Here is a 72,089-nt window from a genome sequence, read left to right on the forward strand (position 1 = left end):
AACACGCAAGTACCAATCATGGAACCTTCTTATCCCAAGTGGTAGGCGCTAGATGTCCTAGTTTGGTAGGAAGGGCTTGCCTCTTTCATATGTTTTCGGGCAATCCTTTGACCATTTGATGGCAACAACGTTTGGATACTGCATTGCTGTTTGGTGGACTTTGCAAGTGACGGCCTTCTTAGAAGCCCGTGTTGGGACTTTTTTAACTTGGTTCTTAGGCTTGAACTGGTCATGGGCATACCACTTGTGCACCGACAAGACGTCTTTCATCAGAACATAAATTAGTCTTATGGTGATTGGATGCTTCTTTCGAAGTTCCCATATAGCCACGTCCTCATGTTCTTGTGCATCACCTTCTTCAGGAGGCACTCATTGTTCATGTATCAGCTGCGTTTGTTGAGAAGACTATGGCATCTCATCATGCACTTACTCGGTATGAGCTGGAGAAGGCTGTGGCTTATCAGGCACATGCTTGCTAGGAGGCGGGGAAGAATGTGGCATCTCAGGAATGTGGTGGTCAAGAGACGGTGGAAATATCTCCCCGTCCTCAACAACTCACTCCAAATTTGAGAGAGGGCTTGGCGGCGAAGAAGCAGTCAATATAATGTCCCATTTGTGCCAGAGGATGAACTGCCCCATTATGTCTCTGAGTAACACTAGCCCCTCAGGAGTTGCGTAGTCCATCCTCCACTGCATGAACTCAGGCTTCACGGTATGCACCTCGACCTAAGTGTAGTTCGATGGTATCTTATTATTATGGTGTAAGCCACCAGAAGGATGTGCCACACCCATTGCCACCTCCATCACAATGTTCTGCCGGCTGCTGAGAAACACCAAGGTGCAACTAGTTGGTTCCCATATGTGATCGACAGGGGTTGTGGCTGCAGTGGAACCTTGGCTGCTTTGAACTTTCGAAGGGCTGCCAACTAATGCTAGTTCTCCCGACGGCATCATTAATGTCCATGGCTCTGTAGACAGTCCTTGCTCCTCCAGCGCCATTGCAACTAGAGCCTTCACTTGGAGCTCAAGATTAGCCTCTCGGTCTATGCCATGTTTTCTTATACATGTGCCTATCCTCTTCAAATTCGTGCTTCCAGATCATCCTTTTCCCTAGCCCCCGGGTGCGGCCTATGTGCTCGTTGTTTCCCAAGCCAAGGCTAAGCTCGTTACTCTCTCAGGAAGGATTGAATGAGCCCTTCTCCTTATCTTCAGCATATTTCAATATCCTTGATACTGCCTCTTGGGTCTCTAGCTTATGAAACTTAAGATTACCGCCGGATTGTGGCAGAACCTCCTAAGAAATTGGGCCCACGTGCACCTATTGTTGTCTTGATAGACCTTGGATAGCGTACATGAGTTCCCAACAACTCAACAGGTCTGTCGGGTGTCATCGGGAAACTCGAATCATCCACGATTCTCTTTTCAAACAAGATCCCAATCACAGACATTGTAGATTACAACAGTTTATTCAAATATATATACATCAGAGTAAAAGATAGCGGAAGTCTTAAGATAACATAGTTTACAAACCAGTTGTTTTCAAACTTACAATACCATAAGTGTCATACAACCATAGTAGCGGGATAATATTACATTAACTTTATTTATCATACAAACTAGTGCCTTGTCCAAAGGCCATTCATCATTCCTCATCGTCATTGACTTCAAACACAGACATGCAGCAGGGACCAAAACAAGCCTGCGCATGCGACTCACCTGCAACAAGGGTTAACAAACCCTGAGTACAAAAGTACTCAACAAGACTAACCCGACGTAACAGGGGTGAAAGACTTTAAAGATGCAGGTGTTGGGACAAGGTAAGGATGTAGCAAGATTCAAAAGTTCTTTGCCAAAAGCTTACTATTCTTCATCCTATTTTCAAGTTTTACCCCTAAGTCCTTTTAGTTCATTATCTCAAACTAAATGTACATTTCCCATATTCCAATCCTTCTCATTCCATTCTTTTCTCATATTTTAGTAATTCACCAGTCCTGCATTGCTTCTGTAATGAATCGAGTCTCCATATCCGCGGAGCACCGGCAATTCGAATTGATTCAAGTCCCAGCTGGGGATTCCTTATCACACGACATATGTAGAACTTAATCTTGCATATATCAACCTCGCTACCGGATCCTCCTATACTAAGCCGTCTCCACGCCACCCGAGAGCACAGCACACCTCAAATCCGGCCACATTCCAGCCACGAGGGTACACGCTACTCCCGCCATCTCTCCACTCCCAGTGCATGGGCATTCGTCTTAGTATCGGATTAGCCGAAGTAGGCTTACCGGAGTATGTGACCAGTACTACAAAGTGTCTCGTTCAGAAGATCCACAATGAGTGGCCTTTAAGCGACATAGTCGGCAACATTACCCAACATTCAAGATAAGTCACCCGACTAGTCTCTAGTTCATTCTATCTTCTTTCTTTCTTTGGCCTAGTATGCCATCTTTGATTGTATCGAAACTTTTACTTTGAAAGCCTACCATAAAGCATACTAAGCATTCTACGCCTTTGTAAATGAAATCATCTTCAAGGATGGTAAACAATTAACAAGGTAGGCAATGCATCAAGTAGGTAACATTTGAATAATCAACTTAATGCAATAGGTAACATAGGTGATAAACTTTTCAAAGTAAACAAGGTAATGGTTTAATGCATAAACCGGGGCTTGCCTTCGTTGACGATCTCAGGTTCCGGATCAGTACCACAATTATCGAATCCCGTGACAACCGAGGATTCTTCCAGAACTTGCTCAACTAGAATCGTTTCACTCTCGATTCTACACGAAATGATAACATATGCTTTAACATGATGATAATGTAAACATGATGCCGTCATGGTACATGAAATATAACAACACCTTCGAATACAACTGTTCTTCACGGTACAGTTGCAAGCCAACAAAACCAACTTGCAAATTCTACCGTCAAGGATCACACATGTGACTTGACCAAACTAATCTTGAAACCCTACTAGTCACAAAACATGACCAAAACAAGATCAAACACTAATCAAACACTTAGGGTTTGCTTTTATTTATTTTTGAATTAATTTGGAAATAAGCCCAAAAATGAACTTGTTCCAAATGACCTCAAAATTTTATGTAAGCTTCCTCATGACAAATTAGTGTACCAAAACAAATTTCATAATTTTTGGAATTATACAGTGGCCTACAAAAATCATGGAAATTGCATTTATCAATTAATGGACTGAATATTTGAACATTAAAAATTTATTCAAATTTCAAGTTTCATATTTTTAAACCATACTAGAACATGTACAGAAGCTACACACAAATTTTTAGAATTTTTGGAGCTATGATTATTTTCCTACAAATTTCCAAAGATTCAGCACTATTCAAAATCAGAAAATATCAAAATACACTATTCTCTCTCTCTCTCTCACTGACAGCCGGCCCCCACATGTCATCCCAACCTCTGGCATTGACCGTGGCATCGACGGCGCTGACCGGCGCTAACTCGCCGACGGTGAGCCCAACAGCGACGGCCAAAGTACCAACATGTTCACAAGAGCTAGGCGCATCGATCTGTGGTACTTTGGAGGTTGATTACGACATGGAACAAGGCTGACACCGGCCATGGCGGACGCGGTGGCACGGCAGCGTTACGCCGACGAAACAAGGCCTGGTAACGGTGAAACAGAGAGTTCAGGAAGCATCAGTGGCTCACCCCTGAATGTGTTGAAGCAACAAGCGAGACCGGAGAAGCTATGGTGACGCGTTTCGACGGTGACCGGATCACGGCGGAGCGGACCTCGTCGATGACAGCGTTCCGGCGACTGCAGTGGGCAAAATGAGCAGGCAAGAGTGGAATAAGCACTATAGCATCGAGACGAAGCCGTAGAGTCAACAAGCAAGGGCAACGGCTCACCGGATGATGCTGGCCACGGTGAATCGGAGTTTTCGTTGAGGTCGCCGGCCGCGAGGAAGATGAACGTGGACAGCGAGCTCTCGGCGAAATCAAGCGGTAGCAACAGCTCGGTCGGATGCGCAAGGAGCAGGCGGAACTAGAACATGGCTTTTCCGGGGCTAACTTGCGCTGAGGAGATGAGAGAAGCTCGCCGGAGTCGAGACGGCGGCGTCGGGAAAACAGAGGGAAGGAAAGAAAAGCCAACGACGACGTCTGGGTCTTATAGCTCGGCCAGGAGCGCGCGGAATCGACACGCAGCGTGCTCCCCGCGCCAGCGCGAAGCCAAGGGCGGCCACGGGCACGCCTAGAAGGCCGGAGAAAGGACGCCGGCGGTGGGGCGGTGACGCCCTGTTGCCAACTTGATTTTTTAAGTATTTACAGATTTGCCACTGAGTTTATTTTACAAATTACTCACAAATTTTCTAAAGAAGTTGAAAATCTCCAAAAATGAAAGTTGCTCAACTTTTCAAACTCTACAACTTTGCTTCAAGGAACATTTTCAAATTCTGACCTCCATTTTGAAATTTGAATTTGGGGTGCATTTGAGCATTTGAACCATTTCAAAATTACTCCAAATTTTATATGTAAACTTGAAAAACTTTGAATACCAAAGTTGATCCTTATAAAATATAGCTTCAACTTTGCTTTTTGTCACAACCCCAAATTCCAAATGGATTTTGAATTAGACAAAAGGGGCAAAAAGGACTTTTATGATTTGAATTTGAATTCAAATTTGATTTGTTTTCCTTTTACTTTAACTTTGATTTTTGACCAGTAACATGGCCCATTAGGGTTATTTGAGTCAAATGACACATGGCCTCACATGATCACATGAAATTTGACCCTTGTGGTCATGATCTTTATTTAGGGTTTTGAATCACATCACATAAAATAACAACATTATGAAATAAAGCTTATTTAGTGAATGCATTCAAAATTTTCTACTTTATGAATGCTTTGCAATGCATATGATGACATGTCAAGTTTTAGTGCTAGGTCAAAACACCAGAGGTGTTACAACCCTTCCCCCTTAAAGAAATCTCGTCCCGAGATTTAAAACCTAAGGCTAAGTAATGGAAAAGGAAATGTGTCAAGCTAACACATCATAACTTTATTCAAAAGGCTAGTGAGGGGGTTTTCCATTCTGTTGACAAACGAGACAAGTTACAATATAGACAAGGTATTGCAACTAGATAGAAGCGAAGAAGTCAGGAAAGTTTTCTTCTAAGTAATCCTCGGACTCCCAAGTAGCTTCATCTTCAGTGTGTTGATTCCATTGTACTTTGTAGAACTTGATTGTACGTCTTCGAGTGACTCGATCTTTCTGATCTAAGACTCTAATGGGGTACTCGGCATAAGTCAAGTCAGGTTCTAGTTCTACATCACCAAAGTCGATCACTTGGTCAGGTACTTGAAGACACTTCTTTAACTGAGATACATGGAAGATATCATGCACAGCTGACATGTGATCTGGTAGCTTGACGCGATAGGCGACCGGTCCACATCGTTGTTGGATTTGAAAAGGACCTACATAATGGGGCGCCAACTTTCCCCGAATCCCAAAACGATGAACTCCTTTCATCGGTGATACCTTGAGGTAGACATAATCTCCCACTTTGAATTCTAGCGGTCGTCTCCTCTTATCAGCATAGCTTTTCTGTCGGGATTGAGCTACCTTCATATTGGCTTGTATGAGTTTAACTTTCTCTTCAGCTTCCTTGACCACATCCGGTCCAAAGAACCAACGTTCTCTAGCTTCTGACCAATTTAAAGGTGTCTGGCATCTACGGCCATACAATGCTTCGAATGGTGCCATTTTAATGCTCTCTTGATGGCTATTGTTATATGAGAATTCAGCTAAGGGAAGGCATTCATCCCATTTAGCACCATAGGAAAGGACACATGCTCTTAACATATCTTCAAGAATTTGATTTACCCTTTCAGTCTGTCCATCTGTTTGCGGATGATAAGCAGAACTACGGATAAGTTTAGTTCCCAAAGACTCATGTAGACTTTTCCAAAACTTGGATATGAACAATGACCCTCTGTCAGAGACAATGGTCTTGGGTGCCCCATGCAGACTGAAGATTCTATCAAGATAAAGCTTTGCATACTTGTTCCGCTCGATATTTATCTCTGACTGGTAAGAAATGAGCTATCTTGGTTAGGCGATCAACAATAACCCATATTGAATTGTAGCCTGCAGATGTCCTAGGCAATCCCACGATGAAGTCCATACAGATATCTTCCCACTTCCAAGATGGAACTGGCAATGAATGTAATGGACCTGCAGTCTTCATATGAACCGCTTTGACTCTCTGACAAATATCACACTTGGCCACATATTGAGCTATTTCTATTTTCATTTTGGTCCACCAATATCTCTTTCTCAGATCATGATACATTTTGTTGCTACCTGGATGAATGGAGTATCTTGTAGAATGAGCTTCATCAAGAATCTGCTTTCGCAGCTCCGGATTTTTGGGTACTACCAATCTATCCTTGAACCATACGACATCTGATTCATCAATCTTGAAACATGTTGGTTTTCCAGATCTGACTTTGTCCTTGATATGGGCTATGCCCTTACTTTTCCATTGAGCATCAATGATCTAATCTTTGATAGTGGACTCAACTGCAATATTGGACAGGGAACCTTGTTCTATGATTTGTAAATTCAGATGCTCCATCTCTTGACACAATGTTCGTTGCATAGGTTCTACAATCAGACAATGACAATGACTCTTGCGACTCAGGGCATCGGCAACCACATTAGCCTTGCTCGGATGATAATGCACTTCTAAGTCATAATCTTTGATAAGTTCTAACCATCTTCTTTGCCTCATATTCAACTCTGACTGAGTGAAGATGTATTTCAAACTTTTGTGATCCGTATAGATATGACAGATATTGCCCAATAAATAATGTCGCCAAATCTTGAGTGCATGAACAACAGCGGCTAATTCAAGATCATGGGTGGGATAATGTTCTTCATGCTTCTTGAGTTGTCTGGAAGCATATGCTATGACTCTGCCTTCTTGCATCAGAACACAGCCAATACCAATTCTAGATGCATCACAATAGATATCAAATGGCCTCTCGATATCAGGTTGTGCTAATACTGGTGCAGTTGTTAGCAATTTCTTCAATGTCTGAAAGGCCTTCTCACATTCTGTTGACCATACAAACTTAGTTTGATTTTTCAGCAGTCCAGTAATTGGCTTCGCAATTCTAGGAGAAGTCAGGGATGAACCGACGATAATACCCTGCCAACCCTAGAAAACTATGAACTTGATGAACAGTGGTAGGTGCTTTCTAGTTAAGGACTTCTTCTACCTTGCTCGGATCAACAGCTATACCACCAGCAGATAGACACATGACCCAGAAATTGTACTTCCTCCAACCAAAATGCACATTTACTGAATTTGGCATATAGTTGGTGATCTCTTAATCTTTGTAGAACAATGCGGAGATGTTCCGCATGTTCCTCTTTGCTCTTAGAATAGATAAGAATGTCATCAATGAACACCACTACAAACTTATCCAACTCGGGCATGAAAACTGAGTTCATCAGGTACATGAAATGAGCCGGGGCATTGGTCAGCCCAAAAGACATGACTAGATACTCATATAGACCATATCGGGTAGTAAACGCTGTCTTCGGCACATCTTCTCGTCTGATCTTAATCTGGTGATAGCCTGATCTCAAGTCTATCTTCGAGAACACCTTAGCTCCCGCAAGTTGATCAAAAAGCAAATCAATTCGGGGTAAGGGGTATTTGTTCTTTATGGTGACTTCATTTAACTGGCCGATAGTCAACACATAACCTTAAGGTTTGGTCCTTCTTCTTCACGAAGATAGCAGGGCATCCCCAAGGTGATGAACTGGGTTGAATGAAACCCTTGTCTAACAACTCTTGTAGTTGCATTTTTAATTCTGCTAGTTCTTTGGGTGGCATCCTATATGCTCTTCTGGACACAGGTGTTGTTCCTGGTTTCAGATCAATTCTAAACTCTACATCTCGGTCTGGTGGTAGACCAGGCAGATCATCGGGAAAGACATCCGTAAATTCACATACCCCTAGAATTTTCTCGGCTTCTTCAACAATAGTTGCACAGACTATTTCCACTGTACTCTTAGGAAAGGGAAGTTGGATGAGAAGTTGGGTTTTGCTGTCAGGTGCATTTACCCTTATGGTTCTACGCTAGGACATCTATGATAGCCCCGTGTTGGGTTAACCAGTTCATACCAAGGATCACATCTATATCTTGATCCTTTAATATCAGCATATTGGTAGGGAACTCATAATCCTCCCAAATCAATAGGTACATGCTGAAACTACCTCCCTTGTACAGATTCGTCCCCCGGGCGACTGTATATGATATGGTTCTTTTGTTTCCCCAATAGCTATCCCATGCTTCACAACAAATGTACGATTGATGAATGTATGGGATGCACCAGAATCAAATAAGGTAATTGCAGGATGCTTAGCAATGGGAAACATACCCATCATTACTGGTTCTCCTTCTAGAATAGATTCCACCTGAGTATAGAAGACCCTTCCAGTTTTCTTCTCAGCCTGACCCTTCTGACTATTCTGAGCATTGCCCTTGTACTGATTCTGAGCTTGAGTAACAGGGGCTTTGGGTGCATCAGGATTGTTCTTCCTAGGATACGGACATTCTCAGGAAAAGTGTCCGGGTTTACCACAATTATAGCATGGATAATTGTGATTCTGGGGAGTAGCATTGCGGTTTGCATTATTTGTATTATTTTGCTGCTGCGGTGCTTGATGAGGATAAGGCGTATTAGTTGCAGGGCGAATAAAGATTTGCTGCCTGCCTTGGCCTTGTTGTGGGCGGAATGGTGCACGGCCATGATTCTGAGGATGATAGACTATCTTTTGACGCTTTCCACCCGACGATCCAGAAGCAGATATTTTCTTTTTCTTCGCCTCCTTGTGTCGGCGGTAATTCTCCTCCGAAGCGATAGCAATAGTTGATTGTCTCATGATAAGTTGCGTTACCACAAGTTGCCATCATGGTCTGAAGTTTAGTGTTCAGGCCTCTAAGAAAATGATTCTTCTTCTTCCTGTCAGTATTCACATACTCTATAGCATACTGCGATAGGTGATTGAAGCGCCCAACATAGTGCATCACCGGGTGCTCCCCTTGCTTAAGAGCCAAGAACTCTTCTAACTTCATGGTCATCACACCATCTGGAATATAGTGTGCCCTGAAGGCATCCTTAAACTCCCTCCAGGTGATTTGGTGACCAGCGGGCTGTACTGCTACCAAATTTGCCCACCAGGCACCAGCAGCTCCTCGGAGTTGCTGTGCCGCAAACCTTGGTTTCTGAATCTCGGTACAGTGAATCAGCTCAAACTTTTGCTCTATTGTCCTAAGCCAATCGTCAGCTTCTAAAGGCTCTTCTACCTTAGAGAACACAGGCGGACGGTGTGTCAGTAAAATCAACATAGGTTGACTCATCATTTCCATTATTACGACGGCCACGATTAGGGTATGGTGCCTGTTGGTTCTGCGCCAATTCCCTTAACAACCTAGCATTCTCTGCCGTTGCATTGACTGAGTGCGGCTATGGCATCTGCCATAGTCGAAGGCATTGGTGGAGGATTTGGGTACTCATCATCGTCATGCGAGCCACTAGCACCAGCTCGGGTGATAGGACTGAGGCATCTGTTAGAGAAACACGTTTACTTACATTATTCTTTATTGAAAGCATTTAAAAGGTTTCATGCTACAAAGGGTTACTTATTTAAATTACATGTCTTGTATCCCACAAGACAACCCTGGTTTACTAGGAAAGCAGTAAAGGAACTATTACTACTCCGAGCTCTCAGTCTTCGGCTGTCCGTGCCCATACCGGATGAAACCTCATCTTCATCTGAGAAGTACACTAACTCCTCAGGATCCTCCTCCTCTTCTTCATTCTCGACTTCTCCTGGATCTACAATCATTTCTTCATCTGTAACTTCACCATCCCCATGAGGTGGATGAAGTTGAGCATACAGCATGTGGACATTCTCATGAAGAATGGCATTGTCCATCTCCAGGTCTTCTACGTAGAACTCCAACTCATGGACAGCGTTCATTGGCCGCATCCTCTCGTGTCCAGGCTTCATTCCGCAGCTCCATGGTCATGGTGATGCCCCTTTGCATTTCCACCAGCTCTTCTTGATCTTTGGCATGAGCTCGACGAAGAGTGTTGAGCTCCTTGGTAAGGTTCTCGATGTTGGCGGGATTGCTTGAAGATCCTTCATCTCCTAGGTTCTTGGAACTTCCTTCACCAAGCTCATGGTTTCGTGGTGCCAACTGGTGACGAGGGACTCCATGAGGTCCGTGGACTTGCGTGCGGTTACCTTGGTCTTTGCCATAGCCTGTAGAATTTAGGGTAGGACTATAAGAATAGCTTGAGGATAATGGAGGTTAGCAAGAATGGGATTGACATTACTTACCCAACCACTTCTTAAGGGGAATTATTATGCAAGGTGTTCAAGCATGATGCATGAATCGATCTTACGAATCTAGGTACAAAAGATTTATATAATCATAAGTACTAGATTTTTAATACATAGGACAAACCTAATCATATTATCCGCCACGAACTTTCAAATAAGATAGGATTGAGTCTAGATCAAAGGTAAGAAGAAAGAAATTTGAACTTTAAAATATCAAGTTTACTTTCTTTGATCCAAATCAATTTGAAGGTTTTCCAAAGTAACCTACAATGATCTTAGATGGGAACTGCTCTGATACCAGCTGTGGCAGAACCTCCTAAGAAATCGGGCCCACGTGCACCTATCGTTGTCTTACAGACCTCGGATAGCGTACACGAGTTCCCAACAACTCAACAGGTCTGTCGGGTGTCCTCGGGAAACCCGAATCATCCACTGATTCTCTTTTCAAACAGGATCCCAATCACAGACATTGCAGATTACAATAGTTTATTCAAATATATATACATCAGAGTAAAAGATAGCGGAAGTCTTAAGATAACATAGTTTACAAACCAGTTGTTTTCAAACTTACTAATACCATAAGTGTCATACAACCATAGTAGCGGGATAATATTACATTAACTTTATTTATCATACAAACTAGTGCCTTGTCCAAAGGCCATTCATCATTCCTCATCGTCATTGACTTCAAACACAGACATGCAGCAGGGACCAAAACAAGCCTGCGCATGCGACTCACCTGCAACAAGGGTTAACAAACCCTGAGTACAAAAGTACTCAACAAGACTAACCCGACGTAATAGGGGGTGAAAGACTTTAAAGATGTAGGTGTTGGGACAAGGTAAGGATGTAGCAAGATTCAAAAGTTCTTTGCCAAAAGCTTACTATTCTTCATCCTATTTTCAAGTTTTACCCCTAAGTCCTTTTAGTTCATTATCTCAAACTAAGTGTACATTTCCCATATCCCAATCATTCTCATTCCATTCTTTTTCTCATGTTTTAGTAATTCACCAGTCCTGCATTGCTTCTATAATGAATCGAGTCTCCATATCCGCGGAGCATCGGCAATTCAAATTGATTCAAGTCCCAGCTGGGGATTCCTTATCACACGACATATGTAGAACTTAATCTTGCATATATCAACCTCGCTACCAGATCCTCCTATACTAAGCCATCTCCACGCCACCCGAGAGCACAGCACACCTCAAATCCGGCCACATTCTAGCCACGAGGGTACACACTACTCCCGCCATCTCTCCACTCCCAGTGCGTGGGCATTCATCTTAGTATCGGATTAGCCGAAGTAGGCTTACCGGAGTATGTGACCAGTACTACAAAGTGTCTCGTTCAGAAGATCCACAATGAGTGGCCTTTAAGCGACATAGTCGGCAACATTACCCTAACATTCAAGATAAGTCACCCGACTAGTCTCTAGTTCATTCTATCTTCTTTCTTTCTTTGGCCAGTATGCCATCTTTGATTGTATCGAAACTTTTACTTTGAAAGCCTACCATAAAGCATACTAAGCATTCTACGCCTTTGTAAATGAAATCATCTTCAAGGATGGTAAACAATTAACAAGGTAGGCAATGCATCAAGTAGGTAACATTTGAATAATCAACTTAATGCAATAAGGTAACATAGGTGATAAACTTTTCAAAGTAAACAAGGTAAGGGTTTAATGCATAAACCGGGGCTTGCCTTCGTTGACGATCTCAGGTTCCGAATCAGTACCACAATTATCGAATCCCGTGACAACCGAGGATTCTTCTAGAACTTGTTCAACTAGAATCGTTTCACTCTCGGATTCTACACGAAATTATAACATATGCTTTAACATGATGATAATGTAAACATGATGCCGTCATGGTACATGAAATATAACAACACTTCGAATACAACTGCTCTTCACGGTACAGTTGCAAGCCAACAAACCAACTTGCAAATCTACCATCAAGGATCACACATGTGACTTGACCAAACTAATCTTGAAACCCTACTAGTCACAAAACATGACCAAAACAAGATCAAACACTAATCAAACACTTAGGGTTTGCTTTTATTTATTTTTGAATTAATTTGGAAATAAGCCCAAAAACTGAACTTGTTCCAAATGACCTCAAAATTTTATGTAAGCTTCCTCATGACAAATTAGTGTACCAAAACAAATTTCATAATTTTTGGAATTATACAGTGGCCTACAAAAATCATGGAAATTGCATTTATCAATTAATGGACTGAATATTTGAACATTAAAAATTTATTCAAATTTCAAGTTTCATATTTTTAAACCATACTAGAACATGTACAGAAGCTACACACAAATTTTCAGAATTTTTGGAGCTATGATTATTTTCCTACAAATTTCCAAAGATTTAGCACTATTCAAAATCAGAAAATATCAAAATACACTATTCTCTCTCTCTCTCTCACTGACAGCCGGCCCCCACATGTCATCTCCAACCTCTGGCATTGACCGTGGCATCGACGGCGCTAACCGGCGCTAACTCGCCGACGGTGAGCCCAACAGCGACGGCCAAAGTACCAACATGTTCACAAGAGCTAGGTGCATCGATCTGTGGTACTTTGGAGGTTGATTACAACATGGAACAAGGCTGACACCAGCCATGGCGGATGCGGTGGCACGGCAGCGTTACGCCGGTGAAACAAGGCCGGTAACGGTGAAACAGAGAGTTCAAGAAGCATCAGTGGCTCACCCCGAATGTGTTGAAGCAACGAGCGAGACCGGAGAAGCTATGGTGGCACGTTTCGACGGTGACCGGGATCACGGCGAAGCAGACCTCGTCGACGATGGCGTTCCGGCGACTGCAGTGGGCAAAACGAGCAGGCAAGAGTGGAATAAGCACTATAGCATCGAGACGAAGCCGTAGAGTCAACAAGCAAGGGCAACGGCTCACCGGATGATGCTGGCCACGGTGAATCGGAGTTTCCGTTGAGGTCGCCGACCACGAGGAAGATGAACGTGGACAGCGAGCTCTCGGCAAAATCAAGCAGTAGCAACAGCTCGGTCGGATGTGCAAGGAGCAGGCAGAACTAGAACATGGCTTTTCCGGGGCTAACTTGCGCTGAGGAGACGAGAGAAGCTCGCCGGAGTCGAGACGGCGGCGTCGGGAAAACAGAGGGAAGGAAAGAAAAGCCAACGACGACGTCTGGGTCTTATAGCTTGGCCAAGAGCGCGCAGAATCGACACGCAGCGTGCTCCCCGTGCTAGCGCGAAGCCGAGGGCGGCCACGGGCGCGCCTAGAAGGCCGGAGAAAGGACGCCGGTGGTGGGGCGGTGATGCCCTGTTGCCAACTTGATTTTTGAAGTATTTACAGATTTGCCACTGAGTTTATTTTACAAATTACTCACAAATTTTCTAAAGAAGTTGAAAATCTCCAAAACTAAAAGTTCCTCAACTTTTCAAACTCTACAACTTTGCTTCAAGGGACATTTTCAAATTCTGCCTCCATTTTGAAATTTGAATTTGGGGTGCATATGAGCATTTGAACCATTTCAAAATTACTCCAAATTTTATATGTAAACTTGAAAAACTTTGAATACCAAAGTTGATCCTTATAAAATATACTTCAACTTTCCTTTTTGTCACAACCCCAAATTCCAAATGGATTTTGAATTAGACAAAAGGGGCAAAAAGGACTTTTATGATTTGAATTTGAATTCAAATTTGATTTATTTTCCTTTTACTTTAACTTTGATTTTTGACCAGTAACATGGCCCATTAGGGTTATTTGAGTCAAATGACACATGGCCTCACATGATCACATGAAATTTGACCCTTGTGGTCATGATCTTTATTTAGGGTTTTGAATCACATCACATAAAATAACAACATTATGAAATAAAGCTTATTTAGTGAATGCATTCAAAATTTTCTACTTTATGAATGCTTTGCAATGCATATGATGACATGTCAAGTTTTAGTGCTAGGTCAAAACACTAGAGGTGTTACACGGATGATTCTGTACTCCTCGCATACATCCAATTCCTTGAGCGTACCTTTAAATTCTTCACATCAATTTTCCTAGAAGTTGCGGCCTCTTCGTCTGATGAGGACATCACATGCCTGGATACAACCACATTAGTAACTTTTGATTCATGGGTGAAACAATCCTTTACCATGATTGTATTTGATACATTTGATGAATTGATGTTGCATCATGATGTGTGTTCATTGTCATTTTCAGAAATACATACATGGATCAAAAAGAGTGTTAAAGACACATAAAAAGCACGGAGGACCAAAGAAGTTGATTGGGGGCCAAGTACAAGTATTCCCAACATCCTCCAATAGGACAACACGTCACTTTTGTCCCAAGGAAAGAAAGAGATCAAATCCAACACGTTTTGGGGCTGGATTCAGACTACAACACTGCACCAACTTGCGACGACCGCCACGACCTCATCTGGACTCTGTTTTGGACATTCAAGTACTCCATGGAATCCTTATGAAGTCTATTTTCATATGGATTTGTACTCATGTCTATATCTTGCCTAAGGAGTCCGCAATGATCAAATTACTACCGAGAGGTTTTCTGTCAAAGGTGTTGTGTCGTCTTATTTTGTCCCGATGGGCAGTGTATCAAGTTGGGTCCATTAGGGACGTGTCCTAGGGTTGGAGCATGACCCCAACACCCTAGTTGTCATCCTTCCACCTTCATATACCCCTTAGCCACCACCAAGAATAGTTGGGTTTTGTTTTGTTGAAAGTTTAGCCATTGCTACTTCCTTGTAGACGCGTGTGTTGACTAGACCATCCGTTCTACTTGATTTAGAACCCCAACTTTGTGAGTTCAGATTAGTTTTTCATCTCCATATTTGCAATTGAGTTTCTTGTTCTACTTGTTCTTGCTTGTTCCTCGATTGCTAGCAGGAATTACCCTAGTGGTTTGGTTGATCGTGCTCCACAAGATCGCGACGGCCATTGGAGGTGGTGTATCGGTTGCTAAGACACAACATCCTTGGATGGTTGTAGTCAGGCCATGAACGTCATCTCCATCCTCAAATCAAGTTATCCACCTTCTCTCATTAAAAGATCGGGATTCACCCTAGCGGGTTCATATCAGTTGGTAATCAGAGCAAGGTTTATTGGTGATAGACTTTGAATCCTTCGTTGTTTTTAATTTTTCCTATAGTCCAGAAAAGCCAAAAAAATAGATTAGTTTACCCACAATCCTATAAACCCTTTGAGCCTTTGCTAGCACTACTTAGTTTGGGCTTGTTGAGTTTTTGGTTGCATTGGTTGTGTCGAGTTCCTGGTCTTAGTATCTATTCCTTTAGAGTTTTGAGTTCTATCACATTTTGGTCACCACGAGATCCACCATCACCATATACATCTTTGCTTCATTTTTGCCACCATGGATCCATATGATGTCCGATTTGAGAGTTTAAATACAATCTAGGAAGATAAAGTTGCCTTCTTTCCAATGCTTCTGACCTTTAAGAAAAATTTGTTCTGAGTGCTCCACAATCTTCCTAGAGATTTCTACATCTGCTGTAATAACAAGAGTTTGAAAGGTCCTAATATGGCTAGAGGGGGGTGAATAGCCTATTTAAAAATCTACAAACCAACTAGAGCAATTTGATTAGTATGACAAATAGTGTAATGCAAACTTGCTCTAGCTCTACAAGGGTTGCAAGCCACCTACCCAACAATTCTAGTTGCAATGATTACTTAGGCACACAAACTTGCTACTCTAAAGAGTTCAACTAGATGAATGTAAATAATAAAGCAAGCCCTCAATTCTAATTACACTAAAGAGCTTGTATCAACTAGTTTGCAAGAATGTAAATAAGTGAGTAGGGTGATTATACCGCCATATAGGGGATGAACCAATCACAAGATGAATGTATAGTCAATCACCAGGAGAATGCCAAAGACAAGAGACAATCGATTTTCTCCCGAGGTTCACGTGCTTGCCAACACGCTACGTCCCCGTTGTGTCGACCAACACTTGGTGGTTTGGTGGCTAAGAGGTGTTTCACAAAACTCATCCACATGATAGGACACCGCAAGAATCGACCTGCAAGTGAGGTAACTCAAAGGCACGAGCAATTTACAAGAGTTACATTTCGGCGCTCCACCGGGGAAGGTACAACTCCCCTCACAATCACTGGAGATGGCCACAAACAATCACCAACTTAGGTCGATCCTCCGCCGCTGCATTGAGCCATCTAGGTGGTGGCAACCACCAAGAGTAACAAGCGAAATCCACAGCGCAACACGAATATCAAGTGCCTCTAGATGCAATCACTCAAGCAATGCACTTGGATTCTCTCCCAATCTCACAAAGATGATGGATCAATGATGGAGATGAGTGGGAGGGCTTTGGCTAAGCTCACAAGGTTGCAATGTTAATGAAAATGTGCAAGAGTTGTGGCTTGAGCCGGTCATGGGGCTATAAATAGAGCCCCATCAAATAGAGCCGTTATACCCCTTCACTGGGCATAACGCGGGCTGACCGGACGCTGCAGTCCAACTGACTGGACGCAGCACCGGATGCTCCGGTCGTGAATACTGGACACGTCAGGTCGGCATACCGGACGTGTCCGGTAGCCCCTAGACTGCCACGTGTCCAGTTTAAATCAACTTAGCCATTGCTGCCCTTTCTTTCATGCGACCAGACACTCACACCGGACGCTAAGTCACAAATGACCGGACGCTGAGCCGCAGCGTTCGGTGGAGTACAGTAAGCTCCCTAGCTCGACCGGAATCGTCCGGTGGTACCGGACCGGACACTGCCAGCGTCCGATCGGCTGTCTTCCGTATACTGTTGTTTCTGATTCACACCGAACATGTCTGGTCGCTGAGTCTGCCGCCAAGATACTAGACGTGTCCGGTCACATACTGGACATGTCCAGTCACATACCGGACGCGTCCGGTTACTCTATAACCAGCGCGACAAGCTCCTCTTCGATTCCATCTTCTCCACCCTTGCTCAAATATGCCAACCACCAAGTGTATCACCTTGTGCACGTGTGTTAGCATATTTTCACAAACATTTTCAAGGGTATTAGCACTCCACTAGATCCTAAATGCATATGCAATGAATTAGAGCATCTAGTGGCACTTTGATAACCGCATTTCGATACGAGTTTCACTCCTCTTAATAGTATGGCTATCTATCCTAAATGTGATCATACTCGCTAAGTGTCTTGATCACCGAAACAAAATGGCTCCTATAATTTTACCTTTGCCTTGAGCCTTTTGTTTTTCTCTTTCTTCTTTTCCAAGTTTAAGCATTTGATCATCACCATGCCATCATCATTGTCATGATCTTTGCCATTGCTTCATCACTTGGAGTAGTGCTACCTATCTCATAATCACTTTGATAAACTAGGTTAGCACTTAGGGTTTCATCAATTAACCAAAACCAAACTAGAGCTTTCAATCTCCCCCTTTTTGGTAATTGATGACAACCGTTTCACAAAGATATAAATTGAGATTTAATTGAATCCATGTTGCTTGCCCAAGCATATTTACCATGTGTAAAAGAATATGGACAAGTTTTATGAACTCCAAATGGTAGTAATTGCTCCCCCTACATATGTGCTAAGAGTTTGGATTGTAGCTTGCACATATGCTTAGATAGGAAATATAGGAGTCAATTTCTACCAAATGATGCTAAGGTATAAGAGATGGACCTTTGAAGCATGATACCAATTGGAGTGCACCAATATACCATCCTTAGCATCATTTGTAACTTGACATACACAAAAACTAGAATACCCCGTGAGATCAACACTACATGCAAGGGTCTAGTTTCCATGGAATGAACATAAGTCTAGTTACTTAGCCTATGCATGCTAGTTTTGCATTTCATCATTCAAGCCTATAACTAGCATACACCACACAAGCATGGATATTGAAATTAGGAACTTATACCATGCAAGCAAATATATGAGATGTTCATTCAAATGCATCATACAAGTTTATGAGCTTGCTCCTCCTACTTGTGTGCTCAAAATTTTAATTGATCCCTTTCCTTTATCATATCTCTCCCCTATCACTCATATCTTTGTTTCTCTCCCCCTTTGTCAACAATTAGCACAAAATGTGAGCTCAAATTATAGATAGGTTGGAGTGAAACCATGTGAGATGAGGATCATTTTCCCAATTTGGTTCAATCTAGATTACTTGCAAAAGATATTTAACTTGGTTTGATCCAAGGACAAGCTTTTTCACACCTCCAAATAAGGGTTATCTTGTACCATGTTGAGTTAAACACTTACAGCTTATTTTCTAAATCAAACACTAGGTTTATAAGCCCACAAACATGTCATATGCTACCACTAGATCATTTTAAACATACAAGCAATAGTGGTACCATACAAGCATCAAATTCATTTGATTTTCATGAATGAGCCTAGGACATGATAGGAATGACTAGATGCACTAAATAAGTCCTTCGCAATGGATGGATGACATGTCAATCAACTTTACCTTGCTTTGCTCGAAGGAGAGGCATGTCATATAGTGGGGGTGCATCAACACATATTGGAGAAGTCAAGTATGTTCAATTCATTCCTTAGCTTACAAAACCTCTTCTCATCAAGTGGCTTGGTGAATATGTCGGCAAGTTGATCTTTGGTGCCCACACTCTCTATGCAAATGTCCCCTTTTTGTTGGTGATCTCTTATGAAGTGATGGCAGACATCTATATGCTTTGTTCTTCAGTGTTGAACTGGGTTGTTGGTGAGCTTCACGTCACTTTCATTGTCACATAGCAATGGCACTTGTTTGAACTTGATTCCAAAGTCACTCAAGGTAGCCTTCATCCAAAGTAATTGAGCACAACAACTACCGGCCAAAATGTACTCCGCTTTGGCGGTTGAAAGTGCTACACTATTTTGCTTCTTTGATGACCAAGACACAAGTGATCTTCCCAATAGTTGACATATGCCCGATGTGTTCTTTCTCTCAACTTTGCATCCCACATAATCGGAATCCGAATATCCAATCAACTGAAATCTTGCTCCTTTGGGATACATAATCTAACATGTTGTGTATGCTTCAAGTACCTCAATATTCTCTTTATTGCCTTCAAATGACTTTCTCTTGGTGAGGCTTTAAATCTAGCACACATGCATACACTAAACAACACATCTGGCCTTGATGTGGTCACATAGAGTAGGCTTCCAATCATAGACCGATACATCTTTTGATCCACCATGTTGCCACTAGCATCATTATCCAAGCTTCCACTTGTCCCCATTGGTGTACTAATAGCTTTACTCTCATCCATTTCAAACTTCTTGAGCATGTCCTTGATATACTTGACTTGACTCACAAATGGGCCATTCTTCATTTGCTTGATTTGAAGACTAAGGAAGTAACTAAGCTCTCCAATCATAGACATCTCAAACTCACTTGCCATCATCTTGCCAAACTCATTACAAAATTCTTGATTTGTTGATCCAAAGATGATATCATCAACATAGATTTGCATTACAAACAAGTCATTTCCAAGCTTCTTGGTGAAGAGAGTGGTGTCAACCTTTCCCATCTTGAATCCCTTAGAGAGTAGGAAATCCCTCAATCTCTCATACCATGCTTTAGGTGCTTGCTTCAATCCATACAAAGCCTTTCTCAACTTGTAGACATGGTTGGGTTTCTTCTCATCTTCAAAACCAGGAGGTTGCTCAACATACACAAGCTCATTGATGTACCCATTTAGAAATGCACTTTTCACATCCATTTGGTACAACTTGATGTTATGGGCACAAGCATAGGCTAGCAAGATTCTAATTGCTTCCAATCTTGCAACCGGGGCATATGTTTCTCCAAAGTCAAGACCTTCAACTTGAGTGTAACCTTGAGCCACTAATCTTGCTTTGTTCCTTATTACTATCCCATCTTGATCTTGCTTGTTCTAAAAGACCCACTTAGTTCCAATCACATTATGATCCTTAGGCCTCTCAACTAAATCCCATACATGATTTCTTGTGAAGTTGTTTAGCTCTTCATGCATAGCATTGATCCAATCAATATCCCTTAAAGCTTCATCTATCTTCTTGGGTTCAATGGATGACACAAATGAGAAATGCCCACAAAATGAGGCCAATCTTGATCTTGTTTGCACACCTCTTGAAATATCAACAATGATAGTGTCCAATGGGTGATCTCTTGCAACATTAGTTGGTTGAAGCACTTGCACTTGATTTCTAGCATTTGATTGATCACTTGGTTGAGATGATGAACTAGCCATTTGTTGATCTTGCATATTGCCATCACTAGTGCTTGCTTGGACTTGATCATGAGAACCACTAGCTTGCACATTTGAGTTAGAGAGTACTTGATTCTTGTCATCTTCAACATCTATCACCTCTCTAGGCCTTATATCACCAATGTCCATGTTCTTTATTGCATTGACCAATTGAGTGCCTCTTACATCATTTAGATTCTCATCTTCCTCTTAAGAACCATTTGTTTCATCAAATTCCACATCATGAACCTCCTCAAGAGTACCACTAGCCAAATTCCAAACTCTATAAGCCTTGCTAGTAGTGGAGTAACCAAGTAAAAAACCTTCATCACATTTCTTTTCAAACTTGCCCAATCTAGTGCCTTTCTTCAATATATAGCATTTACAACCAAAAACCCGAAAGTATGCTATGTTGGGCTTTCTTCCATTCAATAGCACATAAGGTGTCTTCTCCATCATGGGGTGACAATAGAGTCGGTTGCTATAGTAGCAAGCCGTGTTGATTGCTTCGGCCCAAAATGAATGACTCACATTGTACTCACTCAACATTGATCTTGCCATATCAATCAAGGTTCTATTCTTTCTTTCAACTAGCCCATTTGATTGAGGAGTATACTTGGCTGAGAATTGATGTCTAATTCCAAATTCATCACACAACTCATCAATTCTAGTGTTCTTGAATTCACTACCATTATCACTTCTAACTTTCTTGATAGTTGTTTCAAACTCATTGTGAATGCTCTTGACAAATGATTTGGATGTTGCAAAAACATCGCTCTTGTCAACAAGAAAGAACACCCATGTGTATCTAGTGAAATCATCCACAATCACAAATCCATATTTGTTTCCACCAATGCTAGTGTATGTGGTTGGTCCAAACAAGTCCATGTGTATCAACTCAAATGCCTTGGATGTGCTCATCATGCTCTTCTTAGGATGTGTGTTACCAACTTGCTTTCTAGCTTGACATGCACTACATAGCTTATCCTTCTCAAATGTGACATCTTTCAAGTCTCTAACTAAGTCATGCTTAATCAACTTGTTTAATTGTTTCATTCCAACATGACCAAGCCTTCTATGCCATAACCAACCCATGCTAGACTTAGTGATCAAACATATTGTCAATTGAGCTTCTCTAGCATTGAAATCAACCAAGTATAGATTCTCATATATAAATCCTTTGAATATCAAGTTAGAGCCATCTACACTTATAATCTCTACATCATCCACACCAAATATGCACTTGAAACCAAGATCACACAATTGAGCTACCAACAATAGGTTGAAGCTCAAGCTCTCTACTAGTAGCACATTGGAAATGCTCAAATCATTGGATATTGCAATCTTACCAAGCCCTTTGACCTTGCCTTTGCCATTGTCACCAAATGCGATACTATCAATCCCATTGCTCTTGCTTTCATTGATTGAATTGAACATTCTTGGATCATCGGTCATGTGTTGTGTGCACCCACTATCAAGCACCCAATGCCTTCCTCCGGCTTTATAATTTACCTACAAAAGAAGATCAATTCTTTTTAGGTACCTAAACTTGCTTGGGTCCTTGTAGGTTAGTCACCAAGGTCTTTGGTACCCAAATGGCCTTCTTATTTGAGCCTACAATTGGTGCACCAATGAACTTAGCCTTCACACCATTGGCACCCTTATAAAGCATGTAACAAGAATCAAATTTGATTGAGGATACATTAGGTAGCTTGTTCTTGTTAGTCTTACAATTTTGCTCTATATGCCCAACTTGCTTGCATCTATTACAAAACCGACCATTGCCCTTCACAAAGCTAACTTTGGGAGTGACAAAGGCCACCTTGCCTTTCTTGGGGGTATAGCCTAATCCCTCTTTGTTGAGAGAAAACCTTTGGCTACCCAAGCACTTTAGCAAGCGGGCATCTCCACCATAGGCATTGCCTAAGGCACGAGTGAGCTCATTCACCTCCTTCTTGAGGGTCTCATTTTCCACTTTTAGTGAGTTGCCACAAGTGAGACCATCACTCAAGGGTGAAGTGGAAGTGGTAGTGCTACAAGAAGTGTTAGTGGGAGCAATAAAAATAGATTCATCAATAAGATCACATGTTAGTCCCACATCACATGATATGATCACTTGCTCCTTCTTAGCTTTCTCCACTTTGACTTGCTCAATAAGAGAGGAGTGAGCCTTTTCAAGCTTAGAGTGAGCTTTGCTAAGCTTCTCATGGGCTTCCATTAGCCTCTCATGAGTAGCATTGAGCTCATCAAAGGATTGTTCAAGAAATTTGACTTTCTTATTCAATTCTTTGCACTCTTTTCTCTTCATCTCAAAGCAAGTGTGCTCTTGCTCGCACATGTCCATAAGCTCCTCCTTTGAGTACTCCTCGCCATCATCATCACTCCTACAAGCATCACTTTTACATTCATCATCACTCACATCATATTTTACCTTGGTAGGTTTTGCCATGAGGCATGTCGATGGAGTGTCGAAGATGGAGAGCTTCTTGTTGATGGCGATGCTTGCTAGTGCTCTCTTGATGGATTTCTTGTCATCATCACTAGAGCTATCACCATCCGAGGATCCATCACTATCCCAAGTGACTACATAGCCTCCACCCTTCTTCTTCTTTTGGAAGGTCATTCTCTTCTCCTTCTTCTCCTTTTCATTCTTATCTTTTTTGTGCTTCTTCTTCTCATCTTCATCATTATCACTATTGTAGGGACAATTTGCTATAACATGATCGGGGCTCTTGCAATTGTAGCACCTTCTCACATACTCTTTGCTTTTTGTGTGATCTCTTCTCTTTCTTGCACCATAGCCCTTCTTCTTCATAAATTTGCCCATATTACGCACAAATAGAGCCATGGCTTCATCATCAATGTCATTAAGATCATCATCATCACTTGATTCTTTCTTTGATTTGCCCTTGTTCTTGATGATGATGAGCTAGCCTTGAATGCTATGCTCTTCTTCTTCTTATCTTCTTCTTCCTTCTTCTCATCCTTGTCATCCCACTCCCTTTCCATACGGTATGTCTCTTGTGTCATGACATCACCTAGTACTTGGTTGGGGGTAATCTCCTTCAATCCTCCTCTTATGATGAGCAATCTCAACATCTCAAATCTTGGAGGTAAGCACATCAAGAACCGATGAGAGACATCATCCTTGATCTTTTCTCCCAAAGCCTTCAAGTCATTGACAATTACTTGTAATCGATGGAACGTCTCCAGAATGCTCTCATCTTCCTTCATCTTGAAGCTTGTCAACTTGTCCTTGAGAATATACAACTTGGCACCCTTCACCGTCGGTGTGCCCTCATATGTTTCCTCCAATCTCTTCCACACCTCATTTGCTCTTTCACAATCCTTGATTTGCTTAAACACCTTGGAATCAATGGCATTGTATATGGTGTTGAGAGCCATTGTATTGCACTGCTTGTTGATCTTATCTTGGTTGGTTGGATCATCGGGATCAATGATAGCATAGTCATTCTCGGTCACTTCCCATACTTGATCATTGATTGAACCAAGATACATCCTCATCTTTCTCTTCCAATAATCATAGCATGTGCCATCAAAGAACGGTGGTTTATGCCCCACATGGTTGAACACAACTTGAGCCATAATTTTACACCGAGGTTGTTAAGCCTTCAATCAAACGATGACCACGGCTCTAATACCACTTGAAAGGTCCTAATATGGCTAGAGGGGGGTGAATAGCCTATTTAAAAATCTACAAACTAACTAGAGCAATTTGATTAGTATGACAAATAGCGTAATGCAAACTTGCTCTAGCTCTACAAGGGTTGCAAGCCACCTATCCAACAATTCTAGTTGCAATGATTACTTAGGCACACAAACTTACTACTCTAAAGAGTTCAACTAGATGAATGTAAATAATAAAGCAAGCTCTCAATTCTAATTACACTAAAGAGCTTGTATCAACTAGTTTGCAAGAATGTAAATAAGTGAGTAGGGTGATATACCGCCGTGTAGGGGATGAACCAATCACAAGATGAATGTATAGTCAATCATCGAGAGAATGCCAAAGACAAGAGACAATCGATTTTCTCCCGAGGTTCACGTGCTTGCCAACACGCTACGTCCCCATTGTGTCGACCAACACTTGGTGGTTCGGCGGCTAAGAGGTGTTTCACAAACCTCGTCCACACGATAGGACACCGCAAGAACCGACCCGCAAGTGAGGTAACTCAAAGACATGAGCAATTTACTAGAGTTACCTTTCGGCGCTCCGTCAGGGAAGGTACAACTCCCCTCACAATCACCGGAGACGGCCACGAACAATCACCAACTCGTGCCGATCCTCCGCCGCTGCACCGAGCCATCTAAGTGGTGGCTACCACCAAGAGTAACAAGCGAAACCCGCAGCGCAACATGAATATCAAGTGCCTCTAGATGCAATCACTCAAGCAATGCACTTGGATTCTCTCCCAATCTCACAAAGATGATGGATCAATGATGGAGATGAGTGGGAGGGCTTTGGCTAAGCTCACAAGGTTGCTATGTCAATGAAAATGTGCAAGAGTTGTGGCTTGAGCCGGTCATGGGGCTTCAAATAGAGCCCCCATCAAATAGAGCCATTATACCCCTTCACTGGGAATAACGTGGGCTGACCGGACGCTGCAGTCCAACTGACCGGACGCAGCACCGGACGCTCCGGTCGTGAATACCGGACGCAGCACCGGACGCTCCGCTCGTGAATACCGGACGCGTTCGGTCGGCATAATGGACATGTTCGGTAGCCCCCAGACTGCCACATGTCCAATTTAAATCAACTTAGCCATTGCTGCCCTTTCTTTCATGCAACCGGACGCTCACACCGGACGCTAAGTCACAAATGACCGGACGCTGAGCCGTAGCGTCCGGTGGAGTACAGTAAGCTCCCTAGCTCGACCGGACGTGTCCGGTGGTATCGGACCGGACGCTGCCAGTGTCCAATCGGCTGTCCTCCGTATACTGTTGTTTCTGATTCACACCGTACACGTCTGATGTGGCGACCAGATGCATCCGGTCGCTGAGTCTGTCGCTAAGATACCGGACGTGTTTGGTCACTCTGTAACCAGCGTGACATCTTCGATTCCATCTTCTCCACCCTTGCTCAAATGTGCCAACCACCAAGTGTATAACCTTGTGCACGTGTGTTAGCATATTTTCACAAACATTTTCAAGGGTGTTAGCACTCCACTAGATCCTAAATGCATATGCAATGAATTAGAGCATCTAGTGGCACTTTGATAACCGCATTTCAATACAAGTTTCACTCCTCTTAATAGTATGGCTATCTATCCTAAATGTGATCACACTCGCTAAGTGTCTTGATCACTGAAACAAAATGGCTCCTACAATTTTACCTTTGCCTTAAGCCTTTTGTTTTTTTCTTTCTTCTTTTCCAAGTTTAAGCATTTGATCATCACCATGCCATCATCATTGTCATGATCTTCGCCATTGCTTCATCACTTGGAGTAGTGCTACCTATCTTATAATCACTTTGATAAACTAGGTTAGCACTTAGGGTTTCATTAATTAACCAAAACCAAACTAGAGCTTTCAGAGTTGTTAAATCTACATTCGAAGGGGCTATGTGCAATAGCCTTATTGTTTGGGTTGTCATAGTACCAAACAAAATATTTAGGGCTCTGCAAGAAAAAGAAGAAAAAAAAGACAAGAGAAGGAGAAGAAAGAAGGGGCTGAATCTGTTATTTTCTTCGTGTTGTGCTAGTTGCTCTTTTTTAGTGACTACCTTTGTGCCTAGGCTCACGTCTCTAGCATGGTTTATCCTAGGACTAGCATAGTACCACCATTGAACAATTATTCAGCTTGCTTTTTGTGACTAATATGGTGCTAGTACTTCCTTGCTTCAACCCACCTATAGCTCCACATATTTTGACTACAGCTTGACAGGTGTTGTTGTTGCGGCACCAATACACTTCATTCCACGGTTGTAGATTTGTTGGTTGCCGTCACCTCCTGTTTAGCTTGGTAAGAACTTGTAAGGGCTTGTTTTAACAAGTTGAGTTTGAGAGAATTACAACCGACACATCCTAGTAGTTGATAGAAGGATACATATTATTTTTGTGTTTCTTGTTTTCTACTAATCATGGTAGGTGATACGGAGATTTTTGAGCTGTTGAAACTAGACCCTCATATTCAGGATGTCATTCAACACTTGCCGTTATATGATGGTAAGTTTGATCCTCAAGCTTACATTGATTGGGAGCTAAAAGTAGATAATGAATTCGATGAGCATGACCTATCCGAGAAACAAAAGATTTGTATTGCCTCTAATGTTTTGATTGAATATGCTTTGCTAGAATAGAAACACATTTGTAGGCACAACAAAGTTCTAGAATCTTGGGAAGACTTCAAATTTCTTTTTAGAGATGCATTCGTTCCTGCATATTATGTTGATTATTTGCTTGTAAAATTAGACAACTTGAAGCAAGATAGTAGGACTGTAAAAGAATACTACCATGATTTTAAGATTTGCATCAAGTTTGGTGGATTAGTTGAATGCATGGAAGATGTTATGAGTAGGTTCATGAGAGGGCTCAATTCTGAAATTCGAACCTTGTTAATTAGTAACTCATATATACATATTGGTCAATTGTTTTGTCTTGCTCTCAATGCTGAAAAGGAGAGTCTATTATCTGTCAATACTTGCAAGAATGATGTGACCCATAATGTCCAAAATTTGTCCACTCTGTGTGCTAATGAAGAGCAACAAATAGTGAAACCCACTGCTGATTTTCCTTTGTCACAAAATGAATTACTTGTTGTTCCTTGTGATAAAGAGGACTTGTGAGCTGATGATTCTTTTACTCCTATGCCACAAGTAGTGAATAAGTGTGATACTTTTGGCTTGGAACCATACAAATATGTTGAAGAAAAGATTTTTTATCCTATTACTTGTGCACAAGATGAACTGAATTTGTTGTCCTCTTTAAATACTTTGGGTTATATTGAATTTGATATTCTATGTAATCTAAATTGTCTAAAAGAGAAACTTAAATTTGATTCTGGTTTGCCAAGTTTTAATCATTGTTCGCTTCATGCAATTGGCAAATACGACAACAAAGGAGAATATTTTGTGCATAAAGTTTATATTTGCTCTAATCTGAAATATCCTTATGAGCTACAATACCATGAACGAATAGGGAGCTGCACTAACACTAATAATGTCTTGTAAAGTTTTCCTAGTTTTTCCCATATGCAACAGGGTAATCCTAAAGAAATGGAGCATTACTGGTTGTGGTCGTGCAGCATAGCCATCGCTCTGTGTTCCAACATCAAAGCAAGCACTTTTGAATGCCATTGGAGCAAGTCGAGGACGACTTGCAGCTAGGAAGGGGAGAATGATGAGGACATCACATGCCTGTTTACAACCACATTAGCAACTTTTGATTCATAGGTGAAACAATCCTTTACCATGATTGTATTTGATACATTTGATGAATTGATGCTACACCATGATGTGTGTTTATTATCATTTTCAGAAATACATACATGGATCAAAAAGAGTGTTAAAGACACATGGAAGGCATGGAGGACCAAAGAACTTGATTGGGGGCCAAGTACAAGTATTCCCAACGTCCTCCACCAGGACACCATGTTACTTTTGGCCCAAGGAAAGAAAGAGATCAAATCCAACACATTTTGGGGCTAGATTCGGACTACAACACTGCACCAACTTGCGACGGCCACCACGACCTCATTCGGACTCTGTTTTGAGTGTTCAAGTACTCCATGGAATCCTTATAAAGTCTATTTTCATATGGATTTAGAATCATGTCTATATCTTGCCGGAGGCATCCGCAATAATCAAATTACAACTAAGAGGTTTTTCTGTCAAAGGTGTTGTGTCACCTTATTTTGTCTCGATGGGCCGTGTATCAAGTCAGGTCCATTAGGGATGTGTCCTAAGGTTGGAGCACGACCCCAACACCTTGGTGGTCATCCTTCCACCTTCATATACCCCTTAGCCACCACCAAGAACAGTTGGGTTTTATTTTGTTGAAAGTTTAGCCATTGCTACTTCTTTGTAGACGCATGTGTTGACTAGACCATCCGTTCTACTTGATTCAGAACCCCAACGTTCAGATTAGTTTTCCATCTCCATATTTGCAATTGAGTTTCTTGTTCTACTTGTTCTTGATTGTTCCTCGATTGCTAGCAGGAATTACCCTAGTGGTTTGGTTGATCATGCTCCACAAGATCGCGACGGCCATTGGAGGTGGTGTATCGGTTGCTAAGGCGCAACATCCTTAGATGGTTGTAGTCAGGCCATGAACGTCATCTCCATCCCCAAATCGAGTTATCCACCTTTTCTCATCAAAAGATCAGGATTCACCCTAGCGGGTTCTTATCATCGTCCATCTTCCTAAACTTCTCTTCCTTAGTATAGTAGCCACCGGGGCCTAGATGATGGTGGTGTTTGTTCCTCTTCGTTAGCTTAGTGATACGGGCACTAAGCTCCAATGCCACTAGTGAAGTCTTCTGAGCCATGAGCTCCTCCTATTGACTAGGAGTTATGTTGCCAAACTCGTTGAAGGGAGTTAACCCTTTTTGGATATACTTCTTGTTGAGCTCCAACCTCCAACGTCGAAATGACTCTCCCATTATCTTGAAAGCATTTTTTACTAGTTCTTGCTTACCCTTCGGAAATCTAAAATTGAGCTTCAGCTACTTATCACATAGTTCATCATTTTTCTTCTCTGGTACCTCTTTCTAGTTAGAGATTGCTGGGTTCAATTTATCTCTTACTAGAGCTCTGGTCGTATTATGGAATCATCCTCTAAATTCCTTTGGCTCAAGTATCTCCCCAACTGGCCCAACCTTCGTTATCACATAGCATGCCTTATCTAGATATTGGTTTGCTTTTCTATCCCCTTGTTTCCTCTTTGGCTTGGTAGTTGTGTTCATGGTTGTATCTTGAGGTTGTGGAGCAGAGGCCCCAATGTCCATCTCTGTGGTTGTTGCCTCTGCTCTTCCTTCCTTTACTCCGTGTTGTCCGGCGAGATGTCACGGACGTCGATGTCGTCTTTTTTGAGTTTTAGGAGGGACCTATATATATGATAGGTCAAAGTATTAGTAGAGGTAACACAGCCAAAGCTTTAACAAAATTTACAAGCTAAGGCTTTATCCCTATCTCCTCGTTTGGGTCAAAATCCTTGTCCAAATCTTCCTCCGTTAGTCTCCTTTTGGCTTCACGTGGGAAAGGATCCTCAGGACTTATATATCCCTCTTCTGAGTCCTCATCATCATCATCCTCTTCTTCTTCACCTTTAGCAACCTCTCCTGCTCTTCCTTCTGCTCCCCCTTCCTCCTCGTCACACTACTCCTGAGTAAGCATCACTTTTAGATCTTTTTCTAACTCGCTATTGAACTACTCCTGAGTAAGCTGGTCCTCTAGTGCTTGCTCCTCATAGGTTGGCTGCTCATCATGCTCGGGGCATCAGGCTGCACTACCTGATGTCCATGACATTATTTCGCGCTTTGTTGTAATAGATGCAAGAAAGTGTGCTTTAAGTACGCGAGAAGGTATAAGAAATCAAAAAGGTCTATAAACCAAAGTAGTCCTATAAAACAACAATATATAAAAAAAATGAGTAGTAGCAGTAGTAACAAATATTATTGCTCTACATATGAAGTCCTCCTTTCAGAATGCATCGTACATCGACTCCCCATGCCTCCATAGCCTCTCAATTTCTTGCATCAAAGGCTCGAGGAACACATCTATATCAATGTCTGACTGTTTAGGGCCAAAAATAAGAATAGCGAGGAGAAGGTACTTTCTCTTCTGACACAACCACGTTGGAATATTGTACATAGTCAAGATCACTGGCCAAGTGCTATGGTCGCTCATCCTCTCATTGAAGAAATTTATTCCACAGTGCTCAAGTCAAACCGTACATTCCTTGGATCATCGCTGAATTCTTTGTGCTTCTCATCGATCCTTTGCCACTGACTACAATCAGCCGGGTGTGCAATCTTATCATCATCCACCTTGCGCTCATCATCCCACCATGTCATGAGTGTGGCTTCTTTAGGGTTTAGGAAGATACGTCTTAAGCGGACGATCACAGGTGGGTACCACATTACCAAGACAGGAATTCTTCTCTGCTTTGCATCGTTGCCTAATGGAGTGTCCTCTGGGGACTGAGATTCTTGTACCACTTTTTTCATACCCTTCTTATTCCTCTTTTTCCCCGTGGAGTCTTCGTCCCCACCATAAAGGTCATTGTTCTTGTACCGGCTGGCCCCACACCGGGGACATTTATCCAGTGACTTGAATATTTCGCCATGAAAAAGGATACAGTGGTTGGGGCATGTATGGATTTTTTCAACCCCCATTGTCAATGGACTTATGACCTTCTTCACTTGGTATGTGTTGGAGGGAACTAAGTTTGGTTGTGGCAGCACTCATGACAGGAAACGTAATAGATCATTGAAACTACAGTCTGACAAGTCGTACTTAGCCTTTAGGATGAGTAGCTCAAGCACAAAACGTAGCAATGTCCAATATGTCGGACATCCCTTTTCAACACCATACACAGTCTCCTTCGATGTTTTTGTCACCCTTTCTAAATTTTCTAGATCTTTCGGGCTCTTTAGTAAAATCTCTGGTCCAAGGGCTCAAATCATGTCCTCCAAATCATCTTCATCCCCGACACATGCTCCGCCATCATTATTGGCACCACCTTTATCATTACCACCCCAACCACCAGCATCACCACCTTGTTCATTGCCAAACTCAGGATCCATTCGTGCATCAAGCTCTGCTGAATATTAGGACATGGATTCTAGGGATTCGTCATCGTATTTCTCCTCATCCTCGTCGTTAACAATAACCGTTTCACCATGATGAATCCATACTATGTAGTCCTCAATAAATCCTCGCATAATCAAATGTGATCTGTTGATAGTCACATCTGTCTATGTCATATGGTTCTTGCAATCTTTACAGGGACAAATAATTGTATCATTATTCTCTATCAATGTCGTTGCATGTTTCTCTGCGGCTTCAATAAATTTATCCACCTCTTCACGGAAATCTGCCTTGAACCTTAACAAACCATACATCCAAGAGTTCCTATACTCCATCTTTTAGAACAACAATAAAACAAACATTAAATGACTACTTATTCAGATATATATAAAATGAATTAAATTAATAATTACTTGAGAATAATTGTATATACTTCATATATATATGAATATAAATCAAATATAATTACATGAAGCATACAAACATACCATGGTAGACGATTAATTAATAGCCTATTTATCCATAAATAATTAAAATATATATTTATTGATTACAATAAATAATTTCAAAGACAATAATTAGCAACAATTAATATTTTACCCAATATCTTTCATGCAAACCCTAGTCCAATTTCATCAAACATAAATTTACAAAAACGAAATTAATAAAAAAACCAAACCCTAGATCTAGATCTACATACACATGAAACATCCATAAAACTAACTAATTGTTCACTAAAATCAAGAAACATGAACCAAATAAGGGTATGATATTATTTCCCTACCTAATTTACCCTAGTACATTCAATATGTGGGTCTAATTTGCTTCATAAGTAGCTCAAGCACCATAGAAGAGAGAGAAAAGCAAAACTCTAATTACTCAGACTGTGTTTAGTTGGGTGAAATTTGAGAATTTGGTTACTGTAGCACTTTCGTTTTTATTTGGCAATTAGTATTCAATCATGGATTAATTAGGCTCAAAACGTTCGTCTCGTGATTTCCAACCAAACTGTGCAATTAGTTTTTTCTGTCTATATTTAATGCTCTATGCACGTATCGCAAGATTTGATGTGATGGCTACTGTAGCACTTTTTAGGAAAACATTTTGGAACTAAACAAGGCGTCACTGACCAACCATTAAAACTTCAAAAAAATATGGAATATCATTTTCTTACCTTCTCCAACCTCTTCATCAAAGAATTTAAGATCAAAACATTCACCCTTAGTAGAGCAATTTTTAGGAGATGTCCAAGGCATCCCTATCTTTTTTCACGGGTTAAAGTGAGTGACCCGAGGAGAAAGAAAGGACTGCAGGTTTTTATATGTGGGGCATTTGTAGGGACGGCTGGTGATTAAGCCGCCCATTACAAATGCAACACCGGGAGCGGCTGATGAGTGAGCCATCCCTACAAATCGATCCATTTGTAGAGGTGGCTCGTATTACCAGTCATCCTTACTGTGCCATTTGTAGGGAGCAGCTAGTCTCGTGAGTACCGAGCACGTCACTGTTGGGACGACGGCCGCACCTAAAGTTGCTACCAACGTTTTTTTATAGTGTGCCGCCGTGGAGCCGCTGTACCCGATGGCCACCGTGGTGTACTTCCAGTGCGTGTTCGCGGCCATCACGCTGATTCTCGTGGCCGGGTCGCTACTGGGACGGATGAGCTTCGCGGCGTGGATGCTGTTCGTGCCGCTCTGGCTCACCTTCTCCTACACCGTCGGTGCCTTCTCCGTCTGGGGCGGCGGCTTCCTCTTCCAGTGGGGCGTCATAGCTACTGCGGCCGCTACGTCATCCACCTCTCCGCTGGGTTCGCCGGGTTCACGGCCGCCTACTGAGTGGGTCCCCGGGCACACAAGGACAGGGAGAGGTTCCCACCCAACAACATCCTGTTCACGCTCACCGGCGCGGGTTTGCTGTGGATGGGGTGGGCCGGGTTCAACGGCGGCGGGCCGTACGCCGCCAACGTAGTGGCGTCCATGTCAGTGCTCAACACCAACATCTGCACCGCCATGGGCCTCATCGTCTGGACATGCCTCGACGTCGTCTTCTTCAACAAGCCGTCCGTCGTGGGCGCCGTCCAGGGCATGATCACCGGACTCGTCTGCATCACGCCCGCCGCAGGTGATCCCATCGTCCGTCCGTCTTCCCTGCCTCTCATGATCTGCCTGTGCCTTTCTCTTCTCGTGCTGCCAAATTTTAAAATTTTGAAATCTTCTTGAACGCATGTAAACCTGGTTTAATCAATCTGCCGATGGACGATGAGAATATGATATATGTCTGACGGTACGGTGTGCCCTGTGCGTGCAGGGGTGGGCAGCCATGGTGATGGGCGTGCTGGCCGGCAGCGTCCCGTGGTACACGATGATGATCCTGCACAAGCGGTCTCGGCTGCTGATGCACGTGGACGACACGCTGGGCGTCACCCACACGCACGGCGTGGTGGGGCTCCTGGGCGGCCTGCTCACGGGGCTCCTCGCCGACCCCACCCTGTGCGCGCTCTTCCTGCCCCTCACCAACTCCCAGGGCGCCTTCTACGGCGGCGCCGCGCAGCTCGGCAAGCAGCTGGCGGGCGCGCTCTTCGTCATCGGATGGAACGTGGCCGTCACCTCGATCATCTGCGTCGCCACCAACGCCGTCGTCCCGCTGCGCATGACCGAGGACAAGCTCGAGGTCGGTGACGACGCCGTCCACGGCGAGGAGGCGTACGAGCTCTGGGGCGACGGCGAGCTCTACGACGTCACAGAGCACGGCCCGCGCGGCGCCGCCGCCGTCGTGCCCGTGTCCACGACCCCGAATTGAACTAGTTGCTAGTTGTGCATTGTTAATGTTTGTTAATATGCACGTTAAATGATCGCCTCTAGTGCTAAGAAGATGGAAGGTACAGAATCACCACTATCATTATTTGAGATGATGGTAGAGCCTAGCGCTGGGAGATGGAATGTGTAGTGTTACCACTATCACTACTCATGATGTAAATTCTATTAGCAACTCCTTTTGTATCAACACTATGGCCCTGTTCGTTTGTCTTATAATTCGTACTTTTCAATAGCCAGAACAGTATTTTTCTCTCCTAACAAATCAGTCGGAACAGTGTTTTGGCTTGTTTTTTCAGCGAACCGAACGGGGCCTATATAATGAGAAGGAAAGCCAGGGGCTTTGTAAGGCAAAATTATTGAGTTTAACTATGTTGCTCGACGACCATGTATATTGCTCCATCCATGCATGCATCACGTACCATGACCATGTGGTGCTCTCTGATTAATTGTTTTGTGCAAGCAGAGCAACCTCAGGTGAACCGGGTGCTGCCGAGCGCGACCTTGTCTCTGATGAGCAGCAAGTTCGACGGCGTCAGCTAATCCCGCTTTTCTTCCAGCAGCCAACGAGCGCATCCACCGCCAACCCTAAAATAAATCTCATCTTTGAATTTGTTTGTGGGTGTGTGATTGGTTGCTTCCATTAAACCTTGTACATCACTAAACGTATACACTGTCTTGGTGTTATATATGGTATCCTGCACATGCACCACGCCGGCCAACACGGTCGCATAGAGGAGGACGCACAGGTGCCCCAATCCAGCTCACTGCAAAATTACCTGAAATTGCATTGGGAGTACAATCCAATAGTCGATCTTATATATGAAGGAGGTAACCATGCCATACCTTGATGGAATTGTTGCCGGTAATCAGGCGTGAGGAATTGGTGGCTTGAATGCAAATTGTTTTGGCTGTCAGTGTCGCGCCGGAATGAAGATCAATGTTGGGCAGTGGGCAACGGCATGAGGATCGAGGCGGATAATCTGTACTTTTCAACTTGTTTTTTAGTTGGAACAATGTTTTTCTCTCACAATAAATCAGCCAGAACAATGTTTCGACTTATTTTTTCAGCGAAGCGAACGGAGCCCAAGTAGCGGCGGCTTCACGTCCCTGCACAGCGGTGATTTATTGAGTCCATATAGATGGAGACTCATCGTTTTCTTGCATTATTAATTGACTATTGGCCGGCCTTGTTGAAGACTCCTGGTTTTCTATATTGATTACTGGGAAGAGGAGGTGATGTGGTTTTACCACAAGACGTGAACTTGTATAGAAGCATTAATGTGGGGAGAAGCAAAGAGATATGATGTGGTTTCAATTGGCGGAGGAAGGAAAGAGTTGTGAATACGGATGGGATGGTTCGCCTGCTGCATAAGGGACCTATGGTGATGGGACCCTTGGACGACGTGGCTTTACAAAATCGTAGGAAAATAGGTTAGTGGGATTCTCCTATTTAAGTATAATAGATAGATAATAGATAGCACCATGAAAACACACCAGCAAATGGGTTCGGTTTCCATGTTGTGTTTGGAATATTTTTTTTTTTTCATGTATTCAGTTTGCTCGTTGTGTTTGGAATGTATTTTTTTTGTTTTATAAAGTCTCCATGTCACACAAATGGGCCCAATTCAGCTACAGAGACAAGCCCAATAATCCAGGCCCACTGTGTGCAATGCGGGTCACTCTGAAGGCCGTGATGATGAGCCAGCAGGATCGAACGGTCCAGATTCTCCAGACCCTAGTAGAAAGCAACAACCACGCCGTCCGCGCAAAACCCTCCCGGCTCAGACTCGTCTGCAGGCAGCTCCTCCTCCTCCTCCCTTGCCGCCGCCGCCGCATCTAACGCACTTCCCTCCGCCGCAGCCCGAGGCAAGATGGTAAGCTCTAATCCCCTCATCTTCCGCCCAATCAAGATCCAAATTTGTTGCGCCGCTCATCGCCAGCGTGCTCGATTGGATCCTGAGATTGATTGGCTGCGCAGGTTCTCCAGAACGACATCGACCTTCTCAACCCGCCGGCAGATCTCGAGAAGCTCAAGCACAAGAAGAAGCGCCTCGTCCAGTCCCCCAACTCCTTCTTCATGGTACTTGTTCTTTATCCCTAACATGCTCTCGTTTCTGTGGTGGGTGTAGGCTAGGCCGTTTCCGGTTCACCTTTTCTTTATCCCCCCACATGTATTAATTGTGAAAACCTTATTTCTGTGTTGCAGGATGTCAAGTGCCAGGGATGCTTCAGCATGTAAGTTTTCCTGCCCGTCAGATTCAATTCAAGATTTAGATTTATTTAGTTCTCGCCATTGATTGATTGTGGTTTACCATTGAGCCTGCCCTGGTGCGTGTATCACGGCAATTCTTATTATGAAGTTCTATTGTTTGACCTTCCAAATGATTGTGTGTAATTTTTCACAGATTTAGCTTATGTTTAGTCTATAGTAGCAACTTTCTACAAGTTTAAGGTATTAAGTAGAGTTTGAGAACATGTTTATAAACTTCTTATCTTTGGTCGGAAGCTGTTAATTGTCCTGCTGCTCCAATTCTAGACATGATTGTTTTTCTTAGTCCACTACAATTTTAAACTGGCGTAGCAAGTTGTAGAAGACAAGTAAAAGAATGCTGTTTTTTTATTTCTTTGTTGTACGGCAATGTTGAATGCATATTATTGAGTTGGGTTGTTTGACCTGCAAAACGATTCTCTGTAATTTTACAGAGTTTTTACCCTACATGTTTAGTGTATAGTAGTAACTTTCTAGTACAAGTTAAGGTATTATTAGTGTTTTGGAAAACAGTTTATAAAGTTTCCTTGTCTTTTGTTGGGAGCTGATTTCCTCATCTTTGGTCAGGAGCTGATAGTTGTCCTGTTACTGGTCGAATTGCAGCAACATTTGATTTTTCTGGGTCATTATCAATTTGATTGAAATTAATTAACTTGTTGAGTTGTAGAAGGTAACTAGAGAAACACTCAGTAGATTATTGTCACCATGATCGCTTGCTTCCGGTTTACTGATGTCTTTCCGTTTGGTATTGTTTAAGATGCATTGTATAGTTTAAGGACTGTCTAGAGAAAGGGGTGGTTTGGTATTGTTAAACTGAATTCCAAAGTAAACTATCGCCCCTCAGTACAAAATTACAAATAGGCACCTAAGTTTGGATTAGTATGTTAAGATACATTGGCACCAACAAAACTTAATAATGATTGCTCATTTTCTCTTTGCATCATGAGCTCCCAAATAACTAGGATGTTGACATCAATTTAACCATAAGCTTATACTGTTTATTTCATTGTGTCATGGTATGAATGTGTTATAAACCTTGTTTTTTCGAACTCTCTGATATGACTTCTGGTAGAAAGCTAGTCTAATGGTGCAATTCATGTTGTTTTTGCAGAACCACTGTTTTCAGCCACTCCCAGACTGTTGTTGTGTGCCCAGGCTGCCAAACTGTCCTCTGCCAGCCCACAGGAGGAAAGGCGAGGCTCACGGAGGGCTGCTCTTTCCGCCGGAAGGGAGACTAGAGTGGTGCCTGTTAGTACTGGATCGGTTGTCAATCTCCAGTATGCAGTCTTCAAGTTTTGCTCTATGCCAAATATTAGTGTCATGAACTGCCTTAGCTAAGGTTTTCCATATGTTGTTCTGGTGCTGCTATGTATTGCATGTTGGCTATTGTGCCAAACTTATCGCTGGTTTGGTTCGGATTATGATAAACTAATGGATCTTTGAATTATGTTATGCTATTGACGATATTTGGCGACATGCTGTTTCTTGGTAATCATGGGCACTTCTTGTAGGGTTTTTTTTAAACATCTTGTAGTTATGTTGGCTAAGATATTAGCCGTTTACGTTCAGTACCCTCTCTTCCAACTTAATGTTTAAGAAGAATTGCATTTAAAATGAAAATGTATCCTAGTTTCTAACTTTATATATTGGAAACGTATCAGGTGCAAACCAACTAACCTGTGTAAACTTGAAAACTATTAATCAGGACCACTTATGCTGATCTTATGAATTGGGTGAGAGGTGGGATTTTTTTTGCGCTTAAGCCCACCACCTGTCGTCCTTTTTTTTTGCGTTTAAGTTCCTTCACCCCATCCATTGGATCAGCATCTAGTGGTCCTGATTGTTAGTTTCTAAATTTGTACATGTTGGTTGGTTTGCATATGATATGTTGCCTTATATATTTGTATAAAAAGAATTGCATTGTACGTCCCTCAACTTGAGCCATTGTAGCGCCTGGAATGTGCCCAAACTTGCATTTTGCTTCTTCAGGTACATGGCGCGGTTTGCACCGCAGCTCCCATTCCAGTACTTGGCGCGTGAGGCGAGTATAGGGAGAGATAAAACCAATCACCTTTTACGGACAGATGAACGAGAAGCAATCATGGTTGAGACCCTGGATGAATTGCCTTGCCTGGGCATTTGAGTTGCCTGTGATTGAGAAGTTTTTTGCCTGCCCAGGTACATGCAACTAGGGAGCGATGTTTGGTTGGCCCAGCCGGAAGGAAGGAGAGCCCGACCTCGCGCAGTTCCTGCTACGGGCGACGCTACCAGAGCAGAGGCCCTCCAGCCAGCACTGTTGGACCTCCACGACGCCGGCGTGTCCTTCCATGTCAGCGAGAGTACGGGTTTGCGGACGACGACCACCTCCTCAAAGCTCCACGTCCACTGCGTTCACACGTGGCTGCTGTTGCACTCCACCAGCACACACTGCCGCCGCCACCTCGGCAATCTGGGCTTGCTTCTTCCCCCTATCTGCTCCCCGTGTATGTGTATCTTCTTCCACAACATTGGATCGCAGGAAGCTTGCATGTGGAGGGAACTTTGACCTCTATCGATCACCTTCTTTCGGCCAGCGTATGCCAGCCATGGTGGAATGGAGCTGCGGTGCAAAAAAAAACTTGCAGAAGCAAAATGGAAGTTCAAGTGTGTTGGAGTTAGCTACTGTTGCAGCTGCACACCATCAGCTGCACATCAGTAAAGATATACTCCGTATAGGATAGGATTCGCAACCAAACAATCTCAATCATCTCTGGTAAAGATGACTTACATTTTGTTGTTGGTACATCAGTTAAGATTGGTATATCAGTTGTCTTTGCATCTTCACTATGCCAGCAGCCAGCCCAGAAGAAGTTGCTACCTTCCAGGATTCTTGGCTGTGCTGCCAAGTAAGCAGTCCAGCCACGCCTGCTGCGTCCTTGTCCAAGGCACTGGCATGGCCATCCATGGCCATTGCCGCGTACAAACTCGGGCTTCTTTGCGTTACTCACAGGTTCTTCATTACTACAAGCATTAATCCAAACTCGGGCCACGAATGTTCCTTGCTTCTGCATTACTACAAGCATAAATCCAGAAGGTTGAGCAAGTGTTCCATTCCTCCTGCCTAAAACTGCTTTCTGCCAGGCACTGCACTGAAACAAGCGATAGTAGATATTCCCAGCCAAAGACATACTGCAGGCGGCATGGCATCATCCCGGGTGGCACCCGTTGGCGACGCAGAGGCGCCACTGCTTGCGGCCACCGGCGACGGCGCGCAGCAGGCGGCACCCACGACGACGACGACCGTCATCGGCAAGGCCCTTAACAGCACCGCCGACCTCGCCAAGCACCTCCCAACGGGCGCCGTGCTCGCCTTCGAGGTGCTGTCGCCGTCCTTCACCGCTGACGGCGACTGCACCGCCGCGAACCGCGCGCTCACGGGCTGCCTCATCGGCGCCTGCGCGCTCTGCTGCTTCGTCCTCTGCTTCACCGACAGCTACCGCGACGCCGCCACGGGCGCGCTGCGGTACGGCTTCGTCACGCCCAGCGGCCGCCTGATCCCCATCGACGGAGGCGGCTCAGGCTCGCCGCCGCCGCCGCGGGACGACAGGTACAGGCTCACCGTGCGCGACGTCATGCACGGGCTGCTGTCGTTCGCGGTGTTCCTGGCCGTGGCCATGGTGGACCGCAACGTGGTGGCGTGCTTCTACCCCGTGGAGTCCGCGTCCACCAGGCAGCTGATGGCGGCCGTGCCCGTGGCGGCCGGCGCGGCGGGGAGCTTCCTCTTCGCCATGTTCCCGTCCACGCGGCGCGGGATCGGCTTCCCCGTGGCGGCGTCCTAACTCCTGACGAATGCATTACGTCGTCGGCTCGAGTCAGCTGCTGGCGGGCTGGGCTTCGTGTGCCTGATGATTGGCATCCTTCGCTCACTTTACTGGCGGGCTAAATCTAAATTAAGCTAGCTGCGAAATCGCACAAACAACCGCATGCTTGTGCATTGCCATTGGATTCGCTCACTTTACAAGTTAATCGCAATGCATGCAATGAACTAGTGTGGTATTCACTTGTTTGATTTTTATTTATTTATTTTATTTTTTGAAAAGGAAAGCATGTTTCCATAAATTAAACGGCTTCCGGGCAACTCGCCGGAGACCATTGTTAATACAAAGTCCAGTGCTTGATCCAGCCACAAGCTGGATTCACTAGCATCTAAGGTAGCACCATAGGAGGCTAATACATCAGCAATTGAATTACATGCTCTGGGACATTTAGAGATTTTACAGCAAAAGAAATTAAACTTCATTCTAGATTTAATCTCTAAGAAAAGTGTTCCCAGCTCCGCTCGATCACAGGTAGAAGACATCAGGGCCAACGCCAAGATTTGATCAGCATCTGTTTCTAGAATCAAACTCAAAATCCCCAAAGAAGTAGCAAGTTGCAGCCCATTTAAACAGGCCAAACTTTCAGCAACGGTCCAGCCCCGGCAGCTATGAATTCGCCTTTGTAGTCTCGAATGATGCATCCCCAGCCTCCCTTTTTTGTGTCCTACGAAAATGCGCCATCAGAGTTTATCTTGTACATATTTTCTGGTGGTGGTTGTCACTTTTGATTTTGATGTGAAGGCCTGAATAGTGGGGATAGCTTCAGCTTCTCCATGTTGGCATAATGGTATACAATGGAGTTGCATATTTCTTCAGTGGATCTTCGTCCTCCTCCTTGATTTAATTTATTTCGGGCTTCCCACCAACACCATGACTGTATTATTACTTTCAATTTCGTTTCTTCCTTGAGGGCCAGGATGCCGTCCATTACATCCAGAGCTGACAATTGGTTTGCCAAAGTTAATCTCACATCCTCCAAATTCATACTTCTCTAGACCTGCTTAACACAATTTGCATTTGAAAAAAAAAGGTCCACAGTCCTCATCGAGGCGCCAACACATTGGACAAATAGTATCCAATTTAATCCCACGCCTAGCAATATTGACAGGATGGCTGTTATGGGCCAATCTCCATAAGAACATTTTAATCTTGTTTGTAACTCTAAACCCCCAAATGCTTTTCAACACATTCTTCCCCAGCAAGGGACATGGGTCGCCCGGTCAGGGACGATCTAGCCCACAAGATTTAAGACTTGCGGCGCACAGCACTGCTCGGCGTACACTGCAAGACATCTAGAAGATTTGATCGAATACTACAGATATTGTAATCTAATACTTGCCATGTAACCGATTAGGATATTTTCCTTGTAACCCTACCCCTCCAGAGTATATAAAGAGGGGCAGGGTCCCGTAGTCGGCATGCCTCATTCCACATCCAATCACACACGCAATATCATACGATAGCAAATACAAACCAACAGACCACAGGAGTAGGATATTACGTCGTGCAGACGGCCCGAACCTATTTAACTCTTGTGTCTCTGTTGTCTTCTTGTTCTTGATTACCCGCACCTCTGCCGATCAATCTACCTTCGTGGGATACCCCTCGGAGGACTGTCGGTGATATTCCGTCGACAGTTGGCGCATCAGGTAGGGTGTGCGTGCTGTTTCCATGACGAACAAGATGATACACTTTTTAGGCTCTTCGTCCTCTCCAAAGTCCGGACAGATCTTTACGGTCGGATCGATCTCTTGGGTTGTCAAGGCTGACCGAGAAGGAGAGATCTTTAAGCCGATGCAGATCGATTCTGCGTCGACCACGTCAACACCTGCAACAGCAGATCCGATCTCAAAACCGCCTCCGAGGTCGTCTTCACCAACAACTCGCCGCCTACTGCCCCGCTACTCGAGGAAGCAGGTCGACAACGACGATCTGATCGCATCCATCGATCAGGTCGGCCAAAAGCTCGCCGACTGCCTCTCTCTCTCACGGAATTGGCTCTGACCACTCTGGTTCGGCGCCGACCACCTTCCGGTTCCGATCTATCGGAAGCCGATCGGCAAACTCCAAGGGATACGGTCACCATCCATTAGGATGCCCTAAGGGACAAATTCGTCGACCAGATAACGCCATACACCGCCCAACCAGACGTTATGTCTAAAGATAAGTACCATTTTATATATGAATATTTAATAAAGTTTTCGCCACGATGTTTCTTCATACTATTCTCTACATGATTATTCTCCAAACGACTTTTCTCCATGTATACCATCTTAAAGATGACATACACTTTCGCCTCAACGGCTCCCCGAACAGCCACGTTTACGCTTGTGCTCTCTAGAGACGGCACTGTCTCTGGCTTCTCCCTACACGTGCACGAGCGCCTGCCCTCTGCGTTATGGGTGGTTGACAGCGGTTCCTCGATGACGCTTGTCTTCCTACATGTACACGAGCTCTAGCGCTCTGCGTTATGGTTTACGGGCTAGCCGAGTCTGGGGAGCTCAACCAACAAACTAACAGCTCGGGGCAGTTTATATTAAATATAAACACACCTCCAAAAGAAAACTTAATGTTTACAATATATTTAAGATATTCTTCATCAATTCGCCGATCAACCACGTTCTCACTTGCATTATTAGAAATAGCCATGTTCTCGATCTCACTCCTACATGTGCACGCGCGTCAGCCCTCTGCGTTATGGGTGGTCGGCAGTGGCTCCTCGGCGACGCCTGTGGTCTTACGTGTAAACAGGTGCTAAGCACTCTACGCTATGGAGTATGGGCTAGTCGGGGCTAGTGATGCGATACAGAACTAACTGATAGGAAGTTACTCATATTTAAAATATGAACACTTCATACCAAACATAATGTCTATCTATTCCGCTCTGCTGTCTTCATCGTCGAGTTCATATATTTATTTTTACATTATGTAATACTCATTCTACATATTTATTACAGGATCATCGTCCGGGTGGTCGCACCACCTGACCTTTGGACTTCTCCGTCGATCAACTGGTCGGACCGCTAGGTTCATGGACTTCGTCGCCGACCAGTTGGTCGGACTATTCGACGTTCACTTCTACTCGGCGCTCACTTCGCCACCGACTAGTTGGTTTGGCTACTCGGTGCTTGATTCTTCGCAACCAACTAATCGGATTGTTCATCGCTTCATTGCCAGCTAAGCTGGAGACTTGCGTTCGGATTCTTCGTGCAAGAGTCGCCAGTTAAGCTGGGGACTTCCTTGGCGACCGGGTCTTGCTATGTCTCATCGGTGTGCTATCACGCCGCTTCATGCTATTCGGATCAGGGTGTTGATCTTGGACAGCACGTCTAGGGTCTTGATATGCGCATGTCAGATGACGTCGGTAAGCTTTTAGACTTCTTTTCTTTGACCCTACTTCAAGATTCATTCTTCATCTTCCAGTAAGCTCGTGGACTAAGTGGCTACACTTCACCTGGCGGTGAATGTAGTACTTATTTCTTGATTTACCCTCTTTATTGACGGAGTCTAAGTGGCTACACTTCTCATAAGGGGAAGAATTTTTAAATTTTATCTTGAGCCTCTTACAACCTTCTGGCAAGCCTTACTTGGCTAAGTACGAGGTCTCCTAACCAGTTAAACTAGTCGGTATTAACTTTCACCGCTCAGGTCACTAGTTAAACTGGTCGTCTTTGATTTTCATCGCCCAGGTCACCAGTTTAACTGGTCGGCTTCGACTTCTACTACTCGGATCACCAGTTAAACTGGTCGGCTTCACGTCAAACTAGTCAGACTTGTTCAAGACGGCGCTGCTCAAAGGATACAATGCGCTCAGGGACTAGCTGTGTGGGGTATAACCCCAGGTACCCACGGCAAGGGACATGGGCCACACGGTTAGGGACGGTCCAGCCAACAAGATTCAAGACTTGCGGCGCACGACACTGCTCGGCGTACACTGCAAGACATCTAAAAGATTTGATCGGATACTACAGATATTATAATCTAATACTTGCCGTATAACGGATTAGGATATTTTTCTTGTAACCCTATCCCTCTAGAGTATATAAGGAGGGACAGGAGTCCCCTAGTCGGCATGCCCCATCCCACATCCAATCACACACGTAATATCATACGATAGCCAATACAAACCAACAGACCACATGAGTAGGGTATTACTCGTGCAGACGACCCTATCTAACTCTTGTGTCTTTGTTGTCTTCTTGTTTTTTATTACGCGCACCTCTGCCAATTAATCTACCTTCGTAGCATATCTGTCGAAAGATTACCGACGATATTCCGTCGATCCTTTCTTTAAATGGTCCCGCTTCCTGATCGCTAGCATATATGCGGATTTCGCAGAGAAGCATCCTTTTGCATCGTCATGCCAGGCTACTGTATCTACCATACCTTCAAAGACAGGAATTGACAAGATAATATCCGCATCTTCTTTCACAAATATATCCCGGATCAGCTGAGTATCCCAACTTCCTGTACCCGGGTCTAGCAGGTCAGCTACCTTTCTAAGAACCGAGCCATTTCTAGATGTGATTACTCTTCTGGCTCCTGTACCCGGGTCTAGCAGGTCAGCTACCTTTCTAAGAACCGAGCCATTTCTAGATGTGATTACTCTTCTGGCCTCCCCTCTCGGGATCCACTTGTTTGATTTGATGATGGGTTATCTATCACGCTTTTAGCCCTCAGAATTTAGCCGTTCCGTTCCTCCCATCGTCCTTTGCCGCAGCATGTAAGTTTACCTAACTTCCATTTAATCAGGATATATCAGATGAATGATGCATGTATACAAACTTATATACAGACTTAGGGCGTGTTCGGTTACTCCAGATTGAGTGCCTGGAATGATTCCTGGTTGGATTGGTTCACTAATTTATATAGCGTTGATGAACTGGAATAGAACGGAGCCTTACAGAGTTGTTACCAAAGTCCGCTCTTGTAACAGTGTCGTCTAGCTAGACACAGCACAGCAATTATATAGTATAGTTCTGTTTGTGAATGATTTCGCGCGGTCAGGGAGGAAACGCAAACGGAACATGTCCAACATGGTAGTAAATATACAAACGACCGCCTATCAAAAAAAAAGTAAATACAAACGACGGAACCATGTTCAACATATATATAGTAGTAAAATACAGAGACAAACCTCAAGGTAAAACCGTGCTTCACAAAAAGAGAGACAACGCAACACAAGCATATGATCAGAAACCATCACGTCTCACCGAGACAATTGGTTGATTTGTTCACAACAATAAGTGTCTAATAACAAAGCTCTGGAGTCATCATAATTCACATCAAATATGTCAGTGCACATTGCAGAACCCATGCACATCGGCCAACTAAGCATGTAGTTTGTTTTGACATGTACCAATAATAACATAACCAGCATATTACAGCAACGGATAGAACAAAACGTGGCTGATCGATTTACCATCAGTACGACCAGATTACACAAGATTAACACCAAAAAGACTATTCAATACATGAATATAAAAAGTAAGCAACCATCACCACAATGGGCAAGCAAAGTTCAGGATTATTAAAACCAAGTTCCGATGATGTCCAACAATTGGACTCTGACGGGCAAGCACTCAACCTAAACGCAAGCAGACTCAGGGGTCCAGAACGAGAGGCAGCTCAGTACTTGTAGTCCTTCACGTGGAGGCTCTCCGAGACACCCTCGCCGGCAGCAGCGTCACCCTTGTATGTGCCGAGGGTGGCCTCTGAGTTGGCCTTGCACCTGGTGAGGAAGGCAGCCCTGGCCTTCTCCACATTCTCCTCCTTGCCAGCCCAGGCCTTGAGGGTGCTCGCCTGAAGGGCACGGCCGAACGAGAAGGATAGGGACCACGGCTTCTTGGTGTTGAGCTTGTTCATGGCGTTCAGGTTTAGGGTGGCCTCCTCCTCACTCTGTCCACCAGAGAGGAAGACGATGGCAGGCACAGCAGCAGGGACAGTCCTCTGGAGGGCACGGACAGTGTACTCGGCAATCACCTCAGGAGCCACCTTCTTGGAGTCGGAGCCGGGGGTGACCATGTTGGGCTTCAGGAGGGTACCCTCAAGGAGGACATGGTGCTCGTTGAGGGCCTTGTAGCAGGCAGCAAGGACAATCTCCGTGACATAGGCACAGCGCTCAATGTCATGTGGCCCATCGACAAGGATCTCAGGCTCAACAATTGGCACCAGACCGTTCTCCTGGCAGATGATGGCGTAGCGAGCAAGACCCTGGGCGTTCAAGTCAATGGCAAGCTGTGATGGCTCGTTAGTGCCGATGTTGAGGACGGCACGCCACTTGGCAAAGCGGGCACCAGCCTCGTAGTACTTGGCGCAGCGCTTGCCAAGGTCATCATGGCCCTGGGTGGTGGTCTCCTTGTTGGTGCCAGCAACCTCAATGGTGCCCTTGTCAACCTTGATGCCAGGGAGCACACCTCCCTCATTGAGGACATCGACGAAGGGCTTGCCATCCTTGGTTTTCTGGTAGAGGGTCTCCTCGAAGAGGATCACACCGCTGAGGTACTGGAGGGCACCAGGGGCACAAAAGAGCAGCTCACGGAGGGCACGGCGGTTCTCCTCAATGTTCTCGACATTGATGCTTGAAAGGCGCTTGCCAATGGTGCCCGTGGACTCATCAGCAGCAAGGATACCCTTTCCAGGGGTGCCAATGTATGCGGCATTCTTGATGAGCTCATCTGCAAAACAATCAGCAAATATGTTTAGCTAACAAGCAGTACATATTGATAACTCAGATCACAATCAATAAACATGGTTCATGTAACAAATATATATTAGCTAACACTGACGTGCTGGAAGTATAACTCTCCAGAACTATTGAAACATAAAACTGTGTAACATTGTGACCAACCAAATTGAGAATAAATTAACACAATATATATCCCAAGAGTATTTTCTTTACAGATGTGACTAATAATGAAGACAACGACGTCTTTGCATAGCTCCATTCTAGAAAACAAGAATGACACAGTGGAAAAAGGCATATATATTTTTAACAACAACAACCAGGTAATGTCATTTGAATCTAGACCACAAACCACGAGCAAATGCTACCAAGCTAATTTGATAATTATGATACTAATATGTATTGTATCCACCATGATGGAGACACATAAAAACTAGGCAGACACATACCGCTAAGCATTACATACCGCATGGATCTGAATAAAAATCAGCAAATCCCATAACAAATTGCATCATAAAGGCACACTACATGCCCTTTCAACAAACCACGAAGCCCCTAAAGCTATGCAGGTAGACGATACCCATCATAGCAGACTGCGCGGACCCTAGCAAATTTGCACAAATCCTACGCCCAAAAGGATCTAGAAAAAAAGCTCTATCAATCATTGGCATATCCATCAACACAGGATAGGTTAGCTAGATCTGAGAATACCACAGCGAACGATTAGCAGATCTGCACCACACAGTACAGCGAACAACAACAGAAGCATATGAGCAAGGAACGAACGAGAGGAGGTGATGATTGTACGCACCCTTGTACTTTCCGCAGTAGGCCGACATGATCGATGCGCGCGGGAGGGGAGGCTACGGGAATTGCAAGGGAAATTGGCGGCGAATGGCTGAGCGGGGTAGGCGGCGATGGAGATGGGGGGGTAGTATTTCAAGGGAGGTTCAGCTTGTGCGAGGGGAAAGAAACGGGATCCGATCTGGGTGCGCCACCAGGAACGCGCAGGCGGGGGGCGGTAGCGGATGCAGATCCATCAATGTCCGGAGTTCTCCGTATTTCCGTCCAAAGCCCTCGGTTTTTTGCGTGGACCCGTTGTTTTGTTTCCTTCGTCTTTCAAGACGTAGAGGGGCCGTTAATTGATTAAACTATTTGGTTTAGAATTTGATATTTCATAGCTTTTCTAAGCTCATAAATAAGTCTATCTCAAATTTACAGGGTGAGAGATAAAAATGGATTTTATAAATTACTATGCTATACTTCTACTCTCCAACTTATAGTACACTCTTCAACTCATTTTCCTATAATAGAAATGCAATATATAAATATGTCCCTTGTATGTCTAACAATAAATATACAAATATATTTCATATACAACTATATTAGCTTAACTAATCTATGCCTAAATTATAACTATTATAATGAATTCAATTCCAAGAATCCAAACGGGTTTTTTTAATTCATTTTTAATTATTATTTAAAGAGTTATTTAAATAAAAATTGATCTTTATATTTTTTTTACTCTCTAAAAGCTCTTTTATATATCTTCTATGTCCTCTAGAGAGCTAACTCTGCTCTCTGTTTTTAACCCGCGAGAAATTTGAAATATAATATGCTAATATTCAATGATCTAATTAAAAAGGATTTGGAGGATAACTTTTCAATAAAAATGTCTACTTTTAACAATTAGAAAAGGATATAAAGAGTTTTTATAATGTGTTTACCATAGTGTACTCACTGGCTATGTTTATCTATCTATCATATCTATATCTCTACTCTATAATAACTATTTATATCTATATCTATATTTAATAGTAAAGAGTGAAATTTTCTTATTTCGTTACTTAGAAGAGTTCCCAACATACTATGTCTATATCTATAAGACTACACTTGTTTCTATACATCAATCTATCTATTTATTTATCTATCTTCTTTCGTTACCTAGAAGAGTTCCCAACATACTATGTCTATATCTATAAGACTACATCTATTTCTATACATCTATCTATCTATCTATCTAATATCAATGAGCGATTTTTTTTTCTTTCATCACTTCAAAGAGTTCCCAACATATATATTCTCTCCACCGCGAATCATGACCGTGTACACTTTCTAATATTATTGAAAATTTACTTTTTAGTTTTGTCATATTTCTTAATTTATTTTTTCTATTCCATTCCATCTACTTTGTTTTTTCTTTTGGATTTTTTTGCTGGTATATATCTATTTCTAAGTTTTTTAGTTCCATTCGCTTCATCAATTTCTTTTGTTTCTATTCTGTTTCATGTGCTTAGTGTGTTCTTTCTTCCGGTTTTAGGATTTTGATTCATTGATTCCGTCTATCGCACGGTTTTCTTCTTACCGATTCCTGGATTTTTAGTCAGTTGTTTCGGTTACGGTTCCTTGATTTTTTTTCATTTCGAATACTTTTCGTTTTGATTTTTTTACTCTTAAAGGTGAAACGACCGACAAACAATAAATATGTATTACATGCTTTTGATCTATTGACCATTCTCTAAGGAATAAAGATTTTAACCATCTATCGATGTTTGACCACCGATAGCCTGCCACGGGGGTACCCGAGGCAGTATGTTCGGGCTTCAGCGTATGCAGAACTCAACGGTTAACGCAAGAGACAGTCGATTTATTCTGGTTCGGACCCTCGATCTTTGATCGAGTAATAGACCTACGTCCAGTCGGCGTTAGCCTTTGCGTTGGATTGATTGTAAAGTGTTGTGTTGTGTACAATTGTTCTCTCCTCTCGATCCAAGGAGCCCTGCCCTCCTTTATATAGTGAGAAGGCCAGAGTCCTAGTTGGTTTACGATGAGAGTTCCTAGTAGGATTACAGAATAATACTGCTACTAAGAGTACAGGGAAAGAATCCTAATTAGACTAGGTCTTCTCTCTTCCTTGCGGGGTATCCTGTAGGCCCCGTACCGATAAACCCTCGAGCACTTCATGGTTGAGTTCTGGAAGCCTCGTCTTGTTCCTTCAAGTCTCGTCGAGCAGGAACAAGCGTCGTTCGAGTGCTTTCTTGAGCGAAACCGTATAGCGCTTCGTGAGATCTTTGCGTGGTGTGTACCTTTTTTGAAGAAAAAAGTACTCTCATTTGGATGTAGCCCCCGAGCCTCTTGCTGTTTGGTACAAGGAGCTTGAGGGTCTTTACTTGAAATCACCCTGATTCTTCGTCGAAATGCTCCCGAGCATATACCCGGGTTCTTTTTGTCGTGTGGTCTTGAAGTCGTCTGTTTTGAAGAAGTCTTCTGAGTGATGTGTGCTTTTTGAAGGAAAAAGTGCACTCACTGAGTGTAGCCCCCGAGCCTCTTGCTATTTGAAACAAAAAGTTGGAGGGTCTTGAATCTGAGTTGTTAGAAAGAACTAAGAACTTCTCCTGTTGCAGCCCCCGAGCATATATCCGGGTTGTTTTGTTCAGGAAGAACTCGGATGCAGGGTCTTGGCATATTCTCTGGTAGTCTGCTGTTGTCAGATGTAGTTGTATGGTAGTGGTTGAGTGTGAATGTTGTTTGTTCATGAGTTGTACAGTGTTGGTATATTCTTCCAATTATGCTTGTCCTTGAGTACTGTTCCTTCACGCCTGAGTCCTTTTTCATTGAATTCTGTCTTTTCACTGTGTCCTTTGTTAGGCTTGTTTTGTTTGTGCTCCTGGTCCATGTGCACCACTCTTTCGGTCTATAAATACCCTTCTAGAGTGTTGTTTTGATTCGTTGAGCGTTTTGTTGCTTGTTCTGAAGTCTCTGTAGTCATGAATATGATAGTTTGTGAAGTGGAGCAGCCCCTAGGCTTATTTTATAGTTCTTGTGTGTCTTGCCGTAGCTGGAGGGAGTCTTGTGATAGGGATTAGAGGTAGGCTAATCCCGTAGCAGCATTGTACTTGAAAGTATGTGGCGGTAGTTGGAGGGAGTCTTGTGATGTGGGATGCGATCCTTCATCTGGCAGTTCTAGGTTGATCCTCGTTGCCTGCCCTGAGACTATTCGGTGCAGATTAGCATCATATCCAGCATCACATCGGACTTGGGTAGACAGATGCCTACCGGCCTTCTCTGCTCTATGTTGTCCCGCCGTGCTATTGATTTCGTCTTGGATACACTACGCCCGTCCTTTGAAGAAAACAGTGTAGCCGAGGGCGGTTTGTCCTGTCGAGTAGCAATTTGGAACGCGTAGTCGTTCCAGAGTCTAACCGTATCCAGGTTCCTCTTTGCTACTTTGCTTTTCATGGTACCGAGTTCGCTGGGTCTTGTAAGATGTGTAATCTTCTATTTTTGAAACTAGTTATGATGGAAAGAATCTTGTCTTCTGAGTTGCAATTCTTTATTTTCCTGTTGTCCTGGTTGTTGATGAGATTTCCGAGTTCTTTCTGTAAGGACCGGGTTGTTGCGCTCCTTATGAGATAACCCTTCTTTGCTTCATTGTTGATGAGTTCTTTTTGTGGCGATATGATAATTCTACCGTGGTGCTGGATGGATAAGTCTGAAATCTGCCCGTTGAACTATACCGTTGTGTGGATTTGAGCCGTCCGTCATTTTAGCTGCGTCGGTAAATGGACCGTTGCGTCCTCGTTAAAACGGGCCTGGTGGGCCGCGTTTTTACCTGTGTAAAATCTATTAAAAGGCCTTTGTCCTCCTTTTCTTTGGTACCCTGCCTTCGCCTTGAAAAACACTAGCCTTCGCAACTCCGCCGTCGCCATTGCCGCCGCTATCTGAGCACCGCCGTCCGAGCCTTCTCTTTCCCTAGTGCCTTTTTGCCTTCGTTAGTACATGGGTAGGAAGAAAGCCACGAGCAAGTCCCAGGCAACCTTTGTGGATGAGGAATCATCACTTTCCGTGATCGAGAACCAAGAGTTCATGGCCATGAGGGCTGCCTAGAAGGTTTGGCCGGCTCCGACAATGACTGAAGACCAGCTTCGCGAGCTTGTTGGCGATGGCCTGATCTAGAGCAAGGACATTGCTGAATGGAGGGCTCCGGGCGAGCATCGGGTCCCTGCTCTAGGTCCTGATGAGATCATTCTCTTCGTTTCCTTTGTTCGTGCTGGACTTTGCCTCCTAGCTTCTGCTTTTCTTCATTGGTTTCTCGGCTATTTTGGGATTAGCCTGAATCACCTTGCTCCCAATGATGTTCTCCATCTTTCTGTCTTTGTTCATCTCTGTGAAACCTTCCTTAGAATTCCTCCTTCTCTTTCCCTCTTTCGTTACTTCTTTCGTTTGAAGCCCTAATCTCGCCGTGATGACACCAGCGTTCTTGGTGGTTGCGAGATTCAGTTTCGCTAGGGTTTTAGAAGTAAATTCTTTGACTATGACCTGGTTGATTCTGTAAGAGATTGGCATGTAGACTGGTTTTATGCTGCCAACTTGATTCCTCCTCTTTCTATTCATTCCAGGTCTGGTCCCTTGGTTAATGACCGATGGGAAAAGAACCCGGTGATGACTGCTGAGCTCTAGACAATCAAGCCCTTTCTCGAGAAGATTTGCACTCTAAAGCAGCAAGGCTTGACTAGCTTTGGTATTGTTTCAAGTTTTCTTCGCCGCCGAGTTCAACCTTTGAAGGAGCACGAACATTACGGTTTCGAGTACTCTAGGGCGGAGGACCCTTCTCGTATGGTCCATGCCCTTGAGTTGACCGACGAGGAAGTGCTCGAGCATCTCCAGAAGGTGCTGAAAGGAGTAAGCATCGTTCCGCTTGCTGTCCTCGAGTATAGCGCAAAGAGCCCGCCCCCTGCTGTGAGTTGTTCTTTTCTTTATTCGGGTACCTTTGATTCTCTTTCGTTGTATCCACTTTTACTTAATCTTCCTTGTCTTGTTGTTTTACTTTTTTATAGGAATTGGGGTGTAATTTCTCTGATCCAATTCCCCTTGATGATCTCCCTGCAAATGTGGATGCTGGTGGTAGTCTTGCTAGGGCATCCTTGACCAGTAAGTCTCAAACTACTATGATGCTTCCTGGTGTTTCTTCTACATTTTCTGACATATATGAAGAGTATGTCCCTCGTCTAGTTCCTCGAGCTCCTCGTACTTCCGAAAAGAGGGGGCGAGCGGATAGTTCTTCTGCTCCATCTACTGCTAAGAAGTCCCATCAGACGAGTACTCGTCCAGGTACTCCAGTTGTAGCTAGCATGCTCTTAGGTGAGTATATTAATACGCTCTATCCTTTTGTTGTTTGCTTATATCTTTGACCGAGTACTTTTGTCCTTTTTAGCTGGTGCTATGGTTGCCTTGGTTGAGAGTGAGGAAGAAGAGGATGATGATGCTCCCCTCGTTACTCGTCAGTGAGTTCTTTTCTTGTTTTCCTGTTGTTGAAACCCTCTTCTTGTTTTGACTTTTGGTCTTGTTCTCTTGTAGCAGGCAATCGTCGGGTATCGGTTCTTCTGAGGCTCCTGCACTAGGTTCTTCTGTAGCTTCGGTACTGAGTTCTTCCGTATACTGAGTTCTTCTGGGACTCCGGTACCGGCTACGCCGCTCCTGTCACCGAGTGGCGAGGACGTTTTTGCTGTCGTGGTTCCCCCTGCGAGGTCTTCTTTTGGTTTTATGAAGAAGAAGATAGCCGAGTGAGTGAATTCTGGTTTTATTTCTCTGCTTCTGTTCTTCTTTTTTCTTATTCTTTTTTACGGGTTTCCTTGTCATCTTTCAGGCCTTCATCTTCCCCGAGCCTCCAGTCGACTTCTTGTCAAACCTCTAGTACGCCCTTGCATACTGAGTCTCAGGACTCGGAACACACGATCGCTGAGGTGGCTATGAGGGGGACAGAGTCCGTAGCTGCTGATTTGCTGGCTCCCGAGGTGACCGTGGCCATGGCGGCGGGTTCATCTGAGGGATTGGCCTTGGCTTCCCAGGAGATAGCCCTGGTCGTGCCTTCTTTGCCTCGGGTGGCTTCTCCTTATCCTCTTCTTGCCTCCGATGGTCCACCTTTTGCTGATGACGTGGTGCAGCAGTTTGATGCCACTCATCGATTGTCGGAGCTAATTGCCGCCTGGGGAAGCTTATCGACCCTTGCGACTTCTTTTGGGGAAAGGCTCCAGGTAAGTTTTTCTGTAGTTCTTTCTTTGGTTGTCCATTTTTCTTCTGTCCTTATGTCTTGTCTTTCTTTGTCTCTTTTTGCTCAGTCTTTTTCTCATGATCATACCAGCTTCTTTTTCTTGTCTGAAAACGAGAAAAAGTTGTCCTCTGAGGTGAGTACCCTGAAGGCAGAGCTTGACCTTTGTCGGGCCGAGCTGAAAACTAAGCGTCAAACGCATTAGGAGGAGGAGAAGGCTCTTCATGCCCAGGTGGTAGAGGTGGAGAAGCAAAAGGATGCTGTGGTGGAGTCCATGAAGAACGAGTGCAAAGGTATTTGCGGGTTCTGCTTGTTTCCTTTTGTATTCTGACTTCCCTTTCTGCTGACTTGTTTTTTGTTGCTTCGCCTAGCTCTCCGTGTTGAAAAGCAGAAGCTCTCGGAGGGTACTGAGGAGATGAAGGCACTCGTCTGCACTAACCACAACAAAGCTGAGGAGGTAATTACTCGAGCTGAAGAAGAACTCGCGCTTGCTAAGTTGATTAGGCGTGGAGCTGATAGGGATCTTATGCAGGCCCAAAAAAACTGTTCAAGACTTGACTGGTAGGTTGGCAACGGCTACTAATAACTGGAATACTTTGTGGAAGTCTTTTTGGTCAGTAGCCGACCTTCTTTCGGACTCTAGCAGATGACGGTCAATCTTGGGCTCAATTTATTCCCCAAGTGCCGACTCGTTTCTAGGAGTTCGTGAAGAGGTGCACCCATCTGTGTACCAGGACTGTTCTTGCCTAGGTCTGGGTTCTTTCTCTGGACTTTCCTTTATCCAAGGTTGCCGATGAAGCCGAGAGCCAAGAGTACTTGGATGCTGTTGAGAGGTTGGAGCCTGAGGTCGATGACTTAGCCAGGAAGATTGTAGACAATCTTAACATTAATGTTTCTTCTCCTGATGACAATGCCTGATGTAATCGACTTTTGTATTCTAGCTTATGTAACAAAACACTATACTTGAAAACTGAATGGAGATTTTTGGTTCTTTGTTGATGTCTTCTTTGTTTGTATTTCTTTGTCTCGTAAACAACCCGGGTTAGGTAAATCATTGTCTTGACAAACTCTATTGATCTGTCGTGTTCTTCTCCATCTTTTAGTTTGTGCCTTGTAAACAACTCGGTATATGTAGATTGATGTCTTGACAGACTTCCTTGACTTGTCGAGTACTTGTCTGGCTTTTGTCTGTGACTTGTAAACAACCCGGTATAGACCGTTGTCTCGATAAACTTTGTGTTCTTGTTAGTACTGAAAAGACTTAGTGATATCTCCAGCTTCTTCTCGGCTTGGTTCATAGTGTGGTCAGCAACTGGTCCTATCTCTGGTTGCAAAAATATCCTAGGACCGGCAAGCCCCCGAGCACTTCATGGTAGAGCTCTGGAAGCCTCATCTTGTTTTCTTCAAGTCTTGTTGAGCAGGAACAAGTGTTGACCGAGTGCTTTCTTGAGCGAGCAAAACCATGTAGCGCTTCTTGGGATCTTCTGAGTGTAGCCCCCGAGCCTCTTGCTATTTGGAACAAGGAGCTGGAGGGTCTTGTCTTGAAATTGCTCTGATTTATGTTCAGGCTTATTTTCAGTCGTTTTGCTTTTTGGTTCGGGTGTTAGCTTATTAGCTACCCTCATCGGTGGGCTCAAGCATGTTTTCAGCTCTTTTGCTCTCGGTTGGTATGCTCAGGTGTCTTTTCAGCTATTTTTCTTTTTGGTTTGGGTGTTAGCTTGTTAGCTACCCTCATCGGCGGGCTCAAGCATGTTTTTAGCTCTTTTGCTCTCGACCAGTATGCTCAGGCGTCTTTTCAGCCATTTTGCTTTTTTGTTCGGGTGTTAGCTTATTAGCTACCCTCATCGGCGGGCTCAAGCATGTTTTCAGCTCTTTTGCTCTCGGCCGGTATGCTCAGACGTCTTTTCAGCCATTTTGCTTTTTAGTTTAGGTGTTAGCTTATTAGCTACCTTCATCGGCGGGCTCAAGCATGTTTTCAGCTCTTTTGCTCTCGGCCGGTATGCTCAGGTGTCTTTTCAGTCATTTTGCTTTTTAGTTCAGGTGTTAGCTTATTAGCTACCCTCATCGGCGGGCTCAAACATGTTTTTAGCTCTTTTGCTCTCGGCCGGTATGCTCAGGCGTCTTTTCAGCCATTTTGCTTTTTAGTTCGGGTGTTAGCTTATTAGCTACCCTCATCGGCGGGCTCAAGCATGTTTTTAGCTCTTTTGCTCTCGACCGGTATGCTCAGGCGTCTTTTCATCCATTTTGCTTTTTAGTTCGGGTGTTAGCTTATTAGCTACCCTCATCGGCGGGCTCAAGCATGTTTTCAGCTCTTTTGCTCTCGGCCGGTATGCTCAGGCGTCTTTTCAGCCATTTTGCTTTTTGTTCATATTGGAAACAACTCGGGGAAAGCCATAATGAGACATGTGTTTGTCAAGAAAGAACCATCTTTCTTGATCATGAATATGGATAGATTACAATAGTACATATGTTGTTTGATGAGCGCTATCTTTGTTGACCATAAACATTGATCTCTTGTGTCTTGTATACATATTTTCCCTTGAGTTGTTTTCATGCGTAGAATCTTCGTAGCTGACTAGTGTGCCATGTATTGTTGACTTCTTTTCCATCTTCGGTTATCATCTTGTATGTGCCCGGTCTGATGACCTTTGTGACGATAAAAGGACCTTCCCATGGACTGAGTAGTTTATGGCGTCCGTCAGTTTTTTGTATTCTTCTTAGTACTAGGTCTCTGACTTGTAATGATCGAGACTGGGTATTCTTATTATAGTGGCGTCTTAGTCCTTGGAGGTATCTTGCTGATTGAAGGGTAGCGTTTACTCTGACTTCTTCTGTACTGTCGAGTTCTAATCTTCAGGTGTGTTCTGCTTCTTCTTTGTCATATTGTTCTATCCTTGGTGACGTCTAGATCAAGTCTGTAGGTAGTACGGCTTCTGATCCGTAAACTAGGAAGAAAGGTGAGTATCCGGTGGCTCTGCTTATTTGAGTCCGTAGCCCCCATACGACCTTGGGTAATTCTTTAATCCATTTTGATCCATAGTCTACTAGTTCTTCATACAATCTTAGTTTTAATCTAGCTAGTATGAGTCAGTTTGCCCTTTCGACCCGTCCGTTGGCCTCTAGATGTGCGACTGATGCGTAATCTATTCTGAAGCCGCAGTCATGTGCCCAACTTTAGAATTCTATGGCTGTAAAGGGAGAACCCAAATTTGTGATGATTCGATTGGGCATGCCGAAGCGGTGCATAATGTCTTGGATGAACTCGACTGCTTTGGCTACGCTGTATTTTGCGAGTGGTTTGAATTCAATCCACTTGGTGAACTTGTCAATTGCTACGAAGATGTACTTGAAGCTGCCTTTTGCTTTCTTGAGGGGTCCTACTTGATCTAGCCCCCAGCAGGAGAAAGGCCAAGCAGGTGGGATGCAGATGAGGTTGTGAGCTGGCATATGAGCCTGTCTTGCAAACATTTAACAACCTTTACATCTTTTGACGAGTTCTTCTGCGTCTTTCAAAGCGGTTAGCCAGTAGTAACCAGTGCGGAATGCTTTTCCAACTAGTGTTCTTGAAGCGGCGTGATTTCCACAGCAACCTGAGTGTATTTCGTCTAGGATCTCTTTGCCCTCTTCAAATGAGACGCATTTTAGGAGTACTCCTGATGATGCGGCTCTTCTGTAGAGCTTGTCTCCTACTAGGACGTAGTTCTTGCTTCTACGAACAACTCGGGTAGCTTCTTCTTTTTTTCGCTGGCAACTTATTTTCTTTAATATAATCAATAAAAACCTGGTCCATGAAGTGGTGATTACTAAGATCTGGGTGTCTTTGGCTGAGATTTCAGGGGTTATCTCACCGGGTTGTTTGATAGAGGGGGCTGATAACTCCTCTATGAATACACCGGGTGGGACCTTCGCCCTGTCTGATCCTAGCTTGGCGAGGATGTCTGCCGTAATATTAGAATCGCGCAGGACATGTAGAATTTCTAATCCTTGAAAATGTTTTTTGAGCTTTCGTATTTCAGCACAGTAAGCGCCCATGTTTTCTTTGGTGCAGTCCCAATCTTTGTTGACTTGATTGATTACCACTGCTGAATCGCCGTAAACGAGTAAACGCTTGATTCCGAGGGTAATTGCCACTCGTAGCCCATGGATGAGGGCTTCGTATTCTGCTTCATTGTTTGTAACTTGCCATAGAATCTGAAGGGCGTACTTGAGTTGCTTTCCATCTGGAGAAATTAGGAGGACGCCTGCACTGGCTCCGCCTAGCTTGAGTGATCCATCAAAGTACATCTTTCAATGATCAAGGATGGTACTTGACACAGGCTATTGAATTTATGTCCATTCGGCAACAAAATCAGCTAGGGCTTGAGATTTAATTGCCTTTCATGGGGTGAAATCGATATTGAGAGCACCAAGCTCAACTACCCACTTATATATGCGCCCTATTGCGTCTCTGTTGTGTAAGATGTCTTCAGAGTGGGAAATCTGTCACCATGGTAATCTTATGGCTTTCAAAATAGTGGCGAAGCTTGTGTGAAGTGATCAGGAGGGTGTAGAGTAGTTTTTGCACATGAGGGTATTGGATTTTTTATTCTGATAGTACTTCGCTGATGTAGTATACGGGGCATTGTACTTTATATACACGCCCTTCTTCGACAATCGCAGTGCTGATCACCGTAGAAGTTGCCGCAATGTACAGCATCATGTCTTCGTATTTTTTCAGAGGTGTGAGAACGGGTGAGGATGTGAGATATGCCTTGAGCTTCTTGAAAGCTTCGTTGGCTTCTTCTGTCCACTCGAACTTGTCTGTCTTCTTTATTAATTTAAAGAAAGGTAACCCTTTTTCGCCTAGTCTTGATATGAAACGATTTAGTGCCGCCATGCAGCCTGTTAGCTTCTGCACATCTTTGACACTTTGAGGAGGGCCCATCTCTGTTATGGCTCGAATTTGCTTGGCGCTTGCTTTGATTCCGCGATGACTGACTAGGAATCCGAGTAGTTGTCCTGAAGGAACTCCGAATACACATTTGTTTGGATTCAATTTCCACCTCCACCTTTTCAGGTTTTCGAAGGTTTGCTTTAGGTCTTCAATTAGTGTATCCGGGTTCTTTGTCTTTACCACTACGCCATCCACGTATGCTTCTACGTTTTCGCCGATCTAATCACCGAGGCATGTTTGGATAGCTCTTTGGTAAGTCACACTAGCATTTTTGAGTCAAAATGACATGGTTTTGTAGCAGTAGGCACCGAATGGAGTGATGAAAGATGTCTTGCTCTGGTCTTTTTCCTTTAATGCAATCTGGTGATATCCTGAATAGCAATCAAGGAAGGATAATAGGGCAGATCCTGCTGTTGAATCAACTATCTGATCAATGCGTGGTAGTCCGAACAGATCTTTCGGGCAGTGTTTGTTGAGATCTGTGTAGTCGACACACATGCGCTACTCGTTCATATTCTTTTTCTGTACCAGAACTGGGTTTGCTAGCCAATCTGGATAGAGGATTTCTCTGATGAATCCGGCTGCCATTAGTTTTGTAATTTCCTTTTTAATTGTTGCCTTCTTGTCTAGTGAGAATCGTCGTAGTCATTGCTTTACAGGCTTGGAGTCTTCATTGATATCAATTCTGTGCTCAGCCAACTCTCTTGGTACCCCTGGCATGTCGGCCGGCTTCCAAGCAAAGATATCTTTGTTGTCCCGAAGAAAGTTGGTGAGCGTGAGTTCCTATTTTGCCGACAGGTGGGCGCTGATGGTTGCCATTTTTGAGGGATCACCGGTGCCCAGGTTGATTTGCTTGACGTCGGCTTCTTTTGGTGGTGCTAGGATGCTGGGTGTTTTAGCCGATATCTCTAGCTCTTCTGGGCTCATTTTCTGCTGCAACAGTGGTTATTTCTTTTCTTCCATCGTTGGCCTGTGCTTTTGCTACAATTTGGATTGCCTGAACATCACAGTCAAATGCACGCTTCAAATCACTCCGAAGAGAGAGAACACCGTTAGGCCCTAGCATCTTAAGCAACAGGTACGGATAATGTGGTATTGCCATGAATTTTGCTAGTGTTGGGCGCCCGAGGATTGCGTGATATGATGAATCAAAGTCCGCGACTTCAAACTTGATGAACTATGTACGGTAGTTCGAGGGAGTCCCAAAAGTAATCGGTAGAGTGATTTGTCCAAGTGGCATTGTTGTCTTGCCGGGTACTATGCCATAAAAAGGCGTGCTTGTTGGTGTGATCATCCCGATGAGTTGTAGTCCCATCTTCCTTAGAGTTTCTGAAAAAATGATGTTGAGTCCAGCTCCTCCGTCGATTAGTACTTTCGTAATAGTCATTCCAGCAATGGTTGGATCTAGAACCAGTGGGTAATGGCCTACGTTTCCTACGCTGGTCCATTGGTCTTCTCTTGAAAATTGGATTGGATACTCTGACCAATTGAGATATCTTGGTGTAGCAGGTTCTGCCGCCATGATGGTTCGTAACGCTAGCTTTTCTTGATGTTTCTTCTAGAATTTGGAACCCCGGCAAAGATTACTGCCACTGTCCCCCTGGATTTTTGGAATCCCTTGTCTTCGTGGTTGTCTTCTTCTTTTTTCTGATTGCCTTCTTTGGTATTCTCCTTACTATCTTTCCTTGTGTATCGATCTTTGAAGGTATAGCAATCTCCGATGGTGTGATTTCCTTTGGGGTGCAAGGGGCAACACATGTTTTCAATGTCATCATACCTTCTTGGCTTTGAAAACTTCCTTGATTTGTCAGTCACTGCTACGATGTTGTCTAGACCATGTTTTCTTTCCTGATGTCTGTTGTTTCGAGGATTTTGCCTGTCCAGGTTGTCTCTGTTATTTCTATCTGGGAATCTTTCTCGTGTCTTTTCCTCTGTAGTAATCATCTTTTCCACTGTTCGTCTAAATTCTTCATTATTTCTTGGATTTTCTTTGTAGAAGTCTTGAAATTGCCACCTAGCCATGATTCCGTGAGAGAAAGCTTCGATTACTTCTCGTTGCGTGATGTCATGTACTTGAGCTCGTAGTTTGCCAAATCGTCGATAGTAATTTCTGAGACTTTCACCTCTTTTCTGCTTGAGTCCTTTTAACTTTACGTGGGTGATTGGGTGTGTAATAATACCTGCAAAATTTTCACAGAAAGCTCTTTGCAAGTCCTCCCAATTTCTAATTGATCCTAGATTCAATTTGTCAAACCATTGAAGTGGCATGGTTTCTAGGGTCATGGGAAAGAACAAGGTCTTGATGTCATCATCTCCTCTGGCCAATTCAATCGATTGCGAGTAAATCCTGAGCCATTGCTTTGGTTCGGTCTTGCCATCATACTTGGAGTGGTTGGATGGCTTGAACTTGTGAGGTAGTCGTATTGAAGCAAGTCTGTTTGCAAAACAGGGGAATCTATCGTGCGTTATGGCTTCTATGTATTCTGATTCAGCGCCCCCTTCTTGCCAACTGTTGTCTTGGTGAGAGTAGTTTTGTGTGGCAGTCCAAGTAGGTGCTTTGCTTCTAGCCTTTCTTGGTTGTTCGACTCGGTCGTTTTGACTATGATTTCTTCTACTTTCTCTGTTGTGACTTCCACTTGGTCCAAGTCTCTCGAAAGCGGACTTCCTTTGATTTTAATCTTCCTGCTCATGAGATGTTGACCTGTTAGGTAGTCTTGAGCGGGCCCTTCCGTCGTGCGTCCTTAGGACTGTTGATCAGAGGAAGTCCCGGAGCTGTTCTTGTTTTTCATTGGGATGTGAAGTCGCCCTGAGTTCTTCTAGTGCTTCTCGGATCTTATCGTAGGGTGTATTCGTTGTTCGTCCTTCTTCGACCTCTCGCTCTGATTTTCTCCTATTGTACTCGGCTAGGTCTGACTCATATTTGATCCAAGTGTCCTTTCGCTCCTTAGCACGGCGTTGACGTCCTTGTTTCAATTTGTTCTTTCTCTCTCTGGCTTGCCTCTGACTCTCAGTCTCACCATCGTGCCCCTGGATAAATGGTGATATGTTGGATTTGGATTCATCTGAAGACCTGACGTCGGGTGCTTCTGGGGGGACCAATGGTAATCGAGGACGGCGAATCATGAATACTTCTCTAGCGTGAGTTGTTCTGTTATTGTCTTTGGTTTCCGTACTGCCAGAGTTGTTGATAACTTCAGTAGAGGCTTCAAGGTCACAGATTGAGTATCCTTCTTGGTAGGGTAGAGCTGTTGTTGTCGTGTTGTCGACTAGTTGAGTGTCGCTATCCTCAGGAACAGAACCTAGCTAGTGGACGATGCAGTCTTGAGACGTTATAGTTAAGACGAGACCTTCCTAGGCTCCTTTCAGTGGCCTTCTAAGCACCGGATTGGTGGATCCTTCGGGCCGTGTCTGATAAGACGTTGCCATGTTGTGGAGTCCGAACAGAAGAGAACCCGACTTCTTTAAAGTACTCTGAGTGTACTCCGAGTAGTATTCTTGATAAGTTGACGTCGTATTCCGGAGCTTTGTCAGAAAAGAACTCGATTTTCCGAAAGAACTCGGATAAGACTCCGTCTCAGAAGCGGAACCTGAGTTTGAATCGGATGCGTGAAGTCGCGAAATCTGAGTTGGATTGGACATCACGAGCTGTGCGAATCTCCCGTCAAGCTGATCTGTCGTTGTCGCCGGAATGAAAAAGTCCTGATGATGATCTGAATTTTCGAGGAGACGACCTTGGAGCTTGCCATCGTCGCCTACCTCGTAGATCCATGAACCGAAGATGAAGGTTGATCCCTTTGAGAAGATCATGTTGTCGAGGTCCATCGAGCTCTCGGATGCAAAGTCGCCGAAAGCCCCTACCTGGCGCGCCAGCTGTCGATGTTTGACCACCGATAGCCTGTCACGGGGGTACCCGAGGCAGTATGTTCGGGCTTCAGCGTATGCAGAACTCGACGATTAACACAAGAGACAGTCGATTTATCCTGGTTCGGACCCTCGATCTTTGATCGAGTAATAGCCCTACGTCCAGTCGGCGTTAGCCTTTGCGTTGGATTGATTGTAAAGTGTTGTGTTGTGTACAATTGTTCTCTCCTCTCGATCCAAGGAACCCCGCCCTCCTTTATATAGTGAGAAGGCTAGAGTCCTAGTCGGTTTACGATGAGAGTTCCTAGTAGGATTACAAAATAATACTGCTACTAAGAGTACAGGGGAAGAATCCTAATTAGACTAGGTCTTCTCCCTTCCTTGCAGGGTATCCCGTGGGCCCCGTAGCGACACCATCCAATTGTTGATATAGTTTTGATCAGAAAAAACTCATATTAGAACATGATCAATCGATGGTCCAACTAATCAAGCCAAGAATTAAAATCTTAAATAGTTTATTGTCCAATTCAATCTAAATAAATGTATCTTCAAGTTGTACGCATAACTTATGTACCAGTGCAATCACCGGTGAGCACTGTCGTCGATAGAGGTTTCCTGTCATAACCATCAACAAACTAATTCTTAACACGTTAGCAGCTAACTCGTTGCCACCTTTAATCAAAGATTAGAATTGAAGATTTTTATGGGTCTTCAAAAGAAGCCACAAAACTTAATATTTAACTATACTGATATTGGATAGTATGAAAATCAAAGTTATAATATATTTACGAGTAAATATTTGTGTTTTATAATGAGAGAAATATATTAAGATTGTATTTAAATTTTGATACAGATTTAATAGGACATTAGCATATTATTTTCTATATTACCTTATATTATAGCTATCATTGGTCATCAGAAAATAAAATTACAATATTTAAAATTTACAGAAAGAGTAAAATATAAATAGGTAATGTATCTTTATTTTTTTTAGAAATGTTTGATAGTTTTTTTCGTTGCTATATTTGTTATTAGTAAATTAAATAAAAATGGCATGAGGACCGCTTTACCAAGAAATCATTATTATTCATTCCAACTCGTGTCCGGGCCGGGGAGGCGGGGACCCAAGTCCGAACGGAAAATTCCTCCTCCCCACCCCACCCCACGGGTTCCATGCCTCTGGCTGTGGCCGCCAAGTGCGAAGCAGCGGCGCACTCTACCAAATCCGCAAGCATGACACCTAGGAGTACGCCCGTACGCGCGTTGTCGCGGCTTCAATACGAGCGCGACGAGAGTAGAACCGTCGTCGGTCGCAACTCGCAACGCAAAGCAGTTTCCGGAAGGTCAACCGTCAACCTAAGGGCTTGTTTGGCACGGCTCCTCCCGAGGGGCTTCTCCGGAGGAGCCGGAGTCGTTTTGGAGGAGCCACAAATTGTGGCTCCTCCAAAACGGCTTCCGACTCCTCTGTTTTTTACTGAAAAACGGCTCTTCCAAGAAAACGTTTGGCAGGGCTGCTCTGGAGGAGCCGGAGCCGGAGCCGGAGCCGAAGAGGAGCCCTGCCAAACAAGCCCTAAACCTGGCAGCCAAAAACTTGCGAGGCGGCCGCACGTCCAGGTCAGGTGGACACTGCTCCGTAGACAGGACCGGACGAGGACCCGGAACATCTCGCAAGTGCGACACGGCATCTAGACCTTTGGGTCGACATCGCCGCCTATCGTGAGTTCGCGTGACTGGAGCCTTGTTTAGATCACCTCTAAGGCCATGTTTAGATCGTAAATAATTTCAACCTGATGAATAGTAGCACTTTCGTCTTATTTGGTAAATATTGTCCAATCGTGGACTAACTAAGCTCAAAAGATTCATCTCGTGATTTCGAACTAAACTGTGCAATTAGTTATTTTTTTTACCTACATTTAATGCTCCATGCAAGCGGCTAAAAATTGATGTGATGGAGAGAGAGTGAAAAAACTTGGAATTTGGAGGTGATCTAAACAAGACCTAAATTCTAAGTTTTTTCATTCTCTCTCTATCACATCAATTTTTGGACGCATGTATGGAGCATTAAATGTAGGTAAAAAAAATAACTAATTGCACAGTTTGGTTGTAAATCACGAGACGAATCTTTTGAGCCTAGTTAGTCCATGATCGGACAAAGTTTGTCAAATACAAACGAAACGTGCTACAGTGTCCAGATTGCAAAAATTTGCAATCTAAACGAGGCCTGGTATTCGGTCCCAGCTTTCCTTCCTTCCCTTTTCTAGAATTTTTTTTTGACATAGCAGCTTCCGCTTTTCATTCAGAGTTTGTAGTGCACGAGGTGGTTACTGCCCGTACCAGTCACGATGCCATGCATTATTCATTCCACGTGCCCTGGTCAGGAACTACTACAAGCCAGCCTCAGCCGGAAAGCCGAGCAGCACACAGCACCGATGATAAGAAAAAGGAACACACCAACACATGGTATAGGGTGTGTTCGGTTCTCTTCTCCATCGAGCCTGGCTAGCGAAAACAAGCCAGACTAGCTCTACTCAGATTTAACCAATGCAAGTGCCACTGGTTTGGTCGCTCTCCTATAGGTAAGGCTGGATTGGTTAGATCTTGTTTGGTTGCCAGGCTTATTCGGGTGCATCCACCTCATCTTTGCATTAGTGAACTTACCTCCACCTTCTTTGGTCCAAGCATTTTACCAAACAGGTTGTGAGCACCGAGAGCACCACTGCACAAACGCCGTGGGAGGGACTGCAGCAGCCCAACACGGACACAGGTTGCAGCAGGCTAGCACCATGGACGGCGAACCTTGTGCTCAATCGATCCTCTGCACCGCCGCTCACGACGACATGGACGCGGACCTTGGGGGAGGATGGCTCCGTGGGTTCAAATCCGCCCCGGCCGGGGCGGCCACCACCATTGATAGAGCCCGGACAGGAGAGCTCCCACTTGTCTCCGTCTCCTTTGTCTCCGAGCGCTGGCGAGCTCGCCGACGCGCCAACACCACGCGGGGCTTCTCCACCGCCCGCCATGGAAGCTCGTCAACCTACATCGAGGCGCACCACATGCTAGCACCCCTACTGCCCGCCATAGAAGCTCATCAACCTCCATCGAGCCGCATTGCATGTGAGCACCCCCACCGCCCGCCATGGAAGCTCGTCGACCTCCATCGAGCCGCACCACATGCGAGCACCCCCACTGCCCGCCATGGAAGCTCCTCGACCTCCATCGAGCCGCACTACATGCGAGCACCCCCACTGCCCCGCCATGGAAGCTCGTCGACCTCCATCTTCGCCATCTTTGCTCCCTCATCTACCTGAGCTTCCTCTCTCCCTCATCCACTCGAACTTTCTCTCTCATCCACCCAAGGTCAATGAGGGGCCGAGCGAAGATGGCGGGCGAAGGAGCGGAGCGGCTCTTCACGCACGAGATCTCGAGGTCGTGAGGGGGCGGGCGGAGATGGCTGAGCGGAGGGGCGCCATTGCTCAACGGGGCCGGCCATGCGGACGCCAAGCGGCCAGAGCCAGGCGGCGGCGGTGGCAGATCACCGGGAGGTGAGACAAGCGTGGACCAGAGCCTGGCTACGGGAAAACGCCCGACCCCCTCGTTTCCGCTTAGCCTGGCTACGGCCCCTCCATGGCTTGCGGGAGCCTGGCTACGACTGCTTTACAGCCTACCAAACAGGCGAATGTTGCATTCCCAGAGCCTGGCCAAGGGTTGGCTAGGGAATATAAATGTCCATGCAGTCCGAGATATAGCGACCCAACATGAAGCCCACAATTTTGACCCGACCCAACACGAAGCCCACAATTTTGACCCGGCCCAAGCACGGCATGGCCCGATGGTCAGCGGGCCTGGGCTGGCCTGGCCCGAGGGAGCAGGCCGTGCCTGGGCCACTGCTCAGGCCCGTGGGCTGGCACGGCATGGCACGGCCCGGCCTTCAACAGTCTGTCCGGCTGTAGCCCGGCCTCCCTCCCCCCTAGTCCCCCACTCCCCCTCCTCCCCAAGGCCCAACGCGAAGCGGCCCAACGGCTCCCCGCCTCCCCCTCATATATAAGCGGCACGTCGCGGCTCCCTCTCTCTCACCCCGAACCGTAGTTCATTTCACCCATGATCCACCGCGCCGCTCTCGTCTCGCCTCGCGCCCTCGCCTCCTCGACTCCGATGAGGTGACCTCGACGATCCGCCTGCTGCCGGCGAGCAGCTCCCTACTCCTCCTTCTTGATCCCCTCCCTCTCCTCCTCTCCCTTCTCCATGTCCCTATCTGCCCTCTAGATCTCGGTGATTATGTGAGTTTGTGTCCCCGTCTGTCCCTCCTCCGCCGCTCGCCGTCCTTCTAACCGGTATGTCGTCTTCTCTGGGTGGCCCTCGTCTTCTCTGGCATCGGGCTCCGGTTGCGCAGGTACAACTCTAACCCTAATCCTCCTCTTCTTCCATTGATGATTGATCTATTCTGATCTGTTCTTTTCCTCCTCCTCCATCTCTTTTGCACAGGTCGGTAGCCGATGTGTCGTCCTCTAACTGTGGCATAGAGCGACCAAGGTAGCCCCGCGCACCGTTGAGGAACGGTGCTGGAGAGCCCTCCATAGTTGAGGGTGCCATGGCTGGTGCTAATGACGAGATCTTTTAGCCGCTCACCGGCAACGATGATCTGACCGCGACAGGCCTGGTCCCTGAGGACGACGACGACACTCGTGAGGATGCTGCTTGCCTTGTTCGGCACGAATTGCGGCACGTAGTGCGTGCTTGGCCCAAAGGCCAGGCACGAGGCCTGGAGAGGCACGGCCCGGGAGGCACGGCGTGCCGTGCCGACCCAACACTGTGTGGGCCGTGCCTGGCCCATGCCTGTGCTGTGCCGAGCTGGACCGGCCCGTTGGCCAACTATACCAGGAACCAAACACACCCGTAGCTCATGTTTTCAGAATCAATGGTTACTGCCTGGCTTGTACAGCTACTCTATTCGTCCTATAAAGAATAGAAATATCATTTTCAATCAGCCAATAATGACATGGTCGTTACAATACTGTCATTCTATATTTTAGAATTCTAGCTAAGATGGTGAGCAGATATAATAAAACGGTTAGAGGATGGAAATACATTTAGAACAATTTAAATTTAATGACTCTTAAAATAATGATTTAGAGAATGTAGGTAAGAAAGACTCTCGGAGATATACTAAAAAAGATAGACGAAGAGCCATTTGTCAATTGTTCATTAGGCATATCATAGCCGGTGACTGACCACACTCAAAGTTGTAGCTGGATCAAAAGCGGCCGACGGATTGAAAATTGACCGTGTATGCAGTGCACACATCTGTATTAGAAGATCAAATGAACCAGACCATGTGTAATGAAATATCACATTTAAGCGTTTTAATAAGCGACAGTACGTGACTTTTTCTGTTGCAAAATAGAACGTAAATTTGTTAAAGAAAGCTGAAAGGGGTAATCGATCTATTTAAAAAATGGCTGTGTTATATAAGTGATCATATATATCAAGAAATGTTGCCATGAGTTTTATTTGGCTACCGGGATACGTAACATCAAACATGTGAGGACTGAGTAAGCCACTGAGGGTCTCTGAATTTGCAGATACTAAATCTTAACGATGCAGGGCAAAAGAACCAAGAATTGGGGGACATGGGCCATGGGACACGTTCCGCATAGAACGGTTGGGCCTGGGATGCTTATTGGTCTCTAGCTGGGCCATCACCAACGTTAACAGGCCCATACGCCATATACCCCATTCCCTTCATCTTCGTTTTTTTTATTTAACTTGCCTCTTGCTTTAGATGTACCAGCTGACAGTTTCAGGCTAGGCAGTGACTGTCTGAACGTCGTTAAGAGTATACAACAAAGAGACCTCGGAATCTATGAACATATTATCCGGAAGATCAATGCAAGAAGACAGTTTTTCGAAGTGTCAAGTTTGTTCATGAGCATAAGAACTCAAATATCGATGCTCATAGGATAGCTCCTAGCTCGATCTATGCCGAGTTAGGGCGGCGGGGTGTATGGTTCTTGAATCCACCTGATAGTGTTTATAATATGTACAATCCCGTAGCTGAATAAATATGGTGGTGTTGCTAAAAATATTATTTTTTTAAAAAAAACATATATTTAAACTAACATAGTCGAATGAAAACATAATTTTTTAGATTTAATAACTCTTTTGCCTGTGCTAATCCATGTGGCTCGACAAGACAACGATGTTGCGGCACTTTTTTTTAGAAGGATGTCGCGGCACATCTGCCACCACCATGATGACGAGGCGGGCTTTTTTGGTCGCAAATGGTGCGACAACAACTTGTACACCCCGCCAGAGAATGGCATGTGGCGAAGTCGGCTGCCCTTTTTAGATGCATTTTCTCCCATCTAATTGAGTTAGTAATCAGAATCACTCAGTCAGACTCTAAATTTCACTAAACTTAATATGTGCACCGTACAAAGTGTAGATATTCTATTTCAGTGACACGTACAACTCCAAGTGCTATATATTTTAAAATATCTAATTTAAAATAGGGCATACATTATTGCTACGTCGAGAGCACTTGCATTTTTTAAGTCTTAGAAAAATAATTCAATTTGGTCCCTTTTTCACTCAAATCTAATTAGTTAATGAGCCTCAAATATTTTAAGATTGGTAAGGCTACATCATGATATGTAGGTATTCCATTTGACTATAAATAGTTAAATACATCACCAGTTGTTGTAAAATTGAAATGATTGAATTTTGTGTAAGGTCAAAAAAAAAATGTCTAAGGTCTCGTTTGAATACAAAGGATCCCAAGAATCCAGATAGAACAAGGCCATGTTTGGATCCATGGAACTAACAACTAGTTGACTAATTTTTAGTCCCTAAGTATCCAAACAGACAGACTAATTCTTAGTCCACTAGTCATGGACTAGTTGTTAGTTCACTTATAGGAGCTAATAGGACTAGTTGTTAGTCCTAGTTCATCCAAACCGCCCCTAAATCCTAGAATTTTAATATCTCATCTAAACGGTATAAATGTTAATGGGATTTTAACTCAGAGATTTTTAGAAACCCCAAATTCAATAAAACTGTTGTGATTTTTTTACTTGAATTCTCATTATTGTTTCTAAAACCACTAAGTAAATTATAAGATCTACCTAATTTTGGTTAGAACCCTGACATAGATGTAGAATGAGGTATACAACGATCTCATGCAATCCATCGTCGATGATGCCAAGTGCCAATGTTGACTGCTTCAGTTCATGCATGGTTGTGGATTTCATTGTCCACGGCTGGAAGAACATCTACTTTTGCAGGGCTCGAGACAACATTGGCCACATTCACGTGGTGTCTATGAGTAGGAAGTCGATTAAAACCCATAATTTGGTTCGGTTTGTTCGCATGAACTTCGGTTTTTCCATAAATCAAGAGCCGATCAGTCACCTGAAAACGAAAAATCGACAAGTATGATGTTAATTTTCTCGGTTTGGTTTTTTGGTAACTGAATAAAACGGCATACAACAAGTGTAGACTCGTTGGTGCACTACAATGATCTAAAGGTGTGATTGGTTGGTTGTATCTGCATATACTCTAGTCAGGCTCACGTGATGCAGGTTTGTGATGATCGGTTGTATGTATGGCACTCTGGATCTAGATCTGCTCGTACAAAAAGCCCTCCTCAGCTTGGCTCCCGAGATACACATATTTTGGGTGTTTCTTCAGAGCTAGGCTCGCTATTGGAGCAATTACCCAAATAATGACATTGTTAATGCATCATTAGTGTACGTTAATTTTATTAACTTATTTTTAAACAATATTAAGGGATAATAAGATAAATTAAGAGCAATAAAAATAGTTGCATATAATAAATATCATGATTATGTTTATTTACCTAATTTATCTCACACCACATAACTTGTCCAGCCTAGCTAGATGCAAGCAACTAAACATGACAATATTGCCCCGAGGACTTAGCTCCCACATACTAGCGACGTTGGGCTGATACATAAACCAATTATGTCAAGTGTCTTTCTAAAATCTACTATCTAAATTATCATTTAAAGAGTTATTTGATTAAAAATCGTTTTCCATATCTTTGTATTCTTCAACAGTTTTTCTATATCTTGTGCGTAGTCTAGAGAGTCATTCTCGTTCTCCATCTTTGGCTAGCGATAAATCCGGGATAGATGATATCTATATTTGGATGTCCAATTGAAGAGGCTGTTAGATTGGTATTTTCTACCAAAATCTCTATTCCTGTTAATTAGAGAAGATATAAAGAGTTTCTTGGAGATGCTCTTAGTGCATGAAAAGATATAACTTACTCCATTTATCCAAAAATAATTGTGCATCTCGTTTTTTTAGGAACCAAAGTTTTTAGATTTACAATACTATATATATTCTGTTTTATAAGCCGCACACACATATCAAGATTTAAATTTTAGAAACTTTGACCAATAATTTAGCTAACAATTTTTTTAACTATTATAATACAAATTTGATATGATTTGTAAGCAATTGTACTATCTAATAATTATGAGTTTATAAACATAAACAATATAATATAAAGTAAATGTACGGCGTAGTCGGCAGGATGAAAAACGTCCAATGCTGTCAAATCCCAGTCGGCCAGCTGCATATCCCAATGCCATCTCCAAGACTACAACAAACAACTGAGCAGATCGGGGATGAGATCCCAACTGGCAGGACTTGCCATGATCAGGTCCCCCCTGACAAGAGCACAGCAGATAAGCGGATAACACCGGGAAGCTTTTTGGCGTGTTTAGTTCGGTAAAGTTTGTGCAAATTTTGCATAGTATATGATTCTCTATTGTAGTATTTCGTTTGTATTTGTGAATTATTGTTCAAACATTGATTAATTAGACTCAAAAGATTCGTATCGCAAAGTTAAAGTAAACTGTGCAATTAGTTTTTGATTTCGTCTACATTTAGTACTCCATGCATGTACCGCAAGTTTGATGTGACGAAAAATCTTCTTTTTACGTAGTGCACTTTTAGAGAACTATACAAGGGCTTTCTCTCCCGAATGCCACCACATCACTTCATTGTCGTCTCAGGAAACAGTGGGCCCATCTTGTCTCCATTGCTAGCTTCTTTCCAAAACACAAAACATACAGTACACATTTCGACGGTGACCTCGTTTGTTATGGTTTGGCTTCGATTGTCATTCTCATGGTAGTTTCCTTAGAGGAGCTAGATGAGTCATACTAAAACATTCAAAAAGAGCTATT

General features: G+C 44.0%; 3 protein-coding genes and 1 pseudogene across 3 annotated transcripts; 3 read left to right on the plus strand and 1 right to left on the minus strand.

The window, feature by feature from the left end:
• The first annotated feature begins 32,968 nt into the window (after positions 1-32,968).
• On the plus strand, positions 32,969-34,204 carry LOC136463336 (ammonium transporter 3 member 2-like; annotated as a pseudogene).
• A 1,761-nt stretch (positions 34,205-35,965) lies between these two features.
• Positions 35,966-37,964, plus strand: LOC136463337 (small ribosomal subunit protein eS27-like). The gene is made up of 4 exons (XM_066462336.1): positions 35,966-36,095; positions 36,200-36,301; positions 36,428-36,456; positions 37,602-37,964. Exons 1-4 carry the CDS (start codon positions 36,093-36,095, stop codon positions 37,726-37,728), a joined length of 261 nt encoding a protein of 86 aa, XP_066318433.1. The 5' UTR covers positions 35,966-36,092; the 3' UTR covers positions 37,729-37,964.
• Positions 37,965-38,442: 478 nt separating this feature from the next.
• On the plus strand, positions 38,443-40,509 carry LOC136463338 (protein DMP6-like). Its single transcript, XM_066462337.1, has 2 exons — positions 38,443-38,594; positions 38,669-40,509. Exon 2 carries the CDS (start codon positions 39,670-39,672, stop codon positions 40,306-40,308), a length of 639 nt encoding a protein of 212 aa, XP_066318434.1. The 5' UTR covers positions 38,443-38,594; positions 38,669-39,669; the 3' UTR covers positions 40,309-40,509.
• A 5,160-nt stretch (positions 40,510-45,669) lies between these two features.
• Positions 45,670-48,102, minus strand: LOC136467045 (fructose-bisphosphate aldolase 1, cytoplasmic-like). The gene is made up of 2 exons (XM_066465595.1): positions 47,844-48,102; positions 45,670-47,024 (listed from the first exon to the last, which is right to left on the minus strand). Exons 1-2 carry the CDS (start codon positions 47,869-47,871, stop codon positions 45,976-45,978), a joined length of 1,077 nt encoding a protein of 358 aa, XP_066321692.1. The 5' UTR covers positions 47,872-48,102; the 3' UTR covers positions 45,670-45,975.
• Between the last annotated feature and the right edge of the window lie 23,987 nt (positions 48,103-72,089).

This window comes from Miscanthus floridulus, chromosome 7 (genome assembly GCF_019320115.1).
Source record: "Miscanthus floridulus cultivar M001 chromosome 7, ASM1932011v1, whole genome shotgun sequence".
NCBI classification, from domain to species: domain Eukaryota; kingdom Viridiplantae; phylum Streptophyta; class Magnoliopsida; order Poales; family Poaceae; genus Miscanthus; species Miscanthus floridulus.

Bases quoted from the DNA above. Each gene is read 5' to 3' on its own strand.
- LOC136463337 (XM_066462336.1), top strand. The intron at 36,302-36,427 runs GTACTTGTTCTT...TCTGTGTTGCAG, and splicing joins CCCCCAACTCCTTCTTCATG to GATGTCAAGTGCCAGGGATG. The intron at 36,457-37,601 runs GTAAGTTTTCCT...TTGTTTTTGCAG, and splicing joins TGCCAGGGATGCTTCAGCAT to AACCACTGTTTTCAGCCACT.
- LOC136463338 (XM_066462337.1), top strand. From the start codon at position 39,670: ATGGCATCATCCCGGGTGGCACCCGTTGGCGACGCAGAGGCGCCACTG.
- LOC136467045 (XM_066465595.1), bottom strand. From the start codon at position 47,871: ATGTCGGCCTACTGCGGAAAGTACAAGG. The intron at 47,025-47,843 runs GTGCGTACAATC...ATTGTTTTGCAG, and splicing joins CTACTGCGGAAAGTACAAGG to ATGAGCTCATCAAGAATGCC.